The sequence below is a fragment of the Adiantum capillus-veneris genome, chromosome 10 (assembly GCF_014529385.1).
Source record: "Adiantum capillus-veneris isolate H3 chromosome 10, ASM1452938v2, whole genome shotgun sequence".
Lineage (NCBI taxonomy): Eukaryota > Viridiplantae > Streptophyta > Polypodiopsida > Polypodiales > Pteridaceae > Adiantum > Adiantum capillus-veneris.
The window spans coordinates 74,000,867-74,072,955 of record NC_140940.1 but is presented as its reverse complement, the minus strand read 5'-3'; the positions used below and the strand labels follow the sequence as shown (position 1 = coordinate 74,072,955).

At 41.6% G+C, this 72,089-nt stretch overlaps 2 protein-coding genes and 1 pseudogene across 5 annotated transcripts; 2 read left to right on the top strand and 1 right to left on the bottom strand.

Annotated features, from left to right (window-relative positions):
• Positions 1-17,834: 17,834 nt before the first annotated feature.
• On the top strand, positions 17,835-22,261 carry LOC147449072 (uncharacterized). Its single transcript, XM_086522521.1, has 6 exons — positions 17,835-18,165; positions 19,953-20,025; positions 20,107-20,196; positions 21,632-21,653; positions 21,740-21,936; positions 22,021-22,261. Exons 1-6 carry the CDS (start codon positions 17,835-17,837, stop codon positions 22,205-22,207), a joined length of 900 nt encoding a protein of 299 aa, XP_086378647.1. The 3' UTR covers positions 22,208-22,261.
• LOC147449073 (uncharacterized) lies at positions 20,690-21,119 on the top strand. The gene is made up of 2 exons (XM_086522522.1): positions 20,690-20,948; positions 21,043-21,119. Exons 1-2 carry the CDS (start codon positions 20,690-20,692, stop codon positions 21,117-21,119), a joined length of 336 nt encoding a protein of 111 aa, XP_086378648.1.
• A 37,884-nt stretch (positions 22,262-60,145) lies between the features above and the next one.
• On the bottom strand, positions 60,146-62,562 carry LOC147449071 (calcium-dependent protein kinase 17 pseudogene; annotated as a pseudogene). Of its 3 annotated transcripts, XR_015189410.1 has the most exons (3): positions 61,298-62,562; positions 61,043-61,101; positions 60,146-60,943 (listed from the first exon to the last, which is right to left on the bottom strand). The product of XR_015189410.1 is annotated as a calcium-dependent protein kinase 17 pseudogene, transcript variant X3 (transcript). The 3 variants fall into 3 exon arrangements; XR_015189408.1 differs by having other exon boundaries at positions 61,043-62,562; XR_015189409.1 differs by having other exon boundaries at positions 60,146-61,101.
• Positions 62,563-72,089: the final 9,527 nt, after the last annotated feature.

The following is a 72,089-nucleotide window of genomic DNA, read 5'->3' as shown; positions in this document are numbered from 1 at the left end:
ATGATGAGGGTTTCTAGATTAGGGTCTAAAACCTGATGACCAAAGGGAAAATACCCAGTGGGAAAAAATTGCCTTTAATTTATGCTCTTATTGGCATTCAACAGTTCCATTTGAAGTACGTGCCATGCAAGGCGAATGCTTGGGAGAAACAAGGGAAGAGTGTCTAAGGCAAGTGTCAGTTATGGGACACTCTATATGCATATGAGAAATTTGTCAAACAAAATCATGCAGCATGAAAGATGAAGTTGCTGGGTGCTTCAAGAACAAAATGTAGCACATGTGACACCAAAGGACGCCTCATTATCTTCCACATTTCCAAGAAGGGTTTTCAATGTAGAAGCTTTTTCACTCATACCTCACTATGCTCAGTGTGTGAGTGTCTTTTGGACTTTCTCCTTCACTTTCTAGACCTAAAATACATAGATTTTGACTCTTATGCTAACCTAGACCAGCATGAGCGACACAACATAAATATGCTCAACTCTTCTAGCTTGAGCAGTACCTAGAATAGCTAAGATGCTTAGACCACAGAGGATATTACTTGAAGCTTTGGGACTAATGCCTTGATCATTTAGTGGCTTAGTTGTCTGACTTTTACTTTTATGCCGTGTATTTTCAATGGAAACTTGGACATACTTGTTTAGGCCAGAAACCGACTTCCATAAGTTCTTGGAGATTTGGGCCTCTTTCATTGTGTTGGTCTATGGATGCCACGATTTTGTCCAGTAGGTTGACATATTTTGGCTCCTCTTGACTTCCATGTTGTATGTTCACATTGCATTGTGAAACAAGCTCTTCGGTTGTTGTAGGGACTGATGGAGCCTTTGCTTGGTCTCCCATGTGAAGCGGTTGAAGATGTTTGTGGGTTCATTGTGATTGAGTTCCCACTAGAAATTTTGGAACCCACCTTGTTTTTGGTTGTTGGAATTAGGGTTGCAGAGAAAAACACACAGCTTGGAGAAGACGAAGGAAGCTCAAGGCACACGATAGAGAGTGTGTTACTTAGTGTGCAATGGAAAGATAGATAGCCCTAGAGTGATGGGCGTATATACAATGCATGGGGGAAAAAACCTCCTAAAGAGGGAAAAAATGCCCCGGCGGTCCTAGTGTGTTCACACACATCACTACCACATGTATATGGTAACAAATCCCCCCTGGAGTGATGCGGTGAACGAGAGCTGGCACATAAGTAAAGGGAAGTGCCATGCCCTGAGGACAGGATCAGTCCACAAAGGGGAGTAAGCCCAAAGCTTTGCGGAAAGCTTCAAGCTTCTCACGAGACAATGCCTTTGTGAAAAGATCTGCAAGGTTGTCCTGTGTTGGCACATAAGCCAAGCTGATCTCTCCTGCTGAGAGCCTCTCCCTGACATAGTGGTAATGCACCTCAATGTGCTTTGTGCGAGCATGAAAAACTGGGTTCCTCGCAACTGCCAATGCGCTCTGACTGTCAGTGTAGATAGTGTTGGCAGTGTCCTGTCCAACACCCAAGTCAGCCATAAGGCGTCTGAGCCATACACACTCAACCGTAGCTGTGAAGACTGCCCTGTACTCAGCCTCACAACTCGAAGTGGCCACAGTAGGTTGCTTCTTGCTCAACCATGATATACATGAACTGCCAAGCATGAAACAAAAACCACTTGTGGACACTCGCGTGTCAAAACAACCAGCCCAATCTGAGTCCGAAAAAGCATGTAAGTATGGCGGCAATGATCCCCCCTTGGGATAAAACAAGACAAGATGTAAAGTGCCACTAAGGTAGCGGAAAATCCTCTTGACAGCCTGCCAATGCTTAGACCCTGGGCTATGCATAAATCTGCTGACCTGCGAGACTGCAAACTGAATATCTGGCCTCGTGTTGCATACATAAATGAGGCAGCCAACAGCAGTTTGGTAAAGAGTGACATCAGCAGGATCGCGAGCATCATGTAGACTCAATTTCAAACCTGTTTCCATGGGAGTGGCAATAGGTTTGCAATCCTCAAGTCCAAACTTACATAGCAATGTTTCTATGTAACTTTTCTGACATGAGGCAATACCACCATCACACTGCTTAAACTGTATACCCAAGTAATGATGCAACAGCCCCAAATCTTTCATCTTGAAAGTAGAATTCAAATCAGCCTTAAATTCAGCAATATGTCTCTCATTTGGTCCAGTGATCAGCAAATCATCAACATAAAGAACCACAATGAGAAATACATCATCCTCACGCTTTACATACAATGTGCTTTCTGTTGGACTGTTACGAAAGCCTCGTTTAACCAAATGAGTGTCAGCTTTCTCATACCAAGCACGAGGAGATTGCTTCAACCCATACAAAGCCTTCTTACATTTGCACACTTTGTCCTCTTGTCCTTTTATGACAAAACCGCGAGGCTACGTTACATAAACTTCCTCAAATATGTCACCATTCAAGAAAGCAGTAACAATGTCTGATTGATGTACATCCCAACCAAAATGAGCTGCCAATGCACATAGAAAACGCACAGTAGTCATACGACAAGTGGGAGCAAAAGTCTCTTCATAATCTATGCCTTTTTGTTGTGCATAACCCTTTGCAACAAGTCGAGCCTTATGGCGATTGATCTCACCATCCGGCTTGCGTTTCAACTTGTAAACCCACTTCGTACCAATGGCCTTTTTGCCAGGAGGAAAATCACATAAAGTCCATGTGTCATTCTCTATAAGTGCATCATATTCTGATTTCATGGCAGCAATCCAATTTTCTGAATTCTGTGCTTCATCAAAAGACAGAGGCTCCTCAACATCATGTAAACTAGACACAGCCAAAGCATAACAACCTGATGCATAAGATGCATGGCGAGAGCCTGAACGAGTACGACTAGATAAAGGTGCATCCAATTTACTGTCACGCAAAGTGTGCACCAGCCATTTTGGCATACCTCTAGCCTGCTCATTTTCAGCCCTTTCCTCATCAAGTACATCATGTACATCTGCATCAGTAATAGGCTGTTCTAAAACATTTTCAGAAACCCCCATAGGCTGTACATTTGCCTCATTGGAACTTACATTCGTATTTCCACCACTGAAAAGAGGCAACAAAGTGTCATAAATGTCCTGTGAGCTTACATTACTGTCTCTAGTACATGACAGCAAGGGCTGAACAGAGTCTTCCACAAACACTACATCTCGTGAAACCAGAATACGTTTTTTTTGCGGATGATACAACCTGTAACCTTTGCTTTCAGCACTATAACCAACAAAAATACATTTGACAGCCTTATCATCCAATTTTCTGCGCTGCACTTGTGGCACCAAAGCATATGTCAAACAACCAAAAACACGCATGTGCTCAATAGAAGGCTTTCTATCATGCCATGCTTCATATGGAGTAATAGACTGCAAAGCTTTCGTAGGACACCTGTTAAGTACATAAGTGGCACACATGATGGCCTCAAGCCAAAAAAAATGCGGCAAAGCTTGACTTTTGACCATACATCGTGCCATTTCTGTTAGTGACCTGTTTTTCCTCTCAGCAACACCATTTTGCTGAGGTGTATAAGGCACTGTACATTGGTGTTTTATCCTACGACTAGCCAGAAATGCATTAAATTCATGAGACATATACTCCCCCCCTCGATCGGAACGGAGGGTGCCCATAGTACATTTTGAGACATTTTCATCCATAGCCAAAAATTGTTTGAAGCACATAAAAACTTCGGACTTCGCTTTAAGCGGAAATACCCATGCATGCCTGGAGTAATCATCAATGAAAGTCATGAAGTACAGGTAATTGCCCAAGGACGGAGTTTGCATGGGCCCACAAACATCACTATGCACAAGTTGCAACCTGCATGTGGCCCTAACTGAACCATCCTTTGGAAACTTAGAACGCTGCATTTTACCCAGAATACAGCCTTCACAAACATGTTTGACAGGTGCTTCAAGAGGCGGCAAAGAAGCAACCATATCAGATTTCTGCAAACGCAGCAAACTGGCAAAATTCAGATGACCAAAACGTGCATGCCAAAGTTTTGCATCTGAAATAGCCCTTGAATCTGCAACAGCATTTGCAAAATCTTGTCCACGCTTGTCATACAAAGTGAGATTATACAGCCCACGGCACAAAAGGCCTGATGCAACAATTTCATCACCAAAACTGAGATCATGAACCGTACATCTGTCATCCACAAATTTGACTACAAGTCCAAGTCTAGCAAGTGCGGATACAGACAAGAGATTCTTCTTGATCCCAGGTACATAAAGTGCATCAACAAGTGTGAAGGAACTGCCATTAGCAGCAGTGAGCACAATCTTTCCAACTCCCTGAACTGGATAAGAGGCGTTGTTGGCACAAGTGACTGAATTCCCATGAGGGACAGACTCGAGAGAGGTAAACAATTCACGATGTGAGGTAATGTGCTTTGTAGCACCACTGTCGAAATACCACACATGTGAATCTGCAGCAACTGACAAGCATGCATCATGGACAACAGGATTGTAAGTGCACTCTGCGCTAAAAGCCCATTCTGCATCAACATCAGCATCACAATCTCCTTTCATAGAAGACTCAACAATGGCTGCATTTGTAGTGGAACCAGCATTTGCAGTGGAACCACCCTCTTTCTTCTTAGCCTCGTTGGCCTTCAACTTAGGACACGACTTGATCAAGTGATCATTGGCTTTACAATAATGGCAACGCATCTTCTTTTTGCCCTTATCACCAGAATTGCCAGACGAAGTGCTGCCAGCAGAAGCATTAGGAACAGATTTTTTGCCACTCGCAGCAGAACCATAAGAAGTGGCAACAATACTGTTACCACCCTTTCTTTGAGAAGCAATAAAAGCCTGTTCAACTGCACGCTGCCTAGTCCTGTTTTTTCTAGAAAGTGACTCTTGCAACAGCAATGTGCATAATGCATCAAACTTGACAACTTCAGGATTTCCTTGGGTCATCAGTCTCCAAGTACTAGCAAAAGTCTGGTAGGAATCTGGTAAGGCATCAAGAACAGTCTGCACAAGGGAACTGTCCGAAATGACTTCACCTGCAGAAATGAGTTGCTCATTGATATCCTTGACACTAGTAAGGAAAGTGTCCATATCATCTTCCTCATGCATAATCTTCGACTCTAGCTCTTTACGCAGCAAAGCAATTTTAGCCTCATTGCGGCTTGCATAAAGACCTGCTAGAATATCCCAAGCCTGTTTTGCAGATTTTGCTGAACGGATGTGAGGAATAATGGTGTGCTTCACAGACAAGGCAATCAATGCATGAGCCTGCGCATCCTTAACATCCCAACGAGCTTGTTCTGCCGTAGGCAAAACAACTCTAACAGCTGCAATCCTTGCAGCAAGACCTGCAACATCCTCAACATCGCCTACATCTTCAGAACCAGGACGTACATCAATGCCCTGCACAATGTTCTAGACACCTTTTGACACAAGAACATGTTGCATCATATAAGCCCACATAGGGTAGTTGTCCCCATCCAACCTGTCCTCAGCAGCAAACATCTTGAACACATCTGTGTTGTTGTTGTCAGCCATGGTAAATGCTGCACCTGATGTGAAAACTGCCCGAAAATAGGAGAAATGGAGCGGGAACAACTTGTGCTATATAGCACAAACCGTAGAAGACTATAAGGCACCTGTTATGCAGAAAACGGCACTGACAGAAAATTTGCACAAAATGACGAAATAGCCTGTGCAGTACTGCCTGTAGTGGAAACGGAGGCCGAAATGAGCCCAAATCAAAATTCTGAGCAGACCGAGCTCTTTGAGCTCGCCCAAAATTTTTGTCGGATTTTGCATTGCAAACCTTTCTAGTACCTTCTTGACGTAATCCTCCTGAGATAGATTTATTGTCTTCTTCATCCTATCCCTTGATATCTTCATACCAAGTATCTTCTTTGCAACACCTAAATCTTTCAGTGAAAAAAATTTAGATAGCTCCTATTTTAGGTCTTTGATGTCCTGCATGTAACACTTGGAATAAGCATGTCATCAACATACAACATTAGGATGATGAACTTCCCATCTCCCAAATTCTTCATGTAGACACAATGATCTGAGTTGCATCTTCTAAATCCATGATCCAACATCCATCAATATAACTTCAAGTACCATTGTCTTGATGCTTTCTTTAAATAATACAAGCTCTTCTTTAATTTGTAAACCATTTTCTCCTTACCCCTTACTTCATACCCCTTTAGTTGAAGCATGTAAATTTCCTTCTTTAAGTTGCCATGAGGGACTTTTGTATTTACATCCATTAGCTCAAGATTTAAATTTGGCAGTCACAAGGCTTAAGACAAGCCTAATCGAGTTCATTTCTAATACATTAGAAAATATTTCATTGAAGTCAATACCTTTCTTTTGAAAAATCCCTTTTACCACAAGCCTAGACTTGCACCTTTTCTTCCCGTTTTCTTCTTGCTTCAACTTGTACACCCATTTGTTTTGAAGTCCCCGCTTCCTTTAGGCAACTCAACCAACTCCCATGTTTGGTTGCGATGTAATGATTCCATCTCCACTTGCATGCTCTTTTTCTATTCTTGTTTGGATTTGTGTTGCATAGCTTCTTTGTATGATTCTGGCTCTCCAAAATCTGAGATCAAGAGATGGTTGAAGGAAGGAATAAACCTTTCTGGAGGTCTACTTGCTCTTGTAGATCTTTGAGGAATGGGTTGAGGCTCCTCATTTTGTTGATGTTGTTGCACGTTGTCACTGTCTACACTCCTTGAGTCTTCACTGTCCTCAAGCTCCATGTACTCATCACCTGTATCTTTTGTTTGTTTTCTTTCCAAGTAATCTTTGTACATATTTTGTTTGTTGAAAATTACATCCCTACTTCTAAATATTTTACCAGCTTCAGGATTCCATAGGCGATACCCAAAGTCACCTTCTTCATAGCCAATGAAGAAACACTTTCTAGACTTTGCATCTAGCTTTGACCTTAAGCTTCTATCTATGTGCATGAATGCCTTGAACCCAAACACTTTGAGAAATGAATAATTCACCAATTTACTTGTCCATGCCTCTTTTGGAACTCCCCCATCCAATGCCATTGAGGGTGACCGGTTGATCAAATACATAGATGCACTTACTGCTTCCGTCCAAAGCTCAAGCGGTAAGCCTGCATGTAGCCACATGCTTCGTGCTCGCTCCATGATTGTTTTGTTCATCCTTTCAAAAATTCCATTTTGCTGAGGTGTCCTTGTGGTTGTCCTTTGCCTGTGAATGCCATTGCTAGCACAAAAGCTTTCAAAAGCTTGGCTGCAATAGTTGCCTCCATTGTTGGATCTAAGGCATTTAACCTTGGTACCTACATCATTATCCACAAAGGCTTTTTACCTTTGAAATATGGAAAACACACTGGATTTATTCTTCATGACATAAACCCATGTTTTTCTAGTTGCATCATCTATGAATGTTACATAGTACAATGAGCCACCAAGGGATGGTGTACTTGCAGGACCGCAAACATCAGAATGATCCAATTCAAGTTTTTTTATTTTTCTTTTATTTCTTGATTTTATGAATTTTACCCTCATTTGTTTATCATAAACACAATCTTCACAGAACTCTAAGTCCACTTCTTTCAAACCTCGTAGAAGCTTCTTTGATTGAAGGATTTGCACTCCTTTGGCACTCACATGCCTAAGTCAGTAGTGCCACACCGCACTATCGACTTCTGTAGCTATTGCACAAGTTGAAGATTGTGTGCTGACAATACACAAGTAAAGTGTACTTACCTTTTCTCCTTTGGAAACCATCAAATATCCCTTTGAGATCTTCCACCATTTGTTTTTGAATGCAATGTTGTGACCTTACTCGTCTAATTGTCCCGTAGAGATCAAATTTTTCCGAAGAGAAGGAACATGCCTAAGCTTCCATTTATTTTTGTTGGCGGTTTTGACACAAACTGTACATTTGCCAAAAATTTCACAAGCTTCATCATCTCCCAAGTGTACATACCCAAAATTACCTTTGGTGTAATCTTGGAAATGTTGCTTGTGTGGTGTCGGATGGACCCAAAATTACCTTTGGTGTAGTCTTGGAAATGTTGCTTGTGTGGTGTTGGATGGAATGAAGTCCTAGAATCTACTATCCATGAATTAGACACATTGTCTAATGAGAGAATTAGAGCATCTTTCTCTACTTTACCTGCCACATTGGTCTTTGGTTGGATGGATATGCACCACAAGTGGAAATGGCAAGGTTCATGTGAGCTACCACAAGTGGCATGTGGCCATCAAGTGTGTAGCATGTGTTTAGGGAATGAGTAGCATGTGTGAGGCTTTATAGGTTTCATAGGAAAAATGTGACTATGAATTTAAATGGTGCATTCTTGGGTTTTAGGGAGTGTTCTCACTGTGAGTGTAAGTTAAGGCTTACCCCAACATATTCCCCTATAAGCCAAAGCTTACACAATAGAGCATGGGTTTGATCAGGGCATCTAACATGGCTGAATATGCATGATAATGTTGGTGCTTTGGTTATGGGCTGGTCTTACTAATATTAATTGGTAGTGTATAACCCCTTACAATCTGTGGATTAGGTATGACATGCATAGCATAAATGGTTTCACTTTTCTCTAAGTAGTAAGAGATTTAACGACTCAATTTTTGCATACATTACAATCATTACCAAATCTTGAATGCATGAATACTTTGAATTCTCATGCTTTAACTTGAAAGATCTAATCACTCCACTACTTGAATGTGCTTTGAATGTTTGCATGCTTGATTCTCTTTGGAAAAACCGCCTTTGGTGCTTTAATGCTTGAAGTGTTTCAAATACACCTTATATCTAGGCTTGTAGCCTCGATGTGCTTTGAAAAGGGTTTTCTTTGCCTTTTGGAGTTGGGGCCTTGGTTCCAAATAAGGTCCGATAAAGGAAGCTATAAGAAGTTGGGAGATCGGGTTCAAGAAAATACAAAGCCAAGTGGTGTGTGATTACCGCGGGAATGGCCAAAGGCGAAGGAGTGGGAAACCCAAGCGATAGAGTGAGGGTGATGCTTAGGAGGGCTATTCCGTGGAAAAAATGCCCTTCAGAATAAATTCAAATAAGTTCAAATTGTAGTGCAAACTTGGGACATTAGCCAATGACGAGGTAGTATGGCTAGCACATGACAACAAGCTGTGCAAGATGATGAGGTCAACAACAATGAAGGCATGTAGGGTGACAGTGAGTGAGGTTGAGACTTGAAAATTTGAGTCTAAATGAGATTCAAGAAGTGAGGACTCAGAAGCGATGAACTTCAGCAGAGTGAGTGATGGTGGTGTCTACAAATTTTGACTCCCGAGACACAATGAAGAGATGCCGCCTTGAATCACATTCCTCATCTTTGAATCTTCTTCTTTCAACTCTTCACTAGACATAACACACTTCTTGCTCTCTGGTTTAGTATGGAGCTCTTTTACCAATTGTGCTATAATACAAGCAAAAGCTAACAAGGAATTCAATTTCTTTACAGGCTATTGACGAATAGATGCATGTAAACACTGATGGCACAAAATTTTGGTGCGATCAGGTCTAACAAGGCAATGATGGCAACAAACTGGCAAGCCTTGGCAAATGATGACAAGCATGATCTAGCGCAGGAGATGTGGGCCCAGTAAATGGGTAGGTGTTAAAAGCTCATTGAAGGTGATGATTGGTATCCAATATTGAGAGGGTTTAGGCCCTTAGTTGAGATGGGTCCCAAAATACATAGCTTTTCAAGAAATGTTCAAAAAGGCCTCTTTGACTTTTAGCCCACAAACCATACACATATTTAAAACTCAAAATGGGCACATGCGCGTACACACATAGAGGTACTACTACTTTGACTTTAAAAAGCACGCCCAAGCATGACCCGCGCTTTCCTATGGCACCTTATGGGATATTTTACTAACTTTGCTTGCACCTCAAGCTTTTTCAAAGCTATCATGGAACTGTACCCGTCATAGGGCACTTGGACTCTGTGATACCACCCCTAATGGGGCATCTGGCTTAAATTCTTGTTTTCTGTGATACCTACTTAAGTAACTTAAAGATGGGGTACGTGCTTTGTAAATGCATCACACCAGATCTCTCTTTTTTTCCCCCTCTCGCATTTGTGCACTCTCTGATGATTCTTCCCTCTCTCTCACCCTTTTCCCTATGTGATTTACCATGGTGGATGCCATTTCTAGCCATGGGCCTTGAGAATCGAGCATCAGATAAGCAGATCATGAAGGGATTCACCCTGCTAGACTTACTTGTTACATCCTCCATTGGAGATCACTATTTTAATGAGGTGAGGCCCCTCACTTAGCCTTGTCTTTGTGTATTGTGTGTGTTGGTAAAGGGAGATTTGAGGAAAATTTTAACACCTGTTTACTTTTTGGCTATGGATTTCATGAAAAAAGATGGTGCTCCTAAGGTCCGTACACTGCCAAGACTACCTCTGTTTTTTCAATTTTTTCAACTACCTCTAATTCTGTTTCCCTGCACTGTGTCACTATGTGAATGTTTTGAAAATTTTGGTTTACTGCAGAGTTTAATGAAAACAAAACAACATTAAATAACTTGGACAATCTTTGGGCATTTGGCTGGGGATTCCTAGCCTGATGGATGCGTGTTATGGTAAGTAGAAGTTTTTTCAAGGGTTGTCTTTTTGTAGACTGGTTATTGATGATTGTTCCTCTGCATATGGTCTTCTTCATAGGGGTCTGGGTTTTTTTAATGGATACAAAGTATATAGGATTGTTTGATTTAGCCCCTGATGATTGTTTCTGGCTCAATAAGGTGATCACACTCACCCTGCATAGTAGTATGCATACTATAGAAACACTGTAACTATTTACTGTAGTTGATGGGGTGGAATTTTTAATAGCCATTGCTACATGATTGTCTGTTTAACATTGCACCCATTATGATTGTTTGCAGACAAATAATGTTGTGGTATGGCTTTGGTTTTTTTGACAAGTGACCAAGGGTAGCAGAGCCGGCTTTAGACATGTGACCTTAATGCATTATGACTTGCATAAACAAAATCTTGGCTCTAGATAATGACGTTGCTGATGGCCCAAATGGGAGTATACTTACTCTGTGAGTCTAGTGGGACTCTGTCTTGATACTTTGCAACCTAAAGTTTGTTTCTTTGGAGAAGTAGGAGGGTGGTACGATTTACCTTTGTCACTCGCAGGTAAGGTAATGGTGTATTAAGCACGTTCACCCCAAAGGGTGGTTACTATTTGAACCCAATTATGGGGACTATTGTTTGCATACTTTGGGGTAACCTCTTACTCCATCTGGTCCCGGGTGCATACAAGGCTACCAATGTATTAAAGAATGCCACTTTTTGTGTTGTTTATTGGGGTATCTTCTGATTTGATGTGACACTTACTAATGCAGACTGAGGTATGTTGGATACTGTATGCCCAAGTGGGCCTATGAGATTTGGTTTTTCTTGATAACATAATTGAGTTCTGACACCTTAACCTAACAATGGAATTTTTCAAGGAGATATCTGAAGATGTTGATTAGGTTACTTTATGGATTTATGGTACTTGTAGAAAGAGGAGTAAGTGCGAGACAATATTGCAAAGTAATATTTTAAAAATTGACCTATGGGCTAATATGGAGATTAAGACACTTGGATCAGAAGGGGTGGTGGCCTTCTGAGGAAGTTATAAACTTGCGAGCTTGTGATTTCGAGCCTTATAATTCCTAGTTAGAGCTTTTGCATATTTCATCATATATAATGAGCTTTTCACCACTTAGTGTAAGCTATTTAAAAAAAAACTAACCACAAAATATGGATATAATACCCAACATTAATGGCTCAAGATAGAACCGTTGCTGCTAGTAAGCCCACAAATACAAAGAATCCTTCAATACATTAAAATTAGTTTAATTAGTAATAAGAATAAAACATGCTTTATAAATGTGATATGATAATTAGTAGAGACAAGCTAAAAGGCCAAAATACTTTGTAGTGAAATAAACCACCACTGAACCATGTGCCCAACACATGGACTTGCCAATGTGGACACGGTACCTTAACTTAATACTTCATTTCTCCTAGAAAGATAGAGATCAAAATAATCTTTCTTGTTAAATTTTCACCGGATACCATAATGGGTTTCACAAAAAAGTTACAACAAAATAGAATTTACAATGCAGTTTGGTAATTAGTAGGGGAATCCAAGTTGCCAAAATACTTTTCGATGGATAACTTTGAGCATCTGTTTGAGATCACATAGCTATTCACTATCTTGAAACTGGACTTAGAAGACGAGGCTGAGCAAGTATGAAGGCTAAATCTTACTTAGAGAGCAGTGGTTGATGCATTGCCATGTGTTGATTGCGCTCCAAACCCAGGACGTATATATAAACATAGTAAATATGCTTACAGGCTAGAAAGGCCTTCTTATCTTTCTCCCTCTTTTGAAAATCTAAACAAGTGCATGTAGGATCTTCTCGTATATGGACATCATAGCATTCACTAGTAAGAAGACGAAAAACCACATGATTGTGTGCCACCATTTCTTTTTCCTCTATCAATGTTGCACTTAGACTCTCGGCTACAGCCAAGCGTTTTTCAGCTTCTTTTGAGATTCCATGCCTCCATTTTTTACTCCTCTTACATGATGAAGGAGTGATTATACATTCACCCTCTCTTGGCACTATTACACACCGTAGTTGAAAACCTGCCTTTGAAAGGCCTGCATACTCCTCCTTTGAAATCATGGTACCAAGTTGAATTGGCCATGTTGTAGGTGTATCTGGCTTGTGATTGACTTGTTTGTCAACATTCCAAGTGTGTTCAACATTGTGGTTACAAAACCACATCCATTGAGCAAATGTTTTTCCATCGTATGTGCGCTCTGACCAAAATGATGGTGCGACCAACCCAGGACTTCGACTCTCAATTACATTCATACAATTTTTTCCTTTTTCTCTTCCAAAGCATTTTCTACGACAATGAATTGGCATGCGCCTAAGGGCCCACATTGACCTGTGTATATCCTCTTCCAAAATTTGAGATGAACTGTCCACACCACCACCATCACCATCTTTATTACCAATGCTATGATATTTTGTACTTTCATTGTAAGTTGGTCCTTCTTCTTCGATAAAAGTTTCCTACAATCTAGCTGAGTTATCCACAGTCACATTGTTCATATTTGTGAAGTTAATTTTTCGTGGTCGTCCGCGTTGGCAGCGATCTCGTGACTCCATGATATACCCTGGTCGGTGTGAGCTATTGCCAAGGTTTGACCTCTTCTTTCTTTGCACCGATTCTTTGTCATCATGTAAAATTGGATCTTGGAAGTTAGTTTCGTTATCATTCATTCCATGCAGCACACGAGTCACCGTAGCCGGTGTTGGAGTCAACCTTGATTGTGCTCTATTCAAGAGAGAGTGTATGTCTGGTCCAGTACCTATGTATCGTCCAATCAAGTATCCCAACTGCTTTGCACATTGAAGATAGGAGTTGATGACATCTGTAACACAAGCATCATACAATGTGATCTTTTTTTTCCCTCCCTCTCCAGAAAGCCAACTTGCATGTATACTCTCTGATAAGTTTGTAGTAGGGATAGCAGCACGATCCCATGGGCTCAAGTCATCCTAAAAGATTAGAAACATTAGTTCACAACATTAGCTCACAATATTTACTACATAATTATGAGATTTATGCCCAAAAAAAAACTCACATTTATGGAAATGCCCCCCCAATGTGAGATTCTATCTTCCCACCAGGAGAACCAATTTTTCAAAGGCACCAGATTCTCTATTGGAACACCATTATCATACCACCATCTCTTTATTGACCTAGCTTGCATTTGTGCTTCCAACAAAGTGTTACTTTCGCCATTTTTCACACAAAGAAATATGCTCCATTTGTTTTTCATTTGGAATGAGTGCTCTTGTTTTCTTTTGGAGACTTTGCTCCCAATGGAACAAGCATGATCTTTCACGACCGTCCATTACATTGTCTGCTCCTCCATTGTAGACTGCTCGAATAGCATTCCAATTGGCACCTGCCTCATCTGCCATAAACCCAGTGAAATTTGCAATTGAATATCCATTCTCAACCATAACAGAATTGAGACTTTTCCAAAATAATATTTGTGACTGTGTATCTTCCTCCTTGGTCTCACATATTGCAATAACCATCAAGCTCTTCATGCTGAGGCAAAAAGTATGCATGGTAGGACGTATTAGTCAATGATTAAATTATCACTTTTATATACATCTAGAAATTTATCACCTTGGGTCATAAACTGAGCATGACATGGTTGACCATCCTTCAACACGATGCGTATAGTCAAAATGGACCCAAGCATTATGCAGATCTCCTTGACCAGCACGATCCATGCGTCTTATTAAATCAACTCCTGAACCAGGACCTTTGGTGGACATCTTAAAAACAAAACATTTATCATGAAGTCCTCCTTGGCCAGGAAAACGACTCCCATGAAAAAATGGGAACAAACATTTTTTCTTCAGTAAGAGAATATTGTCAAATCCATCGCCCACTACCACTGACCCTTGTTGTTTTTCTGAAGCAATGATACTCTTTAATCTGTTATGCATTAGAAAAAAGAATTTTAAGTACTATACTAATAAATATTAACAAAAATAATGTATCCTTACCTTTGGTTTTGCACAAGTGGCATCATCTCTTCTAGAAAGTTTTGAAGTTCTGCATCTCCCATAGAATGTCCCTTGTCAAGAATGAGCGAATCCATCAGAATTTGACGAGCCACAAGCATTTGAATTTTTCGAGGACCACTAGATCTATCAATCTTCAACATTGTTTGGACTAATCCTCGGATTTTTTCTATGGCAGCACGAGATGTACCTTTTTGCACATCATGCTCATGGTGGCCTACATGCACTACCAATCTTGACATGTTGCAATCCCCTGGCAAAACGTAGTAAATTATGCATGGACATATAGCTTGACAAGTGACAACCTTGCCGCAATAATGACATGTAATCTTTGTCCTGTCTTCCTGAGCAAGGTAACCTTTTCCTATTGGTTTATCTGAATATCCATGAAAATATGCATTATTGAATTCTTTATAGTTTAAATAGTACTGACAAACATTTCTATGACATTCCAAGGAGCCCAAACAATAACTCATCCGAACTGGACACCCAATGGACATGTTGGTTGTTTGGGGGCGCGTCCATGTATGTCCATCAAATTTCTGCTCCATGCCACTCATTGACTTACATTTGCCAAAAGTTGATGGAAGTTCAAACACAACATTCCCGTTGTATTCTCTAGGTAGTTCTTCCACTTTCACAGACCCATGAGATTGTTTCATTAGGTCTTTCAATTGGTGAGATGTTGAAAAGGATAATATCCAATCCACCACACTTTTTACCTTTTTTGACAGTTTCTCATCACCGCTGCTGCTATCGAGGACAATATAATTCTCCTGCTGTTTTTGAAAATTTGTGTGCAAGTCTCCTTGGGTTGGTATCTTGATAGCTTCAGCATACAAAGTGCTTGTATTCAGTAAGTTTGTATCCTCTGAGTCTTCCACATCATTGGTTTCCTTCTCTGTATGCACCATAGCATATCTTTTTGATAAAGAAGCATCAAGAATGAAATGCTGATGGCCCTCCATATCAAAGTGAGATGGTGTTTCAACAAGGGTGACTTCAGATCCAAACTGTATTAGTGCATTCAATGTTTGAAATTGTCTGTGAGGTGGTAGTAAACTTTCCAAGAAATATGCACTAAGGAGGAGCTTTCCATCTCTAAGTTGAACCTCTCGTTCAAGTTCTTGATCACCTATTGTCCAGGTGATGATGGATGCTCTTTCATCCATACTAACAAGGTGGAGAAGACAGAGAGAAATAAGCAGTTAGTAAGGAGGTCAATATATGGAGACGGACGTGGACAAATGGTTTTTAAGTAAGTTTTTATGCAAGTGGCGTAATTGTTCATTATTATTATTTTTTATTTAAAAAAAAACATTAACATTTCAAGATATTTTTCCTTTTATATGTGGGCAAAAAAATCCCACAGTCGAGATTGTTAAGCGATGGTTACAGAGCTCACATCATTATGAGTGGTGTATAAAGAAATCACAATTTTCGATAATATTTGGCACAAATCTCAAGTTTTTTAGTTAATGAGTTCATCTTCTTATGAGTAGCCTATAGGTGAAAAGATAGTGTATTTTAAGCGTATGAAATTGTAAAAATCCCCCTTGGATTTTGAACACCGAAAATTTTAAATTTTAAAATGTCGATGATTTGCCCTTATTTGCACCGATTAGGTCACGCAGTGTTCGGGAAAAGTGTGCCTCAGCTTAGCCTTGAGCCGGTTGCAAAATCAAAGTAGCCGGTTGAGGGGAGTGCAAGAAGGAGAAATTTCCACTTGAAATACATGGAAAATAGTGTAATTTTTCAAAAACACTAGCTAGTAATGTAAAATTACCGGTTCAGATTTGTCTTGGAGGGATTTTTATATGTTTGTGAAAATGATTTTTCCCAAACACTGTGAGTAGGTGAAAAGACAGTGTATTTTAAGCGTATGAAATTGTAAAAATCCCCCTTGGATTTTGAACACCGAAAATTTTAGATTTTAAAATGTCGATGATTTGCCCTTATTTGCACCGATTAGGTGCAGTGTTCGAGAAAAGTGTGCCTCGGCTTAGCCTTGAGCCGGTTGCAAAATCAAAGTAGCCGGTTGAGGGGAGTGCAAGAAGGAGAAATTTCCGCTTGAAATACATGGAAAATAGCGTAGCTTTTAGTGTAATGTATTTTTCTAGCCCGGATAATAGCTGTAACTTTTAACTTAGGGCAACTTTTGTGTACCCTGCTGTGCTTGCCTCTCCTGCGTGAAGCCGTGAAGCAAGCTTGGTACACTCTCCTCCTCCTCCTCCCCCGCACCCATGCTCCCACAGCTCGGTAACCGTCAGCGTGCGCGCTGACGGTTGAGGAGCTTGATTTGTTTCTTGCTTCATTATTTATGTTGGAGTTGGTGTCCCTCATGCGCGAGCTCCACAACCGTAAGCGCGCGCGCTGACGGTTGAGGAGCTTCATTTGTTTCCTTTTACAGGCGGTGCAGTGTTTGACGGGCACAGTTGACAGAACTGCAAAGCGGACAGGTGCAGGTGGGAGGTGCAGTTGACCGTTTGACAGGCGTAGTTGAGCATTTGGTAGCACATTTGCAAAGCGGCATTTGACAGCATTTGACAGGCGAACGGAACTGCAAAGTGGACAGGCATTCGACAGCATTTGGCAAACAGGCGGACATTGGCAAATAGGCATTTGACACCATTTGACAAGCGCAGTTGACAGCATTTGACAGGCAAACACACCTGCAAAGCGGACGGACCTGCAAACCGGATAGCACATCTGTTACCTGCAAATCACTTTACCATGAACCCTCTCATTAAAATAAGCATATGAGCATCCAAACCTAGTAAGGCTAATGTTATCACAGCTATGACATTAGCAGTTTGAAGGCTTGTTTTTCTGATTATTGCTTTCTCCTTCTTCGCTGTTACTCATGTCCGACGTTGTTGGTTTTTTGTGTAATAATATTAGCAATTTGGACTTGATTCATAGCTGGAGCATCCTCACTTGCGGTTGCAGCTAGAGGATACAACATTGAGCATTGCAACGGACAAATCCGACGAGCGGGCAACAAATTTGGAGATCGGCATCTGGAGCAAATTTGGTACACTCTATCAATTTCACACAAATTTAGGCCGGAGCTTTTCAAATGCAATGGAAGTTCAATTAAATGCGTGTTATTATGGTATTTGGCATGAAATGTAGCATTAACAAGTGGTGCAGATTGTAGCCATTGTTTGAATGATGATGATGTATAATGCTTTTTCAAATCTTTATTGATGTAGACACTTATGGCTCCCAAAAGACGAGGCAGCAAGTCAATCAAGAGAACGTTTGATTCTCCATGCATGACCTTGAGATCTGGTCCTTCCAAGAGAAGGCATCCAATCGATCAAGAGGCATCTTCTCATGCAGTTGCTACTCGTAGTCCTCATTTCAAACGAGGGGGAAAGAGACGTAGAAAATGCATCTTTGTTGATGATGAAGCTGCCATGGAGGAAGGTTCTAACCATTTGGAGAGTGGGGATGATGTAAAAGGAGACGAGTCTCGAGAGTTGACAGTGGAGGTTGAAACAAGTGAGGATGTTGAAGATGAAGATTTAACAGAGTTTGATGGGATAGGTGAGGATGATGTGGCCCAACATTCTCGACACTTGGGAAGAAAAATCCCGTTGGGGATTATGAAGGATGTGTTAAGTCAATTTTACTTAAAACGAAGAAGCAACCCTCCACTTATACCTCTATGTCGTTTGGTTGCTCATGAGGTTGTTCGAGTGGCTACAGATTCTGCATCTTGGTTGATTCGTAGTTTTGACAATGTTGCTTACTTGGATACAATGGGATCTTTTTTGGTGTCGGTGAAAGATTCCTTTGGCTCTTACATGCCTGTCACTCCTCTTGTGGAAGGTAGTTGGGATCCTATTTGGCAAGCTAAGAGTGTTTCATTTGATAATCAGCTCAATAAGGAGTGGCAAGAGCTTCGAGGGCGTCTGTTTTTGGTATGGGATGGCAACCATCGGCTGAAAACATGGATGCGACGCATAAAAGAAGGTAAGAATTAACATCGATGCACTAATTGTTTGTTAGATTTAGCTGTACCTTCTTTTTTGGCTAATTTGGTGTTCTTTTGTCAAGTATGGCATGATAATGAGGAATATCATGTGAGTGTGAGATGTCAATTTTTGGAAGTAGAAAAAAAAAGAGGCCGAACTATTACTTGCTCTTGACACCACTAATGTGTAAGCTGTAAATTTGTGGTCTTTTTGTATTTCTAAATTAATCTCGCTTTGAACTATTATTTTTCATTTGTCTATATATTTATTGTAGCATTTCACGATCAACAGTGAAACCAAATCTTGGGCGTGAGATATACATGTTCCAAAAATTTGGTATCGCCAATAAAGAGAGCATTCTTGCACGTCTCACTCAAGAGGACAGAAAGTGGGCTGAGATAGAGATGGCAGTTGAGAGTAGATTATATCAAGGAGTTCCTCCTTGGTATAATTCTCCTTGTGTGTTGATTTCTCAACTAGTTTGGAAGGTGAATTGTTGAATTGAGTATTAACTATATACATTTTTTAAGATTGTTTACGATTCATTCATTGAATGTAGTTGCGGTTATGTAGGATGATTTTAATGCATTTATTTCAAAGGAAACTGCAAAATTGAAAGCTCTTGGATTAGATAAGGTGGAGTTTGAAAGGCGATTGCAAAAGGCAACTAAACAAGAAGAAGCTCGATTGAAGGATAGAGGTTATAAGTTTTTGACAATTGCCAATCCAGTTCATGGAGAGGAATTTTTTGAGTTGCTCTTTGATGTGAAGTGGGATGATCCATCCATGGTAAAAATCACACGAGACAAGTTAAATGCTTTGTGCTCCTCAAAACTACCTTCTGAAAGGTATCACACTTTTCAATACTTTTTTACTAGTTTTTGGTTTATGTTTTTAAATTCTAATGAAATAGTGACATTAAAAGAGAGTCAAATTTCTCGAGCGAAAAATTTCTACATGAATGGTATATGAATATACTTATATATGATGGTGTTTAAGTTTTTGATATATTTTGGTCTTTAATGAAGGAAAAAATATATATTGGAGATGATGAGTCTTACAAAGGCCAAAGATCCAGTCTTTTCCCACTTTGGTGATGTGAAGCACTTTAGGGCTTACATTAGAAAAGAAGTTTATTGGGCTCACATGCATGATGAAGCTTTGTTGATAATAAGAAGGTTGGAGGTTGAAGAGTTCAAATTTCCAGATGGATTTGAAGCTTTTTTCAAGGTTGTTTTCTAAACCGGTCACTTTTTTCTAATAAATGTGGATTTTATTGCATTGTTTTATGATTTGAATGACTACCATAGGTGCAATTAAGAAATCATGGCTTGCAAGCTTTTCCTCAACTTTTAGGAGATATTAAAAGTGCAAGGGAATCCTCCAAAATGCCTGAGCTACAAGAGTCTTGTAAAAGGATTTTGTACAGGTGAAATTTCATGAACCAACAATGTCTTTGGCTCTTGTTGAAATTATTTTGCTTAAGAGATTAAATGTTGTTATGGTGTAGATGGATGTGTGAATGTGTTTTAAACGGTACACTTGCTACTATGCCTATGGTTACTGAAGATTGGTCAAAGCTAGAGGATGAAAATACCATGTATCCCGGTTCTATGGTAGAGAAGGGTATTTCTATGTGGGAGTGTAGAATTTGCCCATGGTGGTTGGACTATCCTTTGGGGGTGATCCCAAAGAAAGAACTAGACTTACATGCAAGTAAGTATAACACTTTTTCCTTTTACATCAAGTTTATTCTCATATTCAATTTTTTTATTCTCATATTATTACATTCTTCTATTATAATATTCAATTTTCCTATTATCATTCAAATCCACCAGTCTTGAACTCGTTAGCATTTGATCTCTCTCTCTCTCTCTCTCTCTCTCTCTCTCTCTCTCTCTCTCTCTCTCTCTCTCTCTCATGCATGAAAAAATGCACAAGAAAGTATGTTCTAGTTTTTTATAAATGACTTGAGTTTGTAAATGCTAAATTAATTTTCATTATATCATTAAAATTTTCTTGTGATAGAGTTTTTGGAAGAGAATAAAGACAAAGATAAAAACCAATCTGCTTCTTTAGAGCACTTAGAAGACATGGATCACAATCATGACTTGGCCATGGATGGGGGCTCACAAAGAACACAAGAAAGAAATCACTCACTACCTCTTCAAAGAGAGCACCATAATCATGCGAGTGGGTCAAACATGGGTAAACACAACAAAACAACCTATCCATTAGGAGGGCTAAAGATTGACATGCCTAAAGAAAGCAATGAAAAAAGCGTTTCAATAGTGGTTGAGTCAATCATGGAGCGACCAACTTCATCAAGGCAACCAACCTCATGGAATACCGGTAAGTTTCTACTATTTAAATATTTATTTTTTGATAGTGCAAAACAATTCTATATTACTTGTAATTAAGATAATTTTTTAATGAAAAACTGTAGGCTTTCAATTTTTGACTGTGGTAGATGCTCTTCTAGTTGATATGGCTAATGTTGATGATTTTTCCATTCAAAGGTAAAAGAAAGGTTTTGTGGCTTGTGTTATCAACATCAATAGAATGTTCAAAGTGGATGGTGTACTAAGCAACAAACGTTTTGTGTGTAGCATTAAAAAATTTTTGAGCACTCAAAGTCTTGGCTTGTATCACCATTGTGGAGTACCTTGTCGTGAGGTGTTTCGTCTTATCTTTGCCGATTTCCCTACTTCTTTGTTGGTGGATGGTTTAGGTCCAATTCGAGCAGGTTACTCAAAGTTTTTGTTTATGCTTTTTGTTTTGATCCATATCACTTGAGAAACTCATTCTAAACATCTTTTCAAAGGTGGATTAAGCAAAAAAATTCCACAATGGAATATATTTTTGCCTTCTCTTGTGCAAGGTGTGATGGATGTAGCAGAACCTTTCTTGGCAGATGAAGGCTTTTTCGTGACTCTATGTCTTGCACAACATATTGGAGAGATTATTACCCATGCTATAAAGACTGGGTTACGACTTCATCGCACATGGACTCTCATGTGTAATGGGGGATATAGACACCCAGATACCCTAGAGGAGGTGAATCAAAATACCATGTTGTTGTGAAAGATTGCATTATTAACTTGATTTTGATTCAAGTGTGTACAATGTATGCTTATATGTAGGTAATTGATCTCACGGTGGGAGTTTTTTGTCGAGCGGATGTTGCTATACCCACATACAATAGGGAGGCAGGAGAGAAAGTCTCTCCTCGCATGTTTCCTGCATCACGAAGCTTTTTAATGGAGGAGCATCAAGAACGCACCATTGTTCTTGATATACCTATCAGAGGTGGAGCAGAGAGGTCACCCGACTTCTACAGGTGAGAAGATAATCATTTTAATGTAAATTGAGCTTTAATTTATAGTTGAAAAATGACTTACATATTTTAAATTTGCATGTGTAGATGGCTCTTGGCAACCTTCACGGATGACTCAGATTATGTACTAGATGTGTTTTCAGGATGTGGAGGTCTTGGCAAGGCATGTGGTGAGGTTTATCGATATTGTTTGTGCTTGGAGGGGGATGACATAGTCTATGAGGAGTGTCTCAAAAAGGTGGTTTGTGGTCCATATGTGGAAAAGAGAGTTTAGTATCACATCCATAGTTTTTTGAAACAATTATTGAACACACACTCTATTTTTTGTTTCAAGAATGTTGACATAGGACATCTAGGGTTTTATTGTGCATGTTCTTGAAGTGATTTTAATTGCATTGCTTTTGTGGACTATCTACTCTTTCTAACATCCATATCAAACACTAATGCAGATAACTTGTTAAGCTTTGTTTTGAATACAGATTTCTTTGAATGCTCTCTCTCTCTCTCTCTCTCTCTAGACTAGCATATTTAAAGAGAGTAAGTCTGAATAAGGATTTCTTTGAATGCTCTCTCTCTCTCTCTCTCTCTCTCTAGACTAGCATATTTAAAGAGAGTAAGTCTAAAAAAGGATTTCTTTGAATGCTCTCTCTCTTTCTCTCTCTCTCTCTCTCTCTCTCTCTCTCTCTCTCTCTCTCTCTCTCTCTCTCTCTCTCCTTTTTCTATAGCCTAGCATATTTAAAGAGAGTAAGTTTGGGCGTTTAATTATTCAATGTGAGGTGATGTTTCTAGGTGAATTGCAAGAATGTAAAAGATGTTGAAACAAAATGGAAAAATGCTTTAAATAAAGCAAAAAGCTCAAAATAGTTTTACATTTCATTAAAAAGCTCGAATTGAAAAGCTCGCAAAAAAAAAGCACTCGCCTTCTGATAAAAATGATATGTATGTTTAATATCTATTGAAGGTCCTATAAAAATTGGGGCTACATAGAAACCATACATATAATTACTTCCAATCATTGTGATAATAAACTTACAAAACAATAAAAACTAAAGAACTGGAAGTCGTGAACACGTTAGATAGTGGTTTTAAGTTAAAAAAAGTTGTAAGCTGGACATGGCTAACAATTGATATAGTTCATTGGCACCTGTAATATGCATTCAAAGATAACGTATATGTTGTCTTGTTTGGATGGATGCATGTGAGGACTCTATCCTTTCTTGGGACTTTTTTTGGCTTAGCTGTTGTCCACATTTGACATATCAAACTCTCATCACTCCATGGAATAGATAGAACATAACTTCCTTTATACTTGTATACTAGAATGAGACCTCATTCTTACAACAATGTACAAAAATAATTCTAAGACCGAGCTTTTTTGTGCTACCCTTCATCACTTGTCTAAAGCTAGCTGTCTTTTGAACATATATGTTCACTTGTGTTTATTTATTAGAATAAAAAATTTACACACACGTCCTACATGATTTTTCTTAGTATACGTTGTCTCAAGCAGGATAAATTGTGGAATTTTCAAAGGGTCGGCTTCTCTTTGTATTCATAGATTGCACTATGACTATTTGTACTCTGCTTGTTCTTGGCTTAGTGTTTGATAGTGGAGATAGACTACTTGCTTGTATTGATTACTTTCTCACTACTTACCCCCAATCTTCATTTTGTTTTTGGTAGAAGTTAATGACATGGGTTGCATCTAGTGGGTACATAATGGAGTACTTTTAAAACTTATTGTTTTTGCTCCTGGACATACTGGATGGATTATTTCTAAAAATTATGGTCATGACAAGATCTTGACTGTCGGTGATGCTTGTATGGACCTAGCTTGTTTTGCTTTGATAGATTGCTTCTCATGCTATCATCATAGTGAATGATTATCGACATTAACTTATTGATAAGGATTGTGTTATAAAAAACCTAGAGTATGGTCAGATTAGATGAGTTGGGTTTTCCTTAGCATAACTGATTAGAATGGTTCACTTCATTGGTTTAGCATTGGTTTTTTTTTGGGTTTTCTAAAATGTGCCTGGAATAATGTCATCTGGTTCTGCTTTATGGATTACCCATTGGCTTGCTTCATAGATCACTATAGGCCTATTGGCTTCATAGATTACCCACTGCTTGCTTCATAAGGGCATGGTTTTTGGTTGAATTTTTTTAAATTGGATGTGGTTGAAGTGATATTCTTCTCTTTGGACTATTGTCTTAGACAGAGTTTGTTTTTCCTTCCCATTTCACTTAGCTTGGCTGAGAAAAATGGCTCACCAGATGGGGACCAACTTTCTCTATGGATGATATGTATTGTTTAACCTTAAAATGTTTTAATCTCTTCAATTTGATGCTAGGATATAATATTAAGTACAAAATACTTCATTTAGGATTCCTTATTCTGACTGAGAACTGATTACTACTTGGCTGCTTACCTAGACCTCACCAACTAGGTTTGGAATCCTAATTGGATTACTAATGGAGTGGTCCTATGATTTCTTTACTTTTGGTATAACAAGAGAGTACTAATATACTGCTGGTTTTGATGAGTATTGAGTCCGCAAGAATAGCACGAGCCTTTTTGCTAGTTTTGATGACCCTGAAAGCAATATTGATGTTTCTTTTTGCATTCAAGTCCTAGTTAGCTTATGGAATGATTGCCATGAGTGAACTCTTGGATACAAAAATAGGTTACTTTAAAAGTGGTTTTTAGATCATATGGCTACTTTTTGAGAATACAATCTTGATAGGTCTACTTCAACTCAGATTCTATATCTTCTACTTAGCTTTCACTCATGAAGAACCTAAGTTGTAGACTATGCATTGGTTTTTAATCTTCAATAATAATAATTTGAAGGGCTAGACTTTGGTCCATACATTATGGTTGTAGGTACAAAAAAGGCTTCGCTTACAAGTTTTGGTTGACTTATGGATGGTTTGACACTCTTTATAGGAAAAGGATACTGTAAAAAGTAGATTTTAAGGTCATAACTTTGTGGCAGGATTACTTAAAAAATATGGGAAATATTTGAGATATTATGTTAAAATACTTTTACTTTAAAGTAATATTTAGGACAATAGCAAGTCTAATAATTGTTAAGTTTGACATGGATAACAACTAATAGGTTCTTTGAAGCCTAACATACATAGCCAAGTCTAGAAATCTGTTGTCTTAACTATATGTATGCTGGTGAGACTTCTATCTTGACTTAAAAAGGTTTAGCATGTTGCAGTCCGACTTTGAAGACTCCCCATGATTCAACCAGGATGACCTCAACAACTCTACTACTTTTGTATAAAATCATTAGAATGATGACTCATTCTTACTATGTTGTACTTAAATGAATCAAAGACTGAGTCATTTTTGTACAAATCTTTGCCCAGTTATCTAAAGTCAGTTGTCTTTTGAACTTTATGTTCTTTCGTGTATATGTATCTAGTTTAATACAACAACACACTTTTAAAAAAAGATACATACACAAAGTCTTAGCAAGTTGGCATTAGTAATAATAAGCAAGATTTGATCAAAATAATAATGCTTTGTGTTTGGGCGAAAATAGGCATAAATTAGCGCAAACAAAAAGTTGTGAAAACCTCTATGCACACACATACATCACAACATTTAATTAATTCTTTCAGGCAAGAAAAAGTGGCTTGAAAAAGCAAGGAGAAAAAATCAACGCACGCACAATCAAGAAAATTTGATTAAAAAAACCGCACAAAAAACTTGGAGCTTGATTCACAATTATCTCAAATCACTTGGTTAAGAAAGTGGCCATATAGACGTACGCAATTTTAAGTGGGAAGAGATAGTTAGGATTGAGCTTATTGTCCTATTCCTAAAGACGATTATAAATCGATTTAGTGCTTAATGAGAGAGCACTAAATCTAGCATAGGCATCTTAACCAGTGCAATTATGAAATGCTAATCGTGCATTAGCTCTAATACCACATGTAAAGATTATGGTGGATATACCAATGAAGCATTCATGGTTGCACCATAGCCAATATATAAGTAGGAGCATATTAGAAAGTGAGCTCAATACACAATATAGAATGAAACTAAGTTGCGTGATCTATTATAATTGGAGAGAGAAGTTACAAGCTTTGGATAATGGCCATTTATAGACTCAATGTGGAGAAGTGAAATCAATGGTTGGATGGAAATGCACCCCAAGTGGAAATGGAAAGGTTGAGCTACCACAAGTGGCATGTGGCCATCAAGTGTGTAGCATGTGTTTAGGAAATGAGTAGCATGTGTGAGGCTTTATAGGTTCCATACCAAAAATGTGGCTATGCACTTAAATTGTGTATGCTTGTCTTTTAGGAAGTGTTCTCACTATGAGTGTACATTAAGGCTTACCCCAACACTTGAGTCCGCTTATTTCTCCATCTAGAATTCACACCAAAAACACCATGTTAAAAGGTGTCGGTCCAATTAATATTTTGTATGCTACTTTGTAATATTTTGTATGCTACTTTGTATGCCCATAAAGCTGGATGTAGATTTTGATCCAATCCACTCTCGACTCATTTACTATCTTTGTGAGCATTGTGAATAAGATTTTGTTTGTGCTCTCAACATGTCCATTAGCTTGAGGTGATAGGGTTCTAACTTGCGATGAACTACCATGAATTCATCTAGCAAGAATTATATCACTTCATTTATGAAATGAGACCTTCTGTCACTAACTATCTCAATCGATATCCCATATCTTATAAATATATTCTCATACAAATATTGCATTGTTGTTTTTGCATCATTATTTTGTGTCACATTTTCTTTGACCCATTTGGTCAAATAGTCCATGGCCACTATGATGTACCGAGCATGTGTACGATATGTTGGTTGTGCTAAAGGTCCTTCAAAATCTATGACCCATTTGGAAAATGCTCAAGCCCCCATCATTGGTCGTAGAGGAATTCCGTCTCTTTGAATAGGTACCTTTGTTTGTTTTGACATCTTTTTGCATATGCTTTAAAATCCATTGTTGGAATTAGGGTTGCAGAGAAACGCACACAGCTTGGAGAAGAGGAAGGAAGCTCAAGGCACACAATAGAGAGCGATTACTTAGTGTGCAATGGAAAGATAGATAGCCCTAGAGTGATGGGCGTATATACAATGCTCGGGGGAAAAAACCTCCTAAAGAGGGAAAAAATGCCCCAGCGGTCCTAGTGTGTTCACACACACACACACACTACCACATGTATATGGTAACAAATCCCCCCTGGAGTGATGCGGTGAACGAGTGCCCTGAGGACATGATCAGTCCACAAAGGGGAGTAAGCCCAAAGCTTTGCAGAAAGCTTCAAGCTTCTCACTAGACAATGCCTTTGTGAAAAGATCTGCAAGGTTGTCCTGCGTTGGCACATAAGCCAAGCTGATCTCTCCTGCTGAGAGCCTCCCCCTGACATAGTGGTAATGCACCTCAATGTGCTTTATGAGAGCATGAAAAACTGGGTTCCTCGTGTTAAGTATGGAGCCTGATTTACCCTTGTAATTTTCTGTGGTAAAAGCGCACATTTGTAAGGCCCCCATTATGAGGAGACGCCATCGTGCATGAAGGAAAATCACTCACCGGAAACCAAAATTTGCACGGCCAAAAATCAGGGGCAACTTTAGGGGCCTCGGGGGCGGAAGCCCCTGATACTTTTTTTTCCCTATCCGGAATATTATGGCCGAACGGCGGCCGAAAAGTGGTCGGAAATTGATCGATCGGTTGGCCGGTGGTCAATGGCCGGTGGCCGGTGATCGGAAGTCAATGGCCGGTGGCCAATGACCGAATTCAATGGCCGGTGGCCGAATTCAAAAGCGGACTTGTCTTCTCAAGGCGGACACACATGGGCAGATTGGAGGGTCCGATTTGGACTTATCTACACAAGGGCAGCCACACATGGGCGGATTGGAGGGTCTGATTTGGACTTATCTACACAAGGACGGCTACACATGGCTGCCTCTCATGAGAGAGGACAGCCCTTTTGGCCTATAAAAGGAGGCCATTGCTACACACATTTAATAGTGTGAAGCTGATGCAACAAGGTGAGTGTGAGGTGGTGAGAGTGAAGCAAGGCGGGAGCTCCATTAAGGGTATAATCCCTTTGTAAACTACTTCTTGTTTTGAAGTACTAAAGCCATTGAGTGGCTGCTTTCCCGTGGACGTAGCCCACATTGGGGGAACCACGTATATCGTGTGTACTCTCTCTCTCTCTACTCTATAATATCGTGTATGTAAATTTGTCTCTCTCCATTAAGTAATCTACTCAATTATCTATTTAGCTACGTCTTATTTCCTAACAACTGGTATCAGAGCAAGGTTTGCTTGTAGCTAAGTTATCTCAAGGAAAGGATTCCATGAATTGAGTGGGAGTTATGGCGGAGGAAGGGAAGCTCAAGATTGAGAAGTTCAACGGCAAAAACTACCAACATTGGAAGATGCAGATTGAAGACTATGTCCACCAGAAGGACCTCTATTTGCCACTAGGCGGTCTTGCAAAGAAGCCCGCAACGATGGCAGATGAAGCATGGATTATCCTTAATCGAAAGGCACTGGGAACAGTCCGGTTAAGCTTAGCGTCAACGGTGGCGTTCAATGTTTTGGAGATGAAGATCACAGAGGACTTGATGAAGTCACTTGACGACTTCTACGAGAAACCATCGGCATCCAATAAGGTATTTCTTATGAAGCACTTGTTCAATCTAAAGATGGCAGAGAATGGTTCAATTGCAGAACACCTAAGTCAACTTCGATCGGTGAAAATCAATTTCGATGACGAAGTGCGAGCTCTCCTTATACTATCATCTCTACCAGATAGTTGGGACAGCCTTGTGATGGTTGTAAGTAATTCTATTTCTGGCACAAATACTCTTAAGTTTGATGATGTTGTGGGTGTTCTCCTAAGAGAGGAAATACGAAGAAGAAGCAAAGGAGAATCATCAAGTGCTGCACTATTAGTAGAAACAAGAGGAAGGCCTAAGGAGAGGTTCAAAAACCAAAAGGGTCGTGATCGCTCAAGGCGGACCAAGTCATGCACAAAGTCAGTTCTTGAATGTTGGAACTGCGGCAAGACGTCAAGAAGGATTGCTGGTCTAAGAAGAATAAGGAGATAGAGTCTCAAGACAACAAGCCAACATCGGAGGCCAATGTGGCAGGTAAAGTAGAGCAAGATGCTCTAATTCTCTCATTAGACAATGTGTCTAATTCCTGGATAGTAGATTCCAGGGCTTCATTCCATGCGACACCACACAAGCGACATTTCCAAGACTACACCAAAGGTAATTTTGGGTATGTATACTTGGGAGATGATGAAGCTTGTGAGATTGTCGGCAAAGCTACAGTTTCTGTCAAAACTACTAACGGAAATGAATGGAAGCTTAAAGATGTTAGGCATGTTCCTTCTCTTTGCAAAAATTTAATCTCTACAGGACAATTGGACGATGAAGGTCACAACATTGCATTCGGAGACAAATGGTGGAAGATCTCAAAGGGATCTTTGGTGGTTTCCAAGGGAGAAAAAGTGGGTACACTTTACTTGTGTACTGTTAGCACGCAACCTTCAGCTTGTGCAGCAACTACAGAAGTTGACAGTGCGGTGTGGCACTACCGACTTGGGCATATGAGTGCCAAAGGAATGCAAATCCTTCAAACAAAGAAGCTTCTACCATGTTTGAAAGAAGTGGACTTAGAGTTCTGTGAAGATTGTGTTTATGGTAAACAAAAGAGGGTAAAATTTCAAAAATCAGGAAATGAAAGAAAAAATAAAAAACTTGAGTTGGTTCATTCTGATGTTTGGGGTCCTGCACCATCACTTGGTGGCTCATTGTACTATGTAACATTCATAGACGATGCGACTAGAAAAACATGGGTTTATGTCATGAAGAATAAGTCTGATGTATTTTCCAGATTTCAAAGGTGGAAAGTCTTTGTGGAGAATGAAACAGGTACCAAGGTTAAATGCCTCAGATCCGACAATGGAGGTGAATATTACAGCCAAGCTTTTGAAAGCTTTTGTGCTAGCAATGGCATTTGGAGGCAAAGGACAACCCCAAGGACACCTCAACTAAATGGGATTTCGGAAAGGATGAACATGACAATCATGGAGCGAGCACGAAGCATGCGGCTACATGCTGGCCTATCACTTGAGCTTTGGGCGGAAGCTGTAAGGACGTCAATGTACTTAATCAATCGGTCACCCTCAACGACATTGGATGGGGGAGTTCCAGAAGAGGCATGGACAGGTAAACCGGTGAATTATGCATTTCTCAAAGTGTTTGGGTGTGAGGCTTTCATGCACATAGATAGAAGCCTAAGATCAAAGCTAGATGCAAAGTCCAAAAAGTATTTCTTCATTGGCTATGGAGAAGGTGACTTTGGGTATCGCCTATGGAATCCTGAAGATGGTAAAATCTTAAGGAGTAGGGATGTAATTTTTAACGAACAAAATATGTACAAAGATTACTTGGAAAGAAAACAAACAAAAGAAACAGGTGATGAGTACATGGAGCTTAATGACGGTGAAGACTCAAGGACTGCAAACGGGGACAATGTGCAACAACGTCAACCAATTGAGGAGCCTCAACCTATTCCCCGAAAATCTACAAGAGTAAGTAGACCTCCAGAAAGGTTTGTTCCATCCTTCAACCATCACTTGATCTTAGATTCTGGAGAGTCGGAATCATACGAAGAAGCTATGCAACATGAATCCAAAGAAGAATGGACGAAGAGCATGCAAGTGGATATGGACTCACTACATCACAACCAAACATGGGAATTGGTTGAGTTGCCTAAAGGTAAGCGGGCACTTCAAAACAAATGGGTGTACAAGGTGAAGGAAGAAGAAGGTGGGAAGAAAAGGTACAAGTCTAAGCTTGTGGTAAAAGGGTTTTCTCAAAAGAAAGGTATTGACTTCAATGAAATATTTTCTCCTGTTGTAAAAATGAACTCAATTAGGCTTGTCTTAAGCCTTGTGGATGCTCATGATCTAAATCTCGAGCAAATGGATATAAATACGACATTCACTACAACAAAATAAGGTGTCATCAATGCTGATATCGATGCGTGCTTCGCTATACGCGTCGCTGTGAAACCAGTCACTATTTGCGATGCGTATAGCGACGCAGATTGCCACGCACATAGCGACGACCATAACGGAAATTTTTTTTCTTGGGTAGAGGGCAGGTAGCCTGGCCTGTGCCCAGTTAAAAGATGGACACAGCCACAGCCAGACTTCCTGCCCTCTGCCCAAGAAAGCGAGCAGCACCAAAATATCAACCATGCTCCCGCGTGCAAAAATTTCGGCAGAGTTCCCTTTGTTTTTACATAAACTTTAAAAAAAAAACCATATCATGTATACGCCTCCTACATGCTATCCATGTAGGATCTCACATGAGATTTAAGGCCAATGAAAGACAACCGTACCAACTGAAAAGCATAACCATAACTTAAAAGCATAACCATAACGACCATAACCATAACTTAAAAGCATAACCATAACTTAAAAGCATAACCATAACTTAAAACCATAACTGCCTATAACCACTTTGATCAAAACCATAATGCATATAACCATAACCATAAACAAAATTAACAATAACCATAAGCATAACCAGAAAGAGAAAGAATAACTGTCTATACAATGACAATGACAATAATCATAACCATAAGGGAAACAATAACTGTCTAAACACTAACTGTTTGTACAAAAAAGAGACACAGAAGCGTGTCTGTGTCTCACAAAGCATATATATGAAATCTGGTCCACTAATGACTAGGCGTCGCAACCTGCACATAAGATAACTCACAAAATTAGTATTGATATTACTTCACATATACTGACTTAATTAAATCAACTTACACATATTAACGTCTCACCTCAAGCGATCAACGAGACTGTAAGGCCTCCCAGTCTACAGGCTCTCATGAAGCTTCAAGATCATTCAGTACTTCATAGATACCTCTGCGATATCCATCTGACTCCTCCTCGCGTGTCGGAGCTCGATGCATCGCAAGATTCTTCGTTTATACAAAAATCAAAGTAATAAGAATACATGATTCATCGCGTTTTTAAAAACGCCATAGTTAAGATTGGATTAGAAACTCACAAACTCATAGCGAAAGGTGTCGAAGCCTCCGCTGCCAAGATGAGATGTCCCCCTAGTCATCTGTCGTACCTGCGCGGCCTCACGCTACTGTCTGAACCGCGTGGCCGCTGTCCACTCATCCTCCCTGATCTGCAGCCACGTCTCGTGTGGGATGCCCGAAGGCTTCGGCGAGCCGGTCCTGAAAGCCTTCCGAGCTGCATCTCGTCGATGTTTCAAGGTATCCCGTGCAACACCCTTGATCCACCGCACCGGAACAACGGAAGAACTCGGAGTAGGCTGGTACTCTCTCAGGATGGTCTCCACTATGTAAGTGACTTTTTCCTTTTCTTGCTGATCCCAAGACATCAGAATGCTGGTCGAAAACTGCAACTCCACGAGCTGGCGAATCCGCTGTCGCATCTCAGTCCCGACTCTATCCATGTCAACAGAACCATCTCCCTGTACAGTATAAAGCTTGGAGGCACTAGGATCGTGTGCCCCCCAAGGTGTTCGAGGTGTGCCAAGAGGTGTGTCGAGAGGTGTGCCTGGGTAGGACGAGGGTCGTGAGCGAGGAGGGGTCGAAGCATCTGTGGACCCTCCTCCACAGAAACCACCACCTCCACCTGATGATCGCCGAGATCGGCGAGTGCGCCTGTGCTGCGGAGATGAGGACGTACCCGCCTCTGCCCCACCCCTAGGTGTCGAAGCAGCCGTGATGGGAGAAGAAGGCGACGTACCCATAGGCGTCCTGAACCCCATAGGCATCCCCCCCTAGGCGTCGGACCCTCGGGTGTGAATCCCGGAGGCATAGTACCCGTGCCTCTGGCTACCCAGTACTGAGAAGCCTCTGCCATATGAGTAGGCGTCATCCGTGTAACGAAGCCCATGACTGCATCTGCACTCATGGAAGCGGGATCTGGAATCTCTTCTGCCATACTAAAGTCCTGCACAAAGAAAGTAAAATAAAGCGTCAGAACACAGTTGTTTAAATTAACTTTAAGCTTAACTTTAAATCAAAGTCTTCACACAAACACTTACAGGCCTAGGCCTCGACGAGTGAGGCATCATCGATAAGATCTTGCACCGTATCATCGTCTATCTCTAATTGCAAACATAACTCTGCCCCAACTCGTTCTGGTAGATTGTCTTCATCCATTGCATCTTCATCTACAAGTGTCAATTCTGGCTCGTCTGCGTCATCCCTCGTATATCTGTCAGCTTCCTCTGCCATACCTTCGTCCATCTCATCTAATGTCACAGTAGTATGGACATCGTCTGACTGACTCTCCTCCAGGAGATCTTGCCCTTCAAATACTTGTTTATTTATTGGAGCAACCTGAACCACAAACCACCATTGTCGCTCTCGAGGGTCCAGTACAAAGACCACTTGCTCGCATGTTCGGGGAGAGCAAATGTGTCGCTCACATATGTCCAAATCTTTATAGAATCTATTTGCACAAGTTTGTTTCCATCTCTGTGTACCGTTGCATTGCGACCTGAAGTAATCACCTTGAACCACTTCACATCCAACAAAAACATCTCAAACCGCCTGAAGCTTACTTTCAGGATATCTGACACCAGACCACAGTAATCCAGGTTGCTAGTGCTCTCATTCGTGTCTCTAGAACTGGCCCTGCTCTTTTGCATGAAACTAACCATTACCCCATTGTCAAACGTGTTTCTTCTGCTGTCAATTTGTTGTGTTCTGAAATGCTTTCCATGCGACCACAGTGCCATGTATGTATGATACTTCCAGGCACATCCAATAGCCAGCTCTTCCTCTTCTAGAGATATGGGTTCTCCGATCTGTCGAGCTGCTCTCACTGTCTTGTCCAACCATGCCATTGTAGGGAATTCAGGTAGAGGAGCGAGATAGTCTAGCAAGGGTAAACCTCTAGTCGTTCGACTTTGCCTGAAATCGTGTCGCTCTAGATTGCCTCTCTCTGCCTCTTCTTCGTACCTTTCAAGCCATTTTTGTATCGGCGCTGAATTCAGTATACAGAACTTCATGATCTTTTCTCGCATGGCCAGTTTCATTTTCTTCGGCACCCCTTGCCCTTGCGGCTCCTCTCCCACCAGTCTTGCATCCTCCTCATCGCTCCACAGTCGAGGCATTTCTGGGTCAGAAACGGATAGAAATTCGGTCGTCAATACAAGAGACTCTTGCACCAGCCATCCTTCTGCCATGCTCCCCTATGGACGCGCTTTTTGGCGAACAAAACCCTTAAGTGTTTTCATGAACCGCTCTAGAAAGAACATCCAACGGCTGTGGATTGTACCTGCCACTGCAACCTCATCTACTACATGGACGAGCAAGTGCATTTGGATAGTTAGGTAGCTCGTGGGTAGATACTTCTCAATCATGCAAACTGCCTCAATGGAGTTAGCCCTTGAGACTGCAATAGATTCCTCCCGTATCTCCTTGGAAGAGATCCACCGCACTAGCTCTGAAATTTGTATATGCAGGTCCGCACTTCCTCCGTTAAACACCCCTTGATCTCAATTGGAAGAATGAATTGCAAGAACTTATGCCAGTCGTGCGATTTCAACCCTGACAGTTGATCGTCACGCGTGTTAAGTATGGAGCCTGATTTACCCTTGTAATTTTCTGTGGTAAAAGCGCACATTTGTAAGGCCCCCATTATGAGGAGAAGCCATCATGCGTGAAGGAAAATCACTCACCGGAAACCAAAATTTTCATGGACAAGAATCAGGGGAAACTTTAAAGGCCTCGGGGGCGGAGGCCCCCGAGACTTTTTTTTCGCCAGAATATTATGGCCGGACGGCGGCCGGAAAGTGGTCGGAAAACAACCGGTCGGTTGGTCGGTGGCCGGTAGTCAATGGCCGATGGCCGGTGGTCGGAAGTCAATGGCCGGTGGCCGGTGGCCGGTGGCCGAATTCAATGGCCGGTGGCCGAATTCAAAAGCGGACTTGTCTTCTCAAGGGCGGACACACATGGGCGGATTGGAGGGTCCGATTTGGACTTATTCCCACAAGGGCGGCTACACATGGCTGTCTCTCATAAGAGAGGGCAGCCCTTTTGGCCTATAAAAGGAGGCCATTTCTACACACATTTGATAGTGTGTGAAGTTGATGCAACAAGGTGAGTGTGAGGTGGTGAGAGTGAAGCAAGGCGGGAGCTCCATTAAGGGTATAATCCCTTTGTAAACTACTTCTTGTTTTGAAGTACTAAAGCCATTGAGTGGCTGCTTTCCCATGGACGTAGCCCACATTGGGTGAACCACGTATATCGTGTGTACTCTCTCTCTCTCTCTCTACTCTATAATCTCGTGTATATAAATCTGTCTCTCTCCATTAAGTAATCTACTCAATTATCTATTTAGCTACGTCTTATTTCCTAACAACGCGTGAATGCTGTCTTGAGACATCGCATATATCCTGTTGGCGTCTTGAACTCTGAAATCACCCTTTTCACTTGTCGCTCTTCGTTTTTTAGCAATACCCATGGCGCTCTTGGAAGTTTTGTCTGACCAGCTGCATTGGTGAAAGGCCACAGCTTTGGCATCTTTCCAACCGATGTTGCCATCTACAATTATTATGAATGTTGTTTTAATATATATACATATATATATATATACTCCTCACAATGTAAACTACCTCGCATTCTCTAGTCTAGCCCAATCTCCGTACACCTCGGTCGAGAGGTGTACGGAGATCAGGACCATCGGGTCAAAATCTCGTCTTTATTGGTCAAATCCTATATGGATAGACACATACGTGCACTCCCAGGTGTACATGGCAATGCATGTAGCAGGCAAAAACCCTTTGCCTCTTTTAGTTCCATAGTTTCTTCTCTGTCTACGTACCCTATCTCTCGTTCTTTCTCTCTCGATCTCGCTCTCGCTATCTCTCTCTCTCTCTCTCTCTCTCTCTCTCTCTCTCTCTCTCTCTCTCTCTCTCTCTCTCTCTCTCTCTCTCTCTCTCTCTCTCTCTCTCAATCTCGATCTCGCTCTCGCTATCTCTCTCTATTTCCCTATTTTCCTATCTCTCTCTATTTCTCTATTTTCCTATTTATTTGCCATAACTCGTGGAGCTCCACTTCCCTATCTCTCTCTCTCTCTCTCTCTCTCTCTCTCTCTCTATATATATATATATATATATATATATATATAACTCTCTTTCTCTATCTCTCTATTCTTTCTCTCTCTCTCTCTCTCTCTCTCTCTCTCTCTCTCTCTCTCTCTCTCTCTCTCTCTCTCTCTAATGATCGAACGAGCGACTGATCTAGGGAGATCTAGATGCCCACGACTGCGGAGGACTACACAACATCGACAAAGGCTGCATCAGAGGATCTAGCTAGGTCACTTTGGCTCGACATGCACAACGCCCGGTCAGAGTACTGACCATGGAGGAGATCTACCTATCCCAACTAGCTCGTTTAGCCGTTTAGTCCACACCCAGTAGTTTAGGATTCCATAATATTTTATTTTGTCATCTTCTTACTCTGAGTTTGTATCAGATCCATCACATTGTAACTTTCTTGTAACATAGGTCACTTTGGCCTTTCGAAGACATTAATATAACATTTCATTTCATTTCTCTCTTTAATTTTTTTTTCTTTAATTTTAATTTCTTAAGCATACATTAATTCTCTCTCTCTCTCTCTCTATCTCTCTATCTCTTTGATTACCTACACACACACACACACACATTTCTCTCTCTCTCTCTCTCTCTCTCTCTCTCTCTCTCTCTCTCTCTCTTTCCTACACACACACACACACACACCTCTCTCTCTCTCTCTCTTTCCTACACACACACACACACACCGCTCTCTCTCTCTCTCTCTCTCTCTCTCTCTCTCTCTCTCTCTCTCTCTCTCCTACACACACACACACACACACCGTCTCTCTCTCTCTCTCTCTCTCTCTCTCTCTCTCTCTCTCTCTCTCTCTCTCTCTCTCTCTCTCCTCACACACACACACACACACACACACACGATGTAGAGGTAGAGAGAGAGAGAGAGAGAGAGAGAGAGAGAGCGAGAGAGAGGGGTTGGGGAGGGTGGAGATGGACATAATACCTGCGCAGCAGGTTTCGGCCAAGACCCGAGCAGGCGAAAATGGCCACTGTGCGCGGGTTTCGCTTTTTTTTTCCCAATTTCTTTTGCGTCGCTATACGCGTCGCTATACACGTCGATATACGTGTGGCAAATAAAGGCCTTTCCACACGTATATCGACGCACATTGCGACGTGTATAGCAACGCGTATAGCGACGCCTGCTAATGTCGTTGATATACGCGTGGAAAAGCATGGCCGTCGATATATACGCGTCGATATCTTCATTTAGTGTTGTAGTGATTCCCTCACGGTGACTTAGAGAAAATGGATGTAAATACGGCATTCCCTCACGGTGACTTAGAGGAGGAAATCTACATGCTTCAGCCAAAGGGGTATGAAGTAAAAGGTAAGGAGAAAATGGTTTCCAGATTAAAGAAGATCTTGTATGGTTTAAAGCAACCATCAAGACAATGGTACTTGAAGTTTGATCGATGGATGTTGGATCATGGATTCACAAGATGCAACTCGGATCACTGCGTCTACACGAAGAATTTGGGAGATGGGAAATTCATCATCCTAATGTTATATGTTGATGACATGTTGATTGCAAGTGCTAACATGCAGGACATCAGAGACCTAAAAGAGGAGCTGTCTAAATCTTTTTCAATGAAAGATTTAGGTGCTGCAAAGAGGATACTTGGTATGAAAATATCAAGGGATAGGACGAAGAAGACAATAAAGCTATCTCAAGGAGATTACATCAAGAAGGTACTAGAAAGGTTTGCAATGCAAAATGCAAAACCAGTTTCTACACCTTTGGCTGGTCACTTTAAACTAACGAAGGATATGTGTCCAAAGACACAAGAGGAAATAACCTATATGTCTAAAGTTCCATATGCTGCAGCGATAGGTTCTCTAATGTATACTATGGTCTGGACAAGGCTAGGCATTGCACATGCAGTGGGAGTTGTGAGTAGGTTCATGGACAACCCAGGTAAAGAGCATTGGCAAGCTGTGAAGTGGATACTTGGTATCTAAAAGGGACAGCAAAAAATGTTTTGTATTTTGGAGGAACTAATATTTTTCTAGAAGGGTATGCTGATGCAGATATGGCAGGTGACAAAGATACTCGAAGGAGCACTACTGGCTATGTGTTCACGATTGGAGGCACAACAGTAAGCTGGGCTTCAAAGCTGCAGAAAGTAGTCTCACTTTCTACCACGGAAGCAGAGTATGTAGCAATGACGGAGGCAAGCAAAGAAATTCTATGGCTTCACAGATTCTTAGAAGATCTTGGATTCAAACAAGACAATTGTGTCTTGTACAGCGATAGCCAAAGCACTATCCATCTTGCAAAGAACTCAGCCTTTCATTCAAGGACAAAGCACATTGAGGTGAGATATCACTTCATACGCACTCTTTTGGAAGAGGGACAGCTAAAGCTAGGAAAGGTGCGTACAAGTGAAAATCCGGCAGACATGTTTACAAAGGTGGTCAACAAGGAGAAGTTGAGCTTTTGCTCATCTTCAATTGGCATTCAAGGATAAGAAGCCAGGATGGAAAGCAGTCACAGGTTTGGTTTGGAGATCAGTCTCCAAGTGGGAGATTGTTAAGTATGGAGCCTGATTTACCCTTGTAATTTTCTGTGGTAAAAGCACACATTTGTAAGGCCCCCATTATGAGGAGAAGCCATCGTGTGTGAAGGAAAATCACTCACCGGAAACCAAAATTTTCACGGCCAAAAATCAGGGGCAACTTTAGGGGAATATTCCTTTTTTCCCTCTCCGGAATATTCCTTCCCTCACTGGAATATTATGGCCTCGCCAGAATATTCCTTTTCGCTAGAATATTATGACCGGACGGCGACCGAAAGTGGTCGGAAATCGACCGGTCGGTTGGTCGGTGGCCGGTAGTCAATGGCCGGTGATCGGAAGTCAATGGCCGGTGGCCGAATTCAAAAGCGGACTTGTCTTCTCAAGGGCGGCCACACATGGGCGGATTGGAGGGTGCGATTTGGACTTATCTACACAAGGGCGGCTACACATGGCTGCCTCTCATGAGAGAGGACAGCCCTTTTGGCCTATAAAAAGAGGCCATTTCTACACACATTTAATAGTGTGAAGTTGATGCAACAAGGTGAGTGTGAGGTGGTGAGAGTGAAGCAAGGCGGGAGCTCCATTAAGGGTATAATCCCTTTGTAAACTACTTCTTGTTTTGAAGTACTAAAGCCATTGAGTGGCTGCTTTCCCGTGGACGTGGCCCACATTGGATGAACCACGTATATCGTGTGTACTCTCTCTCTCTCTCTCTACTCTATAATCTCGTGTATGTAAATTTGTCTCTCTCCATTAAGTAATCTACTCAATTATCTATTTAGCTACGTCTTATTTCCTAACACCTCGCAACCGCCAATGCGCTTTAACTGTTAGTGTAGATAGTGTTGGCAGTGTCTTGTCCAACACCCAAATCAGCCATAAGGCGTCTGAGCCATACACACTCAATCGTAGCTGTGAAGACTGCCCTGTACTCAGCCTCACAACTCGAAGTGGCCACAATAGGTTGCTTCTTGCTCAACCATGATATACATGAATTGCCAAGCATGAAACAAAAACCACTTGTGGACACTGGTGTGTCAAAACAACCAGCCCAATCTGAGTCAAAAAAAGCATGTTAGTCTGGCGTCATGATCCCCCCTTGGGATAAAAAAAGCCAAGGTGTAAAGTGCCACTAAGGTAGAGAAAAATCCTCTTGACAGCCTGCCAATGCTTAGACCTTGGGCTATGAAAAAATTTGCTGACCTGTGAGACTGCAAATTGAGTATCTGGCCTCGTGTTGCATACATAAATGAGTCAGCCAACAACAGTTTGGTAAAGAGTGACATCAGCAGGATCGCCAGCATCATGTAGACTCAACTTCAAACCTGTTTCCATTGGAGTGGCAATAGGTTTGTAATCCTCAAGTCCAAACTTACATAGCAATGTCTCTATGTAACTTTTCTGACACAAGGCAATACCACCATCACACTGCTTAAACTGTATACCCAAGTAATGATGCAACAACCCCAATCTTTCATCTTGAAAGTAGCATTCAAATCAGCCTTAAATTCAACAATATGTCTCTCATTTGGTCCAGTGATCAACAAATCATCGACATAAAGAACCACAATGAGAAGTACATCACCCCCACGCTTTACATACAATGTGCTTTCTGTTGGATTGTTACGAAAGCCTCGTTTAACCAAATGAGTGTCAGCTTTCTCATACCAAGCATGAGGAGATTGCTTCAACCCATACAAAGCCTTCTTACATATGCACACTTTGTCCTCTTGTCCTTTTATGACAAAACCGCGAGGGTGCGTTACATAAACTTCCTCAAATATGTCACCATTCAAGAAAGCAGTAAACTGTCTGATTGATGTACATCCCAACCAAAATGAGCTGCCAATGCACATAGAAAACGCACAGTAGTCATACGACAAGTGCGAGCAAAAGTCTCTTCACAATCTATGCCTTTTTGCTATGCATAACCCTTTGCAACAAGTCGAGCCTTATGGCGATCAATCTCACCATCCGGCTTGCATTTCAACTTGTAAACCCACTTTGTACCAATGGCCTTTTTGCCAGGAGGCAAATCACATAAAGTCCATGTGTCATTTTCTATAAGTGCATCATATTCTGATTGCATGGCAGCCATCCAATTTTCTGAATTTTGTGCTTCATCAAAAGACAGAGGCTCCTCAACATCATGTAAACTAGACACAGCCAAAGCATAACAATCTGATGCATAAGATGCATGGCGAGAGCCTGAACGAGTATGACTAGACAAAGGTGCATCCAAATTACTGTGTAACATTTAATGGCCTAAAATCTTTTGTGTAGCGGAATTTAGCATGAACATAGTGGGCATTTCATTAGAGTTGATTCCTAATGAGAATTACAAGAGTGCTTGGGTGGAGAGAGCAACAAAAAGCATAACACCTAGTTAGATAGCATCGACAATACTTTCAAAAGAGAGAGCAATTAAGCTATTGACAACAGTTGAGGACCAGATTTGCATGGAGCCGGTCCCCCCTCCAAAAGGCTTTGTATTATGGTTTCTCCCATCAAGAGAGACATTGTACAATACAATTCTTTGTGTTCCTTCAAGACTAGCTAGTGCAATGAAGATGGAAGCTTCATACACCAAGCAAAACACTTAATCAAACACAACTTGAATTATCCCCGTTCTCAGACCCAAGACCTCACACACCTTCGAAGATGGTGAGAGCTAGCAGGGTATGAGAGTAGATTGAGAGGAAAAAGAAGTATCTTACGAGAAAGAAGTACATCTCCTCACATAATCACTCATATTAGCATAGCTTAGCTTAGTAATTAGCTTGGTAGAGAAGATGAGCATGCATTGAAGCTTGGCTCTTGGTTGGATTTGCATCCACATGCCAAGAGAGTGTTGATGTAGGCTTCTATCTCACAAGCTTGGAGTAGGTGATGAGCTCTCCATTAAATCTTGGGAGGAGATAGAGTATTTTCCCTTCACACATGGTCAAGTGTGAGAGTGTGTGTGTCAATGCCAAGCAAAAATCAGCCCCCCCCCTCTCTTGGGCGAGCCCTAGCTGCTAAATAAGTCTGGCTTTTGCCTCATTGGACCTCCCCAGGTCAAGCCAATAGGGATTAAGCAGCATAAGTGATAGCCTTCTGACATGTGTCCCCCTTTCCCCTTTTGTGAGAGCTTTAGGTAATTAAATAATTAAACTAAACTCTCATTGGACCCCTTTGCCTCCTGGCCAATAGGAATCAGGCAAGCCATGGGGCTCCTGAATGCTCATTGGACCCTTTGGGAGACTGGCCAATAGTCTTCTAGGACACTTAATTCTTATTGGTTTCTTTTATTAAATGTTTTTAAATTAATTAAACTAGATTTACTCTAGCTTAATTCTCATTGGTCCACTTCAAGGGTCTTCCAATAGGAATTGGGCACACCTTGTGGGCATCTGGCCTAGGGAGCTGACATGTGTCCCTCATTCCCTTTGTGTAAAGGGAGCCTGTGTGTGTGTGTGTGGATTTCTCTCTCATCCCCTAGCTTTGGGGCTCGCCCCCTCCCATGTAGGGATGTAGAAAGACTTTTAGGGCACACACAAAGCATCCAATTTTTCCTAGGGTTGACCTTTGGACACAACCTTTGAATTTTGGAACCTTAGCATTTTGGAAGTCTTAATGGGCTGAACCTTAGGGTCTTTTTGGCCCATTGTTTCACATGGCTCTTTTGCAGATGGCCCCCCCTTTGGATCCCTATTTTCCCTCCTTTGGATCCCTACTGTGGCCGGTCTGTTAACTTAACCAATATTCTAGCTTTTTCTCCCTTGGCACTTCCCCACATTAAATGATCAGTTTAATATGAGAAAATCATTTAGGAGAATTAGATATTGATTATTATGACATACTGTCACACAAAGTGTGCACCATCCATTTTGGCATACCTCTAGCCTGCTCATTTTCAGCCCTTTCCTCATCAAGTACATCATGTACATCTGGATCAGTAATAGGCTGATCTGTAACATTTTCAGAAACCCCCATAGGCTGTACATTTGCCTCATTGGAACTTACATTCATATTTCTTCCACTGAAAAGAGGCAACAAGGTGTCATAAATGTCCTATGAGCGTACATTACTATCTCTAGTACATGACAACAAGGGCTGAACAGAATCTTCCACAAAGACTACAACTCGTGAAACCAGAATACGTTTTGTTTGCGGATGATACAACCTGTAACCTTTGCTTTCAACACTATAACCAACAAAAATACATTTGATAGCCTTATCATCCAATTTTCTGCGCTGTGTTTGTGGCACCAAAGCATATGCCAAACAACCAAAAACACGCATGTGCTCAATAGAAGGCTTTCTATCATGCCATTCTTCATATGGAGTAATAGACTGCAAAGCTTTCGTAGGACACCTGTTAAGTGCACAAGTGGCACACATGATGTCCTCAAGCCAAAAAGAATGCGGCAAAGCTTGACTTTTGACCATACATCGTGCCATTTCCATCAGTGACCTGTTTTTCCTCTCAGCAACACCATTTTGCTGAGGTGTATAAGGTACTGTACATTGGTGTTTTATAATACAACTAGCCAGAAATGCATTAAATTCATGAGACATATACTCCCCCCCTCGATCAGAACGGAGGGTGCCCATTCTACATTTCGAGACATTTTCAGCCATAGCCAGAAATTGTTTGAAGCACATAAAAACTTCGGACTTCACTTTAAGCGGAAATACCCATGCATGCCTGGAGTAATCATCAATGAAAGTCACGAAGTATAGGTAATTACCCAAGGATGGAGTTTGCATGGGCCCACAAACATCACTATGCACAAGTTGCAGCCTGCATGTGGCCCGAACTGAACCATCCTTTGGAAATTTAGAACGCTGCATCTTACCCAAAATACAGCCTTCACAAACATGTTTGACAGGTGCTTCAAGAGGCGGCAGAGAGGCAACCATATCAGATTTCTGCAAGCGCAGCAAAGTGGCAACATTCAGATGACCAAAACGTGCATGCCAAAGTTTTGCATCTAAAATAGCCCTTGAATCTGCAACAGCATTTGCAAAATTTTGTCCACACTTGTCATACAAAGTGAGCTTATACAGCCCATGGCACAAAAGCCCAAATGCAACAATTTCATCACCAAAACTGAGATCATAAACTGTACATATGTCATCCATAAATTTGACTACAAGTCCAAGCCTAGCAAGTGCGGATACAGACAAGAGATTCTTCTTGATCCCAGGTACATAAAGTGCATCAACAAGTGTGAAGGAACTGCCATTAGCAACAGTGAGCACAATCTTTCCAACTCCCTGAACTGGATAAGAGGCGTTGTTGGCACAAGTGACTGAATTCCCATGAGGGACTGACTCGAGAGAGGTAAACAATTCACGATGTGAGGTAATGTGCTTTGTAGCACCACTGTCAAAATACCACACATGTGAATCTGCAGCAACTAACAAGCATGCATCATGGATAGCAGGATTGTAAGTGCAATCTACGCTAAAAGCCCATTCTGCATCAACATCAGCATTATAGTCTCCTTTCACAGAAGACTCAACAATGGCTGCATTTGTAGTGGAACCAGCTTTTGCAGTGGAACCACCCTCTTTCTTCTTAGCCTCTTTTGGCCTTCAACTTAGGACACGACCTGTTTGAAGCACATAAAAACTTCGGCCTTTGCTTTAAGCGGAAATACCCATGCATTCCTGGAATAATCATCAATGAAAGTCACGAAGTATAGGTAATTGCCCAAGGACGGAGTTTGCATGGGCCCACAAACATCACTATGCACAAGCTGCAACCTGCATGTGGCCCTAACTGAACCATCCTTTGGAAACTTAGAACGCTGCATCTTACCCAAAATACAGCCTTCACAAACATGTTTGACAGGTGCTTCAAGAGGCGGCAAAGAAGCAACCATATCAAATTTTTGCAAACGTAACAAACTGGAAAAATTTCAGATGACCAAAACGTGCATGCCAAAGTTTTGCATCTAAAATAGCCCTTGAATCTGCAACAACATTTGCCAAATTTTGTCCACGCTTGGCATACAAAGTGAGCTTATACAGCCCATGACACAAAAGGCCAGATGCAACAATTTCATCACCAAAACTGACATCATGAACTGTACATCTGTCATCCATAAATTTGACTACAAGTCCAAGTCTAGCAAGTGCGGATACAGAAAAGAGATTCTTCTTGATCCCAGGTACATAAAGTGCATCAACAAGTGTGAAAGAACTGCCATTAGCAGCAGTAAGCACAATCTTTCCAACTCCCTGAACTGGATAAGAGGCATTGTTGGCACAAGTGATAGAATTCCCACGAGGGACAAACTCGAGAGAGGTGAACAATTCATGATGTGAGGTAATGTGCTTTGTAGCACCACTGTTGAAATTCCACACATATGAATCTGCAGCAACTGACAAGAATGCATCATGGACACCAGGATTGTAAGTGCACTCTGCGCTAAAATCCCATTCTGCATCAACATCAGCATTACAGTCTCCTTTCACAGAAGACTCAACAATGGCTGCATTTGTAGTGGAGCCAGCATTTGCAGTGGAACCACCCTCTTTCTTCTTAGCCTCTTTGGTCTTCAACTTAGGACACGATTTGATCAAGTGATCATTAGCTTTACAATAATGGCAACGCATCTTCTTTTTGCCCTTGTCACCAGAATTTCCCGACGAAGTGCTACCAGCAGAAGCATTAGAAACAAAAGTTTTTCCACTCGCAGCAAAACCATAAGAAGTGGTTGCATTGCTGTTACCACCCTTTCTTTGAGAAGCAATAAAAGCTTGTTCAACTGCACGTTGTCTAGTCCTGTTTTTTCTGGAAAGTGACTCTTGCAACAGCAATGTGGATAATGCATCAAACTTGACAACTTCTAGATTTCCTTGGGTCATAAGTCTCCAAGTACTAGCAAAAGTCTGGTAGGAATCTGGTAAGGCATCAAGAACAGTCTGCACTAGGGAACTGTCTGAAATGACTTCACTTGCAGAAATGAGTTGCTCATTAATATCCTTGACACTAGCAAGGAAAGTGTCCATATCATCTTCCTCATACATAATCTTCGACTCTAACTCTTTACGTAGCAAAGCAATTTTAGCCTCATTGCGACTTGCATAAAGACCATCCAAAATATCCCAAGCCTGTTTTGCAAATTTTGCTGAATGGATGTGAGGAACAATGGTGCGCTTCACTGACAACGCAATCAATGCATGAGCCTGTGCGTCCTGTACATCCCAAGGAGCTTGTTCTGCCGTAGGAAAAACAACTCTAACAGCAGCAATCCTTGTAGCAAGACCTGCAACATCCTCAACATTGCCTGCATCCTCAGAACCAGGACGTACATCAATGCCCTACACAATGTTCCAAACGCCCTTTGACACAAGAACATGTTGCATCATATAAGCCCACAGAGGGTAGTTGTCCCCATCCAACCTGTCCTCAGCAACAAACATCTTGAACACATCTGTGTTGTTGTTGTCAGCCATGGTAAATGCTGCACCTGATGTGAAAACTATCTGAAAATAGGAGAAATGGAGCGGGAACAACACGTGCTATATAGCACAAACCTTAGAAGACTGTAAGGCACCTGCTATGCAACGAAATAGCATGTGCAGTACTACCTGTAGTGGAAACGGAGGTCGAAATGAGCCTGAATAAAAAATCTGAGCAGACCGTGCTCTACAAGCTCACCCGAAATATTTGTCAGCCTGTGAACGCTCGCCAAAGCTCACAGAAATCGGAGAAAGTGAGCAGGCGTGTACTGGAGCAGCTGGCGACTAAGCCCTGGAGGACGCAACCTGCTCTGATACCAATTGTTGGAATTAGGGTTGCAGAGAAACGCACACATCTTGGAGAAGATGAAGGAAGCTCAAGGCACACAATAGAGAGTGATTACTTAGTGTGCAATGGAAAGATAGATAGCCCTAGAGTGATGGGCGTATATACAATGCTCGGGGGAAAAGACCTCCTAAAGAGGGAAAAAATGCCCCGGCGGTCCTAGTGTGTTCACACACATCACTACCACATGTATATGGTAACATCCATGAACAAGGTAAGCCACCAAATTCCTGCAAAAAATATTGCTTTTGCATTTTTGTTGGCAGAAAAATGTCCACTTGCTTGCCCAGCATGAGCTTGATCAAGAATCAAAATATATTCACTTTTTGTGGTACACATTTATAGCTGATTTTCCTTTGAGTTATTCAGAATTAGACCACATCTATGGGAGGAGGTGGGCAAAAATTTAGAGAAGATGGATTGAAAATTTCTCTTCAAGACATTACCTTAGATGAGCAAGTGGGTAAAATGACGCTTTGCAAGACAAACCAAAGGCAAAATCAGTACAGTAAGCAAGGTGGGTGATTGCTGTAAGAGAATACCACCTTGACAATGAAGCATACAGGGATAAAAAAGATTTCTATACTTGAATCTTGATTGATAGTGGGGCTTGAGTGGCTATTGCCACGAGAGAGATATGGGAAAAATAGGGAAGACTAGCTCTTAGGAAAACAAGAATGAAACTACAACTTGTAGATGGTTTTGTTGAGAGACCTGTAGGTATGTTGGGACAGATCATAGTAACCACTTGTAGAAAATAGAATATGAACATACCTTTGCAATAGTGGATTTTGGCACAATAGTGGATTTTGGCAAGAGCAACAACTTTGATGTCATTTTAGGGAGACCATTTATGTGTCAACTCAAAATGGTACAAGATTGGGGCTAGGACCATATCTACTTGAGGCACAAGAGATTACAATGATGTTTAAAAGACCATAGCTATAGATATTTCAGTTGAACTCTTATAGAGGAATTTGACTTATCAATGCTCAATGAGAAAGAAATACTTACATGGTTATAGACAAAAACACAACGATGAAAAATCCCAAGAAATGGAGCAAATCAAAACCAAATACAAAACTGAGATATTATTTAGGATGACAAAAATTAAATGTAAATGGGTATATAAAAAATTGACGCAATTCTTGAAAGAGGTTTGGACAACAAAGATGGAGAGTAAAGAGGGCTCAAACACTGATCAGTTTGATGCACCCTTTCGCTATAAAAGATACACAATACAAAATCAAAAGATCGTAGTTCAGCAACTAATGTGGGAACTTAAAGGACCAGGGACATTGTATGATGGTCCTGAGAAATCCAAGCACATAGATTTAGTTGACCCGTGAGAGGAATCAAGCCGGCATACATTGACATTGACCTCACAGAAGAGAAAGAGCAGCTCTTGATAGCCACACTCAAAGAGTATAGAGATGTGTTTGCATGGTCATACAAAAACTGTCATAATAATCAATATCTAATTCTCCTAAATGATTTTCTCATATTAAACTGATCATTTAATGTGGGGAAGTGCTAGGGGAGAAAAAGCTAGAATATTGGTTAAGCTAGCAGACCGGCCACAGTAGGGATCCAAAGGAGGGAAAATAGGGATCCAAAGGGGGGGCCATCTGCAAAAGAGCCATGTGCAACAATGGGCTAAAAAGACCCTAAGGTTCAGCCCATTAAGACTTCCAAAATGCTAAGGTTCCAAAATTCAAAGGTTGTGTCCAAAGGGTTAAAGCTTAGGGGGGAATTGGATGCTTTGTGTGCTCTCCAAAGTCAATGCACATCCCTACATGGGAGGGGACGAGCCCTTCTTCTAGGGGATGAGAGAGAAAGCCACACACACACACACAAGCCCCTTTACACAAAGCGAATTAGGGGCACATGTCAGCTCCCTAGCCCAGATGCCCACAAGGTGTGCCCAATTCCTATTGGATGACCCTTGAAGTGGACCAATGAGAATTAAGCTAGAGTAAATCTAGTTTAATTAATTTAAAAACATTTAATAAGCTAGAGTAAATCTAGTTTAATTAATTTAAAAACATTTAATAAAAGAAACCAATAAGAATTAAGTCTCCTAGAAGACTATTGGGCAGTCTCCCAAAGGGTCCAATGAGCATTCAGGAGCCCCATGGCTTGCCTGATTCCTATTGGCCAGGAGGCAAAGGGGTCCAATGAGAGTTTAGTTTAATTATTTAATTACCTCAAGCTCTCACAAAAGGGGAAAGGGGGACACATGTCAGAAGGCTATCACTTATGCTGCTGAATTGTAATTGGCTTGACTTGGGGAGGGCCAATGAGGCTGCAGGAAGAGCAAATAGCAAGGGGGCTCGCCCAAGAGAGAGAGGGGGCTGATTTTTGCTTGGCATTAACACACACACACACACTCACACAATCTCATGATGGGGAAGAAAGGGAAGACTATCTCTTCCCAAGATTTAATGGAGAACTCATCACCTACTCCAAGCTTGTGAGATAGAAGCCTACCTCAACACTCTCTTGGCATGTGGATGCAAATCCAACCAAGAGCCAAGCTTCAATGCATGCTCATCTCCTCTATCAAGCTAATTACTAAGCTAAGCTATGCTAATATGAGTGATTATGTGAGGAGATGTACATCTTTCTCGTAAGATACTCCTTCTTCCTCTCAATCTACTCTCATACCCTGCTAGCTCTCACCATCTTCGAAGGTGTGTGAGGTCTTGGGTCTGAGAACGGAGATAATTCAAGTTGTGTTTGTTAAGTGTTTTGCTTAGTGCATGAAGCTTCCATCTTCATTGCACTAGCTAGTCTTGAAGGAACACAAAGAATTGTATTGTACAATGTCTCTCTTGATGGGAGAAACCATAATACAAAGCCTTTTGGAGGGGGGACCGGCTCCATCCAAATCCGGTCCTCAACTGTTGCCAATAGCTTAATTTCTCTCTCTTTTGAAAGTATTTGTTATGCTATCTAACTATGTGTTATGCTTTTTGTTGCTCTCTCCACCCAAGCACTCTTGTAATTCTCATTAGGAATCTATTCTAATGAAATGCCCACTATGTTCATGCTAATTTCCGCTACACATAAGTTATTAGGCCATTAAATGTTACATTGGTATCAGAGCACAAGGTTTCTCTTTTCTTGCTCAAGAAGGGAGGTCCTCAAGCTAGCTACAAATGGTTGGTATTATTAATTGCCTGTGAGTAAGTAGAATAGGGATTTTTCAGCCTTGCAGTGCGCCTGCCTTTGTGCAGTTAACGGGGCATCACCGTCGAGAGCTATGGTCTTAATAGTGGAGTCCTACGGGGCTTGCCTACGGCTTAACCACTATTGAGCTATTAGAAGCTTGACAGGAGCCGGTGCTGTTTTGGTGTTGAAGGACCCTCTCTTGTTATTCGAGCCGCGGGTACAGTAGCTTGAGTGCTTTTCCTAAAGGGGTAAAGAGGAGTAGCAACTAGGGCTTGAAGTGCCAAAGTACACCTAAAAAGTTTACACTTAAAAGTTGTTAGAATGGCTGACAATAGTAAAGATAGCGAAATTAATGTTGATAACTTTGATTTTGCTCATGAGCAAGCTACTAATGATGCTTCAATTCTTGTTAACTATCTTGTTTCTAAGCTTCAACAAGCCATGGGCAATCCATCTCTCCAAAGTGAAGTGCAACGGCAGCTCCGTGCTCACGGGATTCTCCAAGCTCATCACCATGACGAGAGAACACCTAGGAAGCCTCCTTGTGAGACTACCAAAAGAGGTCTCTCTCCGATTCGGGAAGAAGAAGATAATCCATACGAAGGGCTCAAGAATTTACTTCTTGATGATGCATCTCCTTCCCAAAGGAGAACTCAAGAGCCTCCACCGAAGGAACGAGAAAGAAGCGAGTCTCCCGCCACCTCGGCGGAGATGGCTCCACGAAGACGGCGGGCTAAACGCTCTCCATCACCATAAAAGCGGAGAAGACCATCATATTCTTCTCCTCACCAAAATTCAAAGAGGGATGATAAAAAGCAAGAGAAGAAAAAGGCGAGAAAGAGGACACCCTCTTCTCGATCTATCTTCTTCATCCTCTTCCTCTTATGAAAGCTATGGTGAAGACGACAAAGATCAAGACAAGAAAAAGGCGAGAAAGAGGTCACCCTCTTCTCCACCTTCTTCAAATTATTCACCTTCTGAAGAAAGTGATGGTGCAACCTTTGAACCATCAAAAAGAAGAGGCTATAGGAAATCCTATGCCACATGGAAGAGGTTGTCCAAGATGAAGAAATTCAAAGAGGGAGGGAAGAGCATCTCTTTCCTTACCTATGATGGTACCTTTGGTGCTACGGACAAAGTCTTGGCCTTTATCCAACAATTCGATGCGGCGTTTGGAGATGAGGGCTTCACAGAGTCCTCTAAGCTATGCCATGTAGCTATGCACTTTCAAAAGTCCGCTAGACAATGGTGGTCTAGCCTACGAGCCAACGGTGAAGCTCCACGAACATGGAAGGCTTTAAGAGCTTCCATTATGAAGCAGTTTTTGGCCACCAATGCCAAAGACAAAGTACTCACTGAATGGCGAAGCTTAAAGCTCTCTCCCAATGAATCCATCCACAAATATGTAGACAAGTTTTGGGACTTACAACTCAAAGCCACTGTCTTCAAAAAGTTGGATTTTGGAGAGCAAAAGCAACAGTTTTGTGCGGGCTTAACCGAAGAAATGGCGGAGTATGTCAAGTCCCAAAGGCCACGTACCATATCGGCGGTAATACACCATACTATGGTGGCCTCTAGAATCAATTTCCAAACGGGGGTTAAAAGAAATAATAAGCCCCCGGAAAACAAGGGTTCCAATGAGCCTAAGGGGAAGGACAATGTCCAAAAGTCTCCTAAAGGCAACTCCAACAAAGCTAAAGAGAAGGGAGTTTACAAAGGTAAGAACAAACTCTCTCCTGAAGAGCTTGAGTGTTATCGCAAGGATAACCGGTGTTTCAAGTGCGGCGAACAAGGGCATGCATACCGCGCTTGTACCCAAAAGAACAACCACCAAGATCCTCCTAGAGCTTCCTTGGTTGAAATCCAAGAGGAGGAGACTCACCAAACAACTCACAAAGGATCTCCTCTATGCCATGCTTGGGGAAAGGTAAGAGAACATGATGCTTTTATTCTCTTTGACCCTAGTTCTACTCACAATTTTATATCTATAGAGTTGGCCACCAAGCTAGGCATACAATCCTACGAGATGGGAGATATCCTACCCGCAGACAGTGCCTTCAAGGGGCAAGAAGCTTCAGTCACTCCCTTAATCGGGAAATTGAGGCTTCATGTCCAAGGCTATGTGGACAAAGAGGACTTCTTTATCTCTCCTCTCAAGCATGAGGATGTAATCCTAGGGGCACCATGGTTTGACCGCCTTGCTGCCGATGTTAAATTTCCTGAAAGGAGAATCTCCTTTAAGTTCAGGGAAAAAGACATGTATATAGATGCTAAGGAAATGGGTAACACCATCCCCATTGTACATACACCAGCTTTCAACAAGTCAATAAAGAGCTCTATTTCCGTGTACATGATTTTTGTTAAAGATTCTAAAAATGAACCTAATGCTTTAGCAAAAGAAAATAAAAGCAACCAAAAGGAATTAGAGTTATCCAATTTTCTCAAGGGGTTTAAAGATGTTTTTATTGACGACATCCCTTGTGAGCTAACTCCTAAACGAGGTAATGATGACCATGTAATTGAACTTCTTCCACGAAGTTCACCGCCTAACAAACCTCCTTATAGAGTTTCTCAAGCTCAACAAGAGGAGATTATGCGGCAAGTGCATGAGTTAGTTGAGAAGGGCATGGTTAGGCCTAGCTCATCTCCATTTTGCTCACCTGTGCTATTAGTGCAAAAGAAAGACGGCACATATCGTATCTGTGTCGACTATAGAGCACTAAATAGGATCACTATCAAGAATAGGTTTCCCGTTCCACGGGTAGAAGATCTATTTGATAAGCTCCAAGGATCGACCTACTTCAGTAGGATTGACCTAAAAAGTGGCTATCATCAAATCAGGATAGTTGATCAAGACATTGTAAAGACCGCATTTCGTACTACATTTGGTCTTTACGAATACATTGTCATGCCTTTTGGCTTGACCAATGCACCAGCCACATTCAACCGCTTGATGGAGAAGTTGTTCAGGCCTCATCGAACCTTCACTGGAGTGTTCTTTGATGATATTATCATCTACTCTAATTCATTGGAGGAAAACAAGCAACATCTCCAGGTAATATTTCAAGTTTTAAGAGATAATAAACTTTATGTTAATCGAAAGAAAAGTGAATTTTTCTTGCAAGAGATTCAGTATTTAGGTCACATTATCTCTCAAGATGGCATCCAAATGGATCCATCCAAGTTAGAGGTAATAAAAGGATGGCCTAAACCAAGGAATCTTCATGAACTAAGAAGCTTTATAGGTATGTGTGCATACTATAGACGCTTCATAGAAAAGTTCTCACAAATTGCGGGACCATTACATGACCTAACAAAGAAAAGCGTTAGGTATACATGGTCTGCTAAGGAGAACAATGCTTTCGAAAAGCTTAAAGAAAAGCTTATCTCTCAACCTGTGCTTACACTACCGGATCTCTCAAAACCATTTGAGGTCCAATGTGATGCTTGTGGTGATTGCCTTGGAGCTGTTTTGCTCCAAGAAGGGCACGCCATAGGCTATGAGAGTCGAAGGCTCGGCCCTGTTGAGCAAGCTCTAGGCATATACGAAAAGGAACTCCTTGCAGTTATACATGCCTTAGACTCATGGAAGCACTATTTATTGGGGACTCCTTTCATTCTGCGAACGGATCACCAAAGTCTTAAGTACTTCATGACGAAGACCAAGCTCTCCGACAAACAAATGAGGTGGGCAAATTTCCTTTTGCAATTTCATTTTCATATTGCTCACATTGCTGGCAAGCACAATCAAGTAGCCGATGCACTCTCAAGACGGCCGAGAGTGAATGCGGTTTCCATAGCAACTCACAATGATCTATCTTCAATGATAGATGAGTACGCTATTGATCCCGACTTTAGAGATGTGATTTCAGCCTTGGAATTAGGGAAGAAAGAAGAACCATTCACTTTACAAGATGGTTATCTTCTCTATGGCAATAGACTATGCGTTACTAACTCACTACGTGAGAAAGTAATGTATGAATCTCATGCTCCACCTTATGCGGGGCATAGAGGCATTCAGTCTACCTTAAAGGGAATAGAAACATATTTCTATTGGCCTACCATGAAAGTGAACATACAAGAGTATGTTTCCAAATGTGTGGTATGCCAAAAGACAAAATTTGATAGAGGGAAGCAACTTGGATTGCTTCAACCCTTGCCAATCCCTAATTCACCATGGGAGAGCATATCCATGGATTTTATCTTTGGATTGCCTAAGTCTATCCATGGGAATACGGGAATATGGACGATAGTAGACACGTTCAGTGAACAAGGTCATTTTATACCTGTCAAAAAGACTATCAAAGCCCATCAAATGGCAACCCTCTTCATTTCACAAATTTTCAAGTACCATGGCTTGCCAATGTCCATAGTGTCGGATAGAGATCCTAGAATGACCAGTAATTTCTGGAAGGGTCTCTTTGAGAATTTAGGTACAAGGCTAAACTTCTCTTCGGCCTATCATCCACAAACGGATGGCCAAAGTGAAATAGCTAACCTAACAATTCTCGATCTACTAAAAGCCTATGTAACGGAAGTAGATCAAAGATCCCAATGGGAGAAGTACTTACCCTTAGTGGAGTATGCTTACAATAACATTGTACATACTTCCACGGGAAAAGCACCTTTCGAGGTAATTGAGGGAAGATCAAAAAGTCCCTTGCTACTTAAGGTACATGGGAAGATCTTTGCTGCAGATGAGTATAGCCGAGACCTACAAGAATCTTTTCAAAAGATTAAGGATGCTATCTCTATCTCACAGCAAAGGCAAAAGGCTACTGCTGACAAGCACAGAAGAGCCCAAGCCTTTAAAGAAAACGATTGGGTCTTGTTAAAGTTTCCAAAGGCTCAATTAAGGCACACGACGGGCCACCAAAAGTACTATGCTAAACTAGCAAAAAGGTACTACGGTCCCTTTCAGATTCTTAGGCCAATCAATGAGATGGCCTATCAACTCAAATTGCCCAATCATTGGCTCATACACAATGCTTTCCATGTGAGCCTATTAAAGCCTTACAAAGGAGAGCCACCTCAAGAACCAACTATTGAAGACCCACCGGAGATCGAGGACCAAGAGGAGGTGCTGCAGCCCGAGTCCATTCTCCGACATGAAGACAAGGTACTAAGAGGCGGTAAGACTATCCGACGATATCTTATTAAGTTTAAGAATTATCCTTTTGAAGATGCTAGATGGATGCAAGGCATACAATTAAAGGATAACCTAAACCTTGTCAATGCTTACAATGCTTCACAAGAATAAGCAAATGTACAAAATGTTAAAAAAATGAACAAAGTTTTTGTCTTATAAGACTCTCCTTTTCTTTATTTGTGCACAAAAATGAAGTAGTATGCATGCTTAGATCAAGTTTGTGGAGACGATGTCTCCCAAACACCAAGTAGAGCTTGTCACTCTACTACGGAAGATTGACAGGACTGATGTGCAGACATGCTTGCGGCAGCCTCAGGCTCTCAAGCGCCAAATGGACTAGTCATCCATTATGGAATGATGTCGTAGGGTAACATAGGGATCCTCTACCCGCTAAGAAAAGGACTCATGAATATGCTTTATCTTCTCTACACCATAGTCGAGGACGACTATGATTTCAAGAGAGAGGTAATGTCATAATAATCAATATCTAATTCTCCTAAATGATTTTCTCATATTAAACTGATCATTTAATGTGGGGAAGTGCCAGGGGAGAAAAAGCTAGAATATTGGTTAAGCTAGCAGACCGGCCACAGTAGGGATCCAAAGGAGGGAAAATAGGGATCCAAAGGGGGGTCCATCTGCAAAAGAGCCATGTGCAACAATGGGCTAAAAAGACCCTAAGGTTCAGCCCATTAAAACTTCCAAAATGCTAAGGTTCCAAAATTCAAAGGTTGTGTCCAAAGGGTTAAAGCTTAGGGGGGAATTGGATGCTTTGTGTGCTCTCCAAAGTCAATGCACATCCCTACATGGGAGGGGGCAGCTCCCTAGCCCAGATGCCCACAAGGTGTGCCCAATTCCTATTGGATGACCCTTGAAGTGGACCAATGAGAATTAAGCTAGAGTAAATCTAGTTTAATTAATTTAAAAACATTTAATAAAAGAAACCAATAAGAATTAAGTCTCCTAGAAGACTATTGGGCAATCTCCCAAAGGGTCCAATGAGCATTCAGGAGCCCTGTGGCTTGCCTAATTCCTATTGGCCAGGAGGCAAAGGGGTCCAATGAGAGTTTAGTTTAATTATTTAATTACCTCAAGCTCTCACAGAAGGGGAAAGGGGGACACATGTCAAAAGGCTATCACTTATGTTGCTTAATTGTAATTGGCTTGACTTGGGGAGGGCCAATGAGGCTGCAGGAAGAGCAAATAGCAAGGGGGCTCGCCCAAGAGAGAGAGGGGGCTGATTTTTGCTTGGCATTAACACACACACACTCACACAATCTCATGATGGGGAAGAAAGGGAAGACTATCTCTTCCCAAGCTTTAATGGACAACTCATCACCTACTCCAAGCTTGTGAGATAGAAGCCTACCTCAACACTCTCTTGGCATGTGGATGCAAATCCAACCAAGAGCCAAGCTTCAATGCATGCTCATCTCCTCTATCAAGCTAATTACTAAGCTAAGCTATGCTAATATGAGTGATTATGTGAGGAGATGTACATCTTTCTCGTAAGATACTCCTTCTTCCTCTCAATCTACTCTCATACCCTACTAGCTCTCACCATCTTCGAAGGTGTGTGAGGTCTTGGGTCTGAGAACGGGGATAATTCAAGTTGTGTTTGTTAAGTGTTTTGCTTAGTGCATGAAGCTTCCATCTTCATTGCACTAGCTAGTCTTGAAGGAACACAAAGAATTGTATTGTACAATGTCTCTCTTGATGGAAGAAACCATAATACAAAGCCTTTTGGAGGGGGGACCGGCTCCATGCAAATCCGGTCCTCAACTGTTGTCAATAGCTTAATTCCTCTCTCTTTTGAAAGTATTGTTGATGCTATCTAAGTATGTGTTATGATTTTTGTTGCTCTCTCCACCCAAGCACTCTTGTAATTCTCATTAGGAATCTATTCTAATGAAATGCCCACTATGTTCATGCTAATTTCCGCTACACATAAGTTATTAGGCCATTAAATGTTACAAAGACCTTGAGGGTGTAGATCAAGACATTTGTCAACACACAATACCCCTTAAGAATGATGCAAAACCCAACGTCCCTATACATATAATGAAACTTTTGCAAAGAAGATCAAGGAGGAGATAGACAAGATTGAAGAGGCATAGTTTATCTATGAGATTGAGCACACGGATTGGTTTTCTCCAATTGTGGTAGTACCCAAGAAAAATGAAACGTTACAAGTATGTGTGAATCTCAAGCAAGTAAATGCAGCTACTATCAGAGACAACCATCCCCTGATAGAACGAGTTGCACAAAAGGAAACTTAACGCTTTCTTGATGGCTTTTCAAGTTATAATCAGCTTGCTAAAAAGATAGAGGATCAACATAAGACAACTTTTGCTATAGAATGGGACATATTTGCTTACAGAGTAATGTCATTTGGCTTAACCTATGCACTAGCCAGGTTCTAAAGGTTGATGAATCATGCCTTTAAGGAGAACCTAAGATAATTCTTAGGGATTTATATGGATGACTTATGCGTGAATTCTCTATTGAGAAATGAGCATATAGAACAATTAGAAAATATCTTCAAAAAGTGTAGAACATATCGTATCTTCTTAAATCTAGAGAAGCACAAACATACCAAATATTGAGGATACTAGGTTTATATCCCAGAGCACCTTTCTATATACTGTTTGAAGTGAAGCAAAACTTCCTTCACTTTTTTATTCTCTCTTTGCTTGAATGTATAGATTTGGGACACAGTGTTATTCTTGATTTTCCTTTTAGAGAATTCCTCAACAAATTGATGCAAAAGTTTCTCTATGTTTGGAAAATCTCCTACGTTCAAAGGTTGGAACCACGTCAAGGGTATCCCTTCCAATGTTAGCCCAAATCCTTCGTACTGAGTGTGAAAATCCACAAAATTCCATAAACTATACCAAATATGCTAGAATAATAAAACCAAAAATCCACCAAAACTACCAAAAATGGCAATATCAAAACTACCAAAAGCTTAAACATTGTACCAAAATCTGTCAAAAAGAATAAAGTTACAAACCACAAAAATAGCAAAAACGCACAACCACCAAAAATAAAAACAGCAGAACTACCGAAACATGATACTTGATGTAGCTCAACCTCCTTTTCAAGCTTATCCATGTCTTCAACAACTCTGAGCCATCGTAGTATGTGTCGTGGCTTGCTTCCAAATCTGCCTCCACCTCCCTAATCTCATTATCACGGTAGGGATTATATTTCTTCACTTGGCCTAGTTACTGCTCAAACACTTCACCTTTCACTCACAAATTTGCCTCTACCTCCCTAATCTCATCATTGTTGTAGGAGTTTTCTTCTTTAGTTGGGCTAGTTGATCTCAAACACTTCAATGTCATCTTCTACTCACTTCATTATACATCATTCGAACCCTCGTATCTCAGCAACATCTAATTCTTGAGCTTGAGAGAAGCTTGCATCTCTTTTATCCTATCTGAAATACTCGAACACATTCGAGGAACTCTCTCAACAATGCTCTCTAGATTTGCAACATGATCCTCTATTTGAACTATACACGATAGAGGATCGGTCTCTATAATGATGTTATTGCCACTATGTGTCAAGCGGGCTTCTTAATAGATGATGGCATGCTTCCATTGGATGCACCATTGACCCGCCGCTAGGTTTCAACGTTGTGCTCCAACCCTCCTGGATGGCTTCCACATATAATCAATACACTCTCTCCGAATCTTACCCATGCCATGTTATGAGCTGCCGGCTTTTTGGTCGCTACATAATGGAACTTCTCGAAGGCATAGTAGCGCACAAACTTTTGGTATCTCCCCACAAGATGGCGGAGCAAGTATATGATTCAAGTATATATTGACCCCCTTCTTGTGCAACTGTTTGGACACTGTTGGCCATCGGTCACCAAGGAGGCCTTTTTCACTAATGTCCTTGGAAGGATTCCTTCCATACTAAGGCCATATATAGTCATGGAGTTTCTCATTTATATAATAGAGCATTGAAAGTTTGCAAAGCTCTTAAGATAGAGCACATATATTTCTTGCATGCAATACAAAATAAAGATACACGACATACTTTGTATGTATGCAATGCAAACGAAAGAAAGCATTCCATGCATGCACAAAGGATGAGATACAATCCATGCTACAATAAAGGCACAAACCTTGGCTTTGTTTTGTAGTAGAACTATGTTCATCCTCAACAAAAGACCTTTATGGATGATCGACAACCTTGGGGCTCTTGCTTGCTCTTGTCTTTGGGGAGCTTCTTTTTTTCCTCGTCTCCTCTCCTTTATATGCTACAAGGAGATTTTGCGCTCCAAACCCATCCCCATTTTTGTGGTCTTGTATAAAATCAAGCCACATTTAGATTGGCTTTGGTTAGCTTTCAGACTGACCCTCTCTCTCTCTCTCTCTCTCACGCACACACACACACACACATATTTCGGGGCGGGGGGGGGGGGGGGGGGGGGGGGGGGGGGGGGGGGGGGGGGGGGGGGGGGTGTTTACCCGGGGGGGGTAAGTCTCTTTCTCACACACACACACACACACATTTCGGGGGGGTGGGGTACCCCCCCCCCCCCCCCCCCCCCCCCCCCCGAAATGTGTGTGTGTGTGTGTGTGTGTGTGAGAGAGAGAGAGAGAGAGAGAGAGAGAGAGAGAGCAGGTTAGTCTGAAACCTTTATAATTTGAAATTTACCTTTTACAATAAAATTTGTAAGTGAGAACCTACAAATATTAAAGGATTTTAGTGTATTTCTATGCAAATACACTAAAATTTGTAGGTGAGAAACGTACAAATTTTAAGGGATTTTAGTATATTTCTATGCAAATATGTATAAATTTCAGCCCAAAACCTATAAATTTTCTCACTTAAGGTTCGTTCAAGCTTTTGGAGAAGTTTTTTTCAAGCCCGGGGCAATATCCACATGCTGAGCTTGCTTTTGGCCAACTTAATGATGGTATTCCTTTGAAGGTGTAACCTGGTTAGTGACTTTCTAGCTTTGAATCCTAATGAAGTACCTTCCACATTGAATTCTTGCTATGCTTTAAAATTTGAATCCTGAAAAAGAATCCTTCCCAAAGTAGATAATATGTTTACAAAACTTCTCTCTTTCAAATCAAGTAGCAAGTAGGAGTCTAGATTTTTATGCAAGTCTCTACTTCAACGCATACGATGGCTTTACCTATCCTGCCATGTCAAGATGCAAGTTGCACTACTGGTGTTTTGCCTAGTGAGACACTTATAAATATGCCTCATTGTGCGAATGTCGGTGACTTCTATCTGAGGAAGTCTCTAATTGGTCTTCAGAGTATAACGTGCTCATCCGAGCCTTCAAAAATAATTAACTGAGTATATGGATACAACTAATCTTTAAGAATTAAATCACTAGTGAAGGAAGTCTCAAATTGGTCTCCAGAGGATAACATGCTCATCCGAGCCTTCAAAAATAATTAATTGAGTATGTGGATACAACTTATCGTTAAGAATTAAAGCACTAGTGAAGGTAAATAAGCAGATTTTGAGACAAATCCAGAGGAGGCTAATTCGAAAACATTCAAACACCTATTAGGGGATGCTGCAATTAAATAATGCGGTGCATGGTGCCAATAGCAGCCTCCTGATGCTTCTTCCCAAACATATCACTGCTTAAAACTTTGCAATGATGGAAAAATCAAAGGGCAATCCCCTCTAGGGCCTTCTGCAAAGGAATAATCAGTACGGGCCGCAACTTCCAGCCAGCTTCAAAATACAAGACCCATGCTTTGGACATGCATTTCCATTTCATATATGCCTTGGTCTCAGGGAAATGTCACATTGGACACCACAATGCGACATAGTAGTTAATTCTTGGTAAGGAAACCTACTCTGCTGCATGCCTTGCAATGAAAGATACAACGGATTCATGTTTATGAAAAAAACCTCATGAAACAACTTTGCTTGGTGCAATAAACCAAATTGACCGTGTGAGTGATTTTCTTCACTTTCCTCAGCCTGCCTCAGTTGAACGCAAAGGAAGAAATCTGCCTGAAGATACTGGACTGCCATAGTTTGTAAAGTTAATTTGTCATAAAGAAAGACGAACAGTGCTACGGTATTTTAAACTCGAACAATGCGTCAAAAACCATCTCACTGGAGTGCTGCTGATTTGCAATGATCCTGCAAATCTGGAGATTGAAGAACTCGAGAAGATGCCCTCAAGCATCTTGTAATTTATCCTGGACATGAAAACATTGTGTGTAAGTCTTGCTGTTGAAGAAGAAAATTGGCTGAGCCTATATCGTGCATGAGTCAAAATCCCTGCACAAGTTTCTTGCCTGACAATCTGGAGTTTCAAGGGCTTCAAAAGGCACATGTAAGCCTGCGGTGCTCTGTCCTGAACATGAAAACCAATAATGTGAGTCTTGCCGTAGCAGAAGAAAATGTGCTTAAGCAAGCTGTACTTTAACTTCCCCGACATGCGACATGAAAACCTTGCGTAGGCTTTTGCTGTATCAAAAGATATTTTTAGCATGCAACTCTGTGTATTCAATAATGGCCATAATCTGATCTTCCAAGCATGAAAAGCTTACGTATAGTTCTTGCTACAGGTGACAGTTCTGTTTGTAAGCCTTCATTAAGTCTGCAATTCTGTATATCTGCTGAGCCTGCAACCTCACACATGTACAAAGACTGCCATGTTATGCAGAGGCAGAACTGAGGCGTCCTTACATGGAGGTAGAGGAAAAGACCTAGCTCTACAGAGATTCCTAACCACCTACTACAACTGTACTCAGAACCTGTGAATTAGCCCATGTCTCCTTGCCTGCCACAACAAATCTCTGCATCCATGGATGAGTGGAAAGCTCCCTCAGCTTTATTCTCCTGAAAGGGTTCCTCTGCAACATGCCTTTGACAAGACTCTTTGCCTCTGCAGAAATGGAGGGCCATGGATCTCCTTTTAAGTCCAGCTTTCCCTTTCTGATAGCCTCAAAAATCTCACTGGCACTCTCTCCATCAAATGGGGGATAACCACAGAGCAAGATGTGGAGCAGCACTCCCAGGCTCCAGACGTCAACCTTTTCATCATAGCTTCCTGCAAGCAACTCAGGAGCAAGATACCATGGCGTCCCCTCTGCTTCTTCAAAAATCCTGCATCGCGAGAAATCTGCTGCTGTGCCAAAATCCGCCAGCTTAAGCTCCATGTAAGAATAAATCTTGTGAGGCAAAAGAATGTTGTCAAGCTTCAAATCCCTGTGCATGATGCCTCTTTCATGACAAAACAAGACGGCCTGGATGATGGTTGCCATAGCCAGGGCTGCTTCAACCTCTGGTAAAGGCCCTTTCTGTTGCAGGTACTCGCTAAGGTTGCCTCCCTCACACATTTCCATGAGCATGTGAATGCACTCTTCATCTTCGAAGTGACCGTGGAAGCTGATTATGTTAGGATGCCCTTGAAGCTTCTGTAAGATGGAAATCTCTGTATGGATATGGCGAACTGCATCAGGATTGTTCTTACTGACAGACTTGCATGCGTATTGCTGGCCAGAGGATATGTCTGTGCAGAGGCGGACGACGCCATCGACGCCATGTCCAAGCTGCCGGCCGAAGGAGCACGACATGACAAAAAGTGCAGGCGCGAGCTTGAGAGAGAGAGAGAGAGAGAGAGAGACCGTGTGTGTGTGTGTGTGTGTGTGAGAGAGAGAGAGAGATAGGCGCCGCTATATACCTCGAGACAGTGAGAGACCGTGTGTGTGCTCCACTGTGTGTTTACTGTGTGCGTGATACGCGCCAAATACCTTGAGGCTTGGTCGAGTTCCAAGCTTGCCGGACACGTTGAGAACATTCCCCCTCGAAGGAATATTCTCAAGTTTATGGTTTCCAATTTCATGATTCTTCAGCTCAACAGTATCTTCAGACTTCAGTTCAGAAAGCTGTTGGGAACGTGGGAACTTGGCAAAGGCATTCTGCTTCGGCACTTTATGCCTTTTTAAGTTTGTCCTTCGAATTGGGCCCTTCGTTTGTCATTGTCACCACCGATGAACCTGCAAAGGAGATCCTCATCTCTAAGGTAGGTTTTGTAAGGTTTAGTTCACATGGGCGCAACCGTCAACTTGCAACCAAGGAGTTCACGTGCAAGCTGGTTTTTTGCAGCTTGAAATAAAAAAAGGTACTTTTTCACTCTACGACATTGAAAAGTGTACACCACGTCAAAACCTTCTTCGTCGTTTTTGGTGGTTCTCATCTCGCTCCACCTTCTCACCCATGAGCAAGCATGCAACTGGTTGCCAACAATAACTTGCCAACCAGTTATTGGAAACTTTTTCACAATCTTTTGTGGGAACTAAATTAATTCGCAACTGGTTGGCAACCGCTGCAAACCAAGGAACTAACTCTAGGGTGTTGACAACGTTAGGATTTGACGGCCATCCACCATGCCAAAGGCTTTCAAATTGTCATAGGAACGGAAAAGAAGGAACCAACATGTCCACAGCACGGTGGAACGGAAAATCGCCCATCCACGTGGATTGGGAGGATTTTGAGTATATTGTCTACGGAATGGCATCCACAAAAATCGCTTGTCCAAAACAATTTTTGATAAATATATGTATATATATGTTAAATAGTTATAAAAGACACTACAGAATTCAAATTTTAAGGCTAAAGCTCACTGCTAGTGCTCATATGTCCAACCTTGGTCCGGGGTCCCTCAAAGAGTCAAAGGCTAAAGCTCAATGGGGCCTGGGCCCAAAATGGGGAAAAGAGGGAATTTGGAAACTTGGGAAGTAGATGGAAAATCGATTTAGGGGCAAGGACCAAGGTGCCTTGTGGCTTGGCCACGGAGTCCGGACATCAATTTGAAACCTACTTACATCCAAATTTTAATTTGAAGGATAATAGGCTATAGCCTACACCTGGTTGGAACGAAATGCCTGCGGCCTGCTTCAAACACTCAGCTTGTGAAGTTGCGCGTTGAGTCCACCTGCTCCTTGCCAGCGCAATGGCGCCCCACTTGTTGCCTGCTGCCGCCTCAGTGCCAAGGCTGTTCAAGCGCTTTGGAATGGCCTTTTGAAAATTTGCCATGCCATGCGGAATGGCAATCGTAAAATGAGGTTGTCCATTGCAAATAAGGGGTGCTTAGCAAATCCTAACGCTAGGTGTTGACAACATTTTCCACTCACCAACGTTACAGTTAATATGAAAATACCCCCGCAATCCCAACACTCCCAATTTCAAAAAGAGTTGGAGTAATTTTGCTCTCTCTCTCTCTCTCTCTCTCTCTCACTCTCAAATTTGCCAAAATTGCTCGCCTCAACAAAAACACTGCCATTGCAATGCGCAAATGCACTCTTAGCTCTTGGGGGAGAGTGTTTTGAAATAGTGCCAAAATGTAATCAGGTCATCAAAACACTACCTCAGCCTGTGTGCGAAAGCTTGCTAAGGACATGAAATATGTTGTCGTCATAAGTGGAATGGAAGACATTTGGCATCCATTAAGAACCCATTTACAATCTGGGTTACTTTTTTACATTGAGGCATTCTATTTGTTTTTGGGTATTTTTTCGCTTTTAAAGCATGAAAAAAAAAGGTGGTATCCTTTTAAACCTAAAATCTTGGAAATTTGATGAGCAAGGGTGCTCACAAAAAATCAACCCCATTAGAATACATCAAAATCAAGCGACAAATGACTTGTCTCCTATAAATCTCCATGCCTAAATAGTGAGCCATGGGAGACAAAAATGCCACCTCCCATTCTTGAAAAGAATGGATTGTATACAAGATAAAATCCTAAATAGAAACAAAAATCTAACAAGGTCAAGCACAAGTTGAAAATGACCTTTAAAATTGGCAGCCATAAACCAAAATTTTGGACTGTCCCAAAGGGGTAAGGCCTTAGTGATGCCTTCCCTTTTTGTTAATGAAAAATAAGAACTTTTTTTTAAAATGCAAGTTTTTTGATTTGGTCAAAAGAAAAAGAGAATACTCATTCCAAAGACAAGCACGTATGAAAAGTGATAGGCTTCACCAATCAGCACTAGCATGCGGCACTTGCACCTTGCAATAACCTAGTGGCTAGGCCCCTAGGGTACATGTAATAGCATCTCTCTCTCTCTCTCTCTCTCTCTCTCTCTCTCTCTCTCTCTCTCCAACTTCCCATCACAGGCGGTTGCTTTTGCTCATGAGACGCTACAACATTCCCGCAAAACTTCCTTTGACAATCAATTTCGCAACTAAAAACACACATAGAAGTGTTCATGGATATTAATGGCAGTAGAGAGGGTGACGGGCAGAGGAAAGCGGAGGTAGAAGGGCGACATGTAGAGCACAAAAAGAGGAGGGTGGTGAAGCAAAGGGCTTCAATCCGCAGATGCCTTAACTTGGCAATCTAGGTACGTCTCCATCTTTACTACACCCCACTAGCGCCATAGCCTGCTCGCGTCCTTGTATTTGCTTTGAACTACTCACATAATGGCTCTCTAGCTCAGGTGGTAGCTGATCATGCGGCAGCTAGTAATATCGAAGTGCTAATGATATACACAATCAAACGTGTAGAGGTAGTGGGCACATGTAAGGTAGAGGGTGGTACGAGGTTTTTCTGGTAATCCACTACAAGGGTTGTAGGTAACCAGTGATGAGTGCAAAGGGTTGGGCTTCCTCCAGCATGTGCTGCCTGTCATAAAATCTAATATCTAACCAACCCAAATGATTTTCTCATATTAAATTGATCACTTAATGTGGGAGAATAAACGGGAACAAGTGTTAAGATATAGATATGTGCTTATAGATCTATCTCAACACGGGGCCAATAGTAAAGGGGCCCAAATGGGAGATGGTCTATCAAGAGCAAGGCTAACCAATGGAGCATAAGACCTTAGGGTTAGCTTCATTGAAGACCTCCAATAATGTGTGTAAAAGTCCTTTGACCTTAGGTAAGCTAGGGCTGAGCTTGAGGTGGGAACCCGACCCAAACTCAAGGTGCTTGTCGTGCTTGAGGTGCTTGTCCTGCTTGAGGTGCTTGTCATGCTTGAGGTGCTTGATTAAGATGCTTGAGGTGCTTGACTGGCTCCATGCTTGAGGTGCTTGACTTGGTGCATGATTAAGGTGCTTGAGGTGCCTTGAGAAGCTTGCCTGAGATGCTTGTGGGAACACCCCCTACTTCAAGTGCTTAGTCATGCTTGATGACTAAGGGGATTGCTCATGCAAAGTCAAAAAGATCCCTACAAGGAGGGGGGCGAGCCTACAAGGGGGGGGGGGATGAGAGAGAACACACACACACACACACACACACACACACACAAGGGAAGCCCCAGCTTGAAGAGGCAGCAAGGACACTTGTCAAGTTCCTCCTCATGTTGCCCTCATGGTGTGCCTGAAACCTATTGGTTGGCCACCCAAGGGGTCCAATGATAATAAAGGATATTAAATTAATTGATTTTGCATTTATCAAGTCCTCTCTCTCAAAGGGGAAAGGGGGACACTTGTCCCAAGGCTATCCATGTTGCTTGTAATGGCTCCTGCTTTTGATTGGCTAGGCCTGGAGGGGTCCAATGAGCTTCAAGCATGAGCTACAAGGGGGGGTCGAAGCAAGCAAGCTAGGGGGGTGCTTAGGGGGTATACTCACCCACACACACTCACAAACACTCTCATTGTGTACTATGAAAAGTGCAAGAGCTCCCTCTCTTTCTCCAAGCAAGTAGAGGTTGAGAGCCTACACCAACACTCTTGGCTATGGAGTGCAAATCCTAAAGGAGTACGAGCGGAAGTGCGACGCGAGAGAGAGTGCGAGAAGAAGAGCACGACGATATGGTGAACTCGCTCTACTGTAATGTGTAGAGCATAGTGAGTTCTTATTAGGTTTTTACAAAAGAATATGTGTACATACTTGGCGGCCCGCCCACTTACTTGGGCGACCACATTGGGCTTTATACCCCAACAACCTCCCACTTAAAGTCCAATGTGGTACTTTACGTGTGAGAGAAGCTACTATACAAGCTAATATACAAGAGATGTAGAGAAGTGATGTACTACCCTACACCTAACTGCTTGCGGAAATGCGCAAAGCTCTCTGAGGGAAGTCCTTTTGTAAGTAGATCAGCAGGATTTTCTGTGGTGTGAACTTTGACAAGCTGAAGTTGCTTATCCTCGAGCATTTCCCTGATGAAATGATACTTCACATCCACATGCTTTGTCTTTGAGTGATAAACTGGATTGCGAGCCAATTGTATAGCACTTTGACTATCACAATATAACACAGGCATCTCTTCTTTGATTCCCAAATCTGTTACTAGTCGATTAAGCCAAATTGATTCTTTGCATGCCTCTGATGCTGCAACATATTCAGCCTCTGTAGTAGAATGAGTAACACAATCTTGTAATCTAGAACGCCATGATACTGCTCCACCAGCCAATGTAAAGACATACCCTGACGTAGACCTTCGGTTGTCTAAGTCACCTGCATAATCTGAGTTTGTAAAACCCTTTACACTTAGCTCCTGACTCCCATAGCATATACGCATACTCTTTGTAGCTTTCAGGTATCTCAATATTCCTTTCACTGCCTCCCAATGTTTCTTGCCTAGGTTTGACATGTATCGACTTACTACTCCCACTGCAAATGCAATGTCTGGGCGAGTAGCAATCATTGCATACATCAAACTACCCACTACAGACGCATATGGAATCTTATCCATTTTAGCCTGTTCTTCCTCAGACACACGACAATCTTGTTTGCTAAGTTTCACATATGGTGGCAATGGAACACTCAGTGCCTTTCCCTTCTCCATATTGAAACGTTGCAAAACCTTGTCAATATACTCTGTTTGAGATAACCAAATCAACTTCTTTGATCTGTCTCTCTCAATGCGCATACCAAGTATATGACTTGCCTCACCCATGTCTTTCATGTCAAACGATTTTGCCATCTTTGACTTCAAAGCTGAAATTTCTTCCAAGTGCTTGCCAGCAATCAACATGTCATCCACATACAAAATAAGGATCAGCCAACTACCATCCTTAGCCTTCTTTGTATATAGACAGTGATCGAACTCACTACGTTTGTAGCCTTGAGAAAGCATAAACTTGTGGAATTTATGGTACCATGCCCTCGGTGATTGTTTTAAGCCATAAAGACTCTTTAACAACTGGCACACCCAATCTTCCTTTCCTTTCTCAACAAACCCTTCTGGCTGCTGCATGTAAATTTCCACATCTAAATCACCATGCAAGAACGCTGTCTTGACATCCATTTGGTGCAACACCAAATCTAATATGGCAACCAATGCAAGAAAGCATCTCAATGTAGTCATCTTGACCACCGGAGAGATGACTTCATCAAAGTCAATGCCTTGTTCTTGCTTAAAGCCCTTGGCAACAAGCCTTGCTTTGTACTTTGGCTGACTATCATGAGCGGTGATCTTATACCGGTAAACCCATTTACAAGGTAGAGCCTTTTTGCCTTGTGGTAATTTAACTAGCTTTCATGTCTTGTTTTTATGCAGAGCTGTCATCTCTGACTGCATGGCCAATTGCCAATTCCCTGAGTCCTTCATTTGCACTGCTTCCTTGTAACATGAAGGCTCATTGCAATCAGTCAACATGACATAGCTCATAGATGGAACAAACCTATCAGGAGGACGCGTGATACGTCCAGATCTACGCACAATAGGTGGCTCAGGCTCAGCCACAACCTGTGGTTCCACTCTATCCTGTCCTTGCTCCTCTTGAGCCCTGACATTTTGTCTTGCACGTGCAGGTCCATCTTCTTGGAAGACAACTCTTCTAATCTCCTCAACCCTCTCTGGTTTAGAATGATATTTGGATTCATTAAAGTGAACATCATTGCTGTGGTCTGTACCCCATCTCACCAGAATTACCATAGCCTAGAAAGATGCACTTTCTACTCTTTGGCTCAAGTTTGTTCCTAAATTCCTTTGGAATGTGAGTATATGCCTCACAGCCAAGGACTCTGAGATGCTTGTATGAGGGCATTTTGCCTGACCATACCATCTCTGGCACTGAATCCTTCTGCAAAACCTTGCTAGGAGATCTGTTTACAAGATGAACAGCTGTTGATACAGCTTCAGCCCAAAACCCATTTTGCAGTTGTGCATTAGACAACATACTTCTGACCTTCTCTTGTATGGTCCTATTCATCCTCTCAGCAACACCATTTTGAGGAGGATTTTAAGGAGCAGTAAGTTCACATTTTATACCTTTTGACTCACAAAAGTCCTGAAAGGCCTTTGAAACATACTCTCCACCATTGTCAGTGCGTAAGCATTTAAGCTTCTTGCCACTCTGATTCTCCACAAGTGTCACAAGCGTTTTGAAAACACTAAACGCTTCATCCTTGTGCTTGAGAAAGTAAACCCATACTTTCCTCTAGTAATCATCTATAAATGTCATAAAGTAAGAAGCTCCCCCTAGAGATAGGTTAGGCATAGGTCCACACAAATCACTATGAACAAGTGCCAACTGTGTATCTCTTCTACTGCTTCTATGCTTATGTGGCTGTTGTGTTTGCTTACCATACAGACAATGTTCACAGAATTCAAAATCATTAAATGAAAATCCAGGCAAATAACCAGAACGAGACAAGATTTCCATTCCCTTCTTGGACATATGTCCTAACCGGCTATGCCACAAAGAAACGTTCGGCTGCTCGGTTACATTGATTACATTTTTAGAGACATTTGATACATAAATCATGTAAAGTCCTCCAGACTTTACTCCATGTGCTACTGTCATAGAACCCTTGGATATCTTCCACATGTTCTGTCCAAAAGTGGTGACGTACCCAGCATCATCAAGTAAACCTGTGCTGATCAAGCTCTTTGTAATTGCGGGAACATGTCTCACATTCTTCAGCATGAAAGAAGAGCCATTCTGAAACTTCAATTGAACATCTCCAACACCTAAGATCTCACATGTCTGCCCATTGCCTAGCCGAACATGATCTTTAGTGCTCACATAAGAGGTAAACCACTCCTTGTTTGGAGACACATGAAGTGATGCCCCTGAGGCTATAATCCAGTCACTTAGTGCATTTCCATCAGATGCTGTAAGAAGAGCTGAGTCCATTGTATTCTTCAAGAAGTAGATGTCTCCTGAAACTAGACTGTCATCCTCTGCAACAGTGTTTGTCACATTTATTTCTTGAATCTTCACTGAGGACTTGTTCTTCTCACCATGGTCTTCAGCTTTCTCTTTGCCTTTTTCTGCTTTCCATTCTCTGCAGTCTCTTTTCATGTGATCCTTCTTGCCACAATGGTAGCATTCTATGTCACTCTTGCCTTTAGCACTGCGGGACTTGCTACAAGACTGATTCCTCTTTCCACCTTTGTACTTTTCTTTGGTCCTTCCCCTGACAACTAAGGCTATTCCTTTGCCTTTGTCCATTGTCTTTCTATTGGTTTCTTCAGTAAGCAGACTTTCTTCTACACCTGCTATGTTCAAACCATCTGGAGGTGCAGAATTACTCAAAGCTGTGCGAAAAGTGTCCCAACTTTCTGGCAATGTGATCAACAGGAACATAGCTCTAACAGGTTCATCAAACTTGACACCTTGAGCTGACAACTGACTATAGATTGTGTTGAATTCATTCAGATGATTGGACATAGGTGTTCCTTCTTTCATCTTCAAGTCAACAAGCTTCTTAAGCCAGTATACCTGTGAAGCTGCACTTTGCTTCTCATAAAGTTCACTCAGCTTTAACCATGCTTGATAAGCCGACATCTCGTCTGCTACATTGAAGTAAAAGCTTTCTGCAAAAGTCAGCATAATGGTAGAAAGTGCCAATTCATCCATTTCGCTCCATTCATCTTCGTCCATATCTTCTGGTTTTATCCCCTTGAGCTTTATAGGTTTTATCTACTTCTTTTGTACCAACACGTGCCAAATCTGCTGCTTCCACAATGGGAAATTGGTTCCATCCAGCTTCTTGATATTGTAAAGAGCAGTGTCCTGTGATCCAGCCATAGCTACGCTTCACAGTAGTTTACTTTCCTGGGAAAAATTCGGCAGAGTTTCCCCTGTAAACTGACCTCTGAACCAATATCAACCTGTCAAATGAACCAAGAAAGCTTCAGATTCTGCAGAAATTTTCACAGTCTCCTTTGTAAAATCGCTCTGGTGTACTAAAAACAGACCAAAAAAACAGCTCAAAAAACCATTGTCTCTCTAACACTGTAAGCTGTGGGTAAACCTGTCCTGCACCTGTACTGTCTCTGACTGTCCTGTCACTGTCCTGTAAGCATAGACTGCGACAATGCCTCAACGGCAGTAAAGCAAAGATGCAATCCCAACTGTCTAACTCACAGTCAATACATCCTAGCTGCCTATCTAAGGGTGCTCGAGGGATCGCTCCAAGACCTGTATCACCGAAAGGATCTCAACATTCGAGAATCCCCCAGCTCAATAAAACCTCACTCGACCCTCAACAAAGGCTGCAGTAAATCTGACAGTACATAGACTTCCCACAAAGTCATACATCCACAAATTTCCCATTGTATGCTGTAACCGATGTGGCGGTTGTTTGCTGCGTGACTCACAGCCAGCAAACCCTCAACAGACATACATCATCTCTAACAATACATCCCATGTGGAAGTACCTACAATGTCAGGATGAAATCTGGAATATCAAGCAGCAAACACAAGCTACCTGATGAACTAGTGGATGTCGCCTACAGTCTGTGTGTAGATGCGCCCGTGTCGTATGTGACACGCCTCCAAGAACTATGAGCCGTCCTTCGATGTGTAGACAACCACAAATCAACACTCTGGGAGTGTCGATATCCTCAGCACCTGCAGTCGTAGGCCGAAAACCCCAAATTTGCAGAGTCGGATCTACACCCGCTGAGACCACGTAGTCGAAAATGGCCTGCGCAGAACTTTGTCGAAGCCGAACGGTGACCGAGATGACGTCAGAATGAAATTCTGAGCACACTGAGGTCTTCGGGCTCATCTACGAGATTTGGGGCCGTGTCTTTGCCTGTCGAATTTCACTCCAATCTGAGCTGGTGACTCTAGCCTCCTGCATTGCTGCCCCGAGCCTCGATCTGAGCTCTGATACCAATTGAAGGAGTACGAGCGGAAGTGCGACGCGAGAGAGAGTGCGAGAAGAAGAGCACGACGATATGGTGAACTCGCTCTACTGTAATGTGTAGAGCATAGTGAGTTCTTATTAGGTTTTTACAAAAGAATATGTGTACATACCTGGCGGCCCGCCCAATTACTTGGGCGACCACATTGGGCTTTATACCCCAACAAATCCATCCAAGAGCCATGCTTCAATGCTTGAGCTTGCCATCTATTTCTTCTTCATTACTATGCTATTATGTATGCTAGCACAAGAGTTATGATAAGTGAGGAACTAGCTCTTTCTCG

Excerpts from the sequence above, each read along its gene's own strand:
- LOC147449072 (XM_086522521.1), top strand. The coding sequence starts at position 17,835 with ATGGCTCCCAAAAGACGAGGCAGCAAGTCAATCAAGAGAACGTTTGAT. Across the intron at positions 20,026-20,106 it reads TGTAAAAGGATTTTGTACAG|ATGGATGTGTGAATGTGTTT; the intron begins GTGAAATTTCAT and ends GTTATGGTGTAG. Across the intron at positions 20,197-21,631 it reads CTAGAGGATGAAAATACCAT|ACACCCAGATACCCTAGAGG; the intron begins GTATCCCGGTTC and ends TGGGGGATATAG.
- LOC147449073 (XM_086522522.1), top strand. The coding sequence starts at position 20,690 with ATGGATCACAATCATGACTTGGCCATGGATGGGGGCTCACAAAGAACA. Across the intron at positions 20,949-21,042 it reads ACCAACCTCATGGAATACCG|GCTTTCAATTTTTGACTGTG; the intron begins GTAAGTTTCTAC and ends GAAAAACTGTAG.